Source organism: Prionailurus viverrinus, chromosome C1, assembly GCF_022837055.1.
Source record: "Prionailurus viverrinus isolate Anna chromosome C1, UM_Priviv_1.0, whole genome shotgun sequence".
Taxonomy (NCBI): Eukaryota; Metazoa; Chordata; class Mammalia; order Carnivora; family Felidae; genus Prionailurus; species Prionailurus viverrinus.
The window spans coordinates 112,921,129-112,993,217 of record NC_062568.1 but is presented as its reverse complement, the minus strand read 5'-3'; positions in this window follow the sequence as shown (position 1 = coordinate 112,993,217).

Genomic DNA, 72,089 nt, shown 5'->3' with positions numbered 1-72,089 from the left:
AAGGCATGAATTGAATGTGTCTTTCTCCCATAGGTATGTGGATACTAATTCTATATTTGAAGTTTTGTGGTCACAAACCTACAAATCTATGCAGGTGGGCTTGTCATTTTGCAGCCTCCAGAGAGAGTTAGCTTTTCCTCTCTACTGACGCTAGGGCAAGCTAGTTTCCTTGCTGTCACCCTTTCTGGAGTGGGATTTATATATGTATGTATTTAGGCCTTCTATTTCACCAAAGGTGTACTGCTCTGTAGTTTCAGTTTTAAAAAAAAGTTTTTTTTAATGTTTATTTATTTATTTATTTATTTTTTATTTTTTCAATATATGAAATTTATTGTCAAATCGGTTTCCATACAACACCCAATGCTCATCCCAAAAGGTGCCCTCCTCAATACCCATCACCCACCCTCCCCTCCTTCCCACCCCCCATCAACCCTCTGTTCTCAGTTTTTGAGAGAGACAGAGCATGAGCAGGGGAGGGGCAGAGAGAGAGGGAGACACAGAATGTGAAGCAGGCTCTAGGCTCTGAGCTTTCAGCACAGAACCCAATGCAGGGCTTAAACTCACAAACTGTGAGATCATGACCTGAGCTGAAATTAAACGCTTAGCCGACAGCCACCAAGGCATCCCTGTAGTTTCAGTTTTATGTGGGGGTAACTACTGATAGCCCATCCACTCCTGGCAGAATTGATAGTACAAAAGTTCATGGTCACTTTGGTGTTTTCATACTTTTCTGGTTTCCTGCTTTTACTTTGTTTTTGGTCTTGGAGATTTCTTACATTCTGTTCAGCTCAATAGTATATTTTAATATTTTTTCAAATATAATTTTATTCAGAATGTTTTTATTTTTATTCTGAATGCTTATTCAGAAGTTTTTGGTAGGGAGCAAGTTGCTCATTGTATTTAAGGCATCACACTGTCAGAAACATAAGTATTATAATCTATTTTTAACCGATGTCCATCCTAGACAAAGCAGCTTTCAAATTAAAACAACAAAATGATGGTGCAATAGGAAACATCTTTCTTTTTAAATTGATTATCTCCACATTTAAGAATTCCTGTCTGGCTGGTTGGTGGACATCCAATAATTCTGCTTCAACATATGCAGCCTCATGTGTATTTCTATCTTTTAGGAAGAATCATTTTTTTGTGTGAGTGAGCTTTATGAATGTATTTCCCTTAAACTGATACTTGCTCTTGCTTATATATACTGAAAATGAATGAAATTTTCAGTATATATTCTGACATTGTCCAATGACAGGAACTCTTGGATGTAAGGGAGAGAACCTATGTAAGGTGGTAAAAATCTCTAAAAAAAAATAAAATAACCATAGGAATATTCTTAGGAAGAGTCAAAGGTAGGCTCTTTCATTCTAATTCCCCCAAAGACTTTGAAAACTAGTATAAGCCAAAAATGCAACAGAAGCATCTTCCAAGAGTGAGCCTGAATAAATCTTCTAAGCATCAGTAAGTGTCATTGCAATCAAAGACATTATCTACCACATGAGAGGGATACTGAGCACATATGCAGTGCACAGGAAACCCTCCAGTCAAAGGTCACACGTTAATAGGCAACAAACTATACAAAATCACTTACTGGGGAAGAGCATAGATCTCAAATGCAGATTTGAATGAAACCACACCCTGGATTTACTCCTTCTTCCTGGTGTATGGGGCCCTGTGTTGCCCTTGGGAAATGAACAATGCACTAAGAAATATTAAGACGGAGCTTAGTGGATAGAAACAGATGGAGCAGGCTGCTGGCAGTATAATGACTCTGAATTGCATTTCTTGAGCATTTTGAAGTGGGAGAGAACAGAAGACGAAAGTATGAAGAACAAGAGGAGGAAGGTACGGGGGCTGAGGTTTGCAGAACAGAAAGACTAGTTGTGGCAACCAGATGGAGAGACGTCTGGGGAACTTGTTTGAATATTCTCTGGTTCAATAAGGAAACCTGATTTTGGCTTGATTCAGAGCCCCTTTATGATTGCACCCCCCCCCCCACCACCCGCCACACACACCACACTTATATCCAGTGACAATATGGAATGATGGAAGATTTTTGTGTTCAACTTCCTGCTAAACTTCCTTAAACAAAAATATCTGATTTGTCTTCATAAATTGTATTTCCAACTCTGAAATGCTGATAGAAAGAGATCTGTTCTAAAATTAATCTACCTGAAAACCACAACTATAATAAGAGTAGTTTTATACTTAATAAATTCCATTTGGCAACACAGGAAAAGAGAAGGGGCAGATATCTCCCAAACCTCCCAAGTGAAAATTCAGCATCTTTCCAGTATTACATGAAGTAGAATATGGTTTTTACTTTACTTGCTTCTTTCATTCTCTTGGAACCTTACTATGGCTGTTTGTCTGAAAAGATGAACTGTACTTAACATAACCTAGTCCTTGCTGATTGGAATTCAAGAATTCAAGCTGAGGTAAGCATATGTGCTGAAACTTTGCTTTGCAGAAATTCAGAACACTGAAGTTCAGCTAAAATGTCCAATCCAGAATGTTGTGGCTCTGAAATCAAGAGTTAGTCACCCCTTCCCCAGGCATTGAGTATTGTCACCGTAATTCTAATTAAAATAATAATTCTGATCATGGTTGATAGTTACAATGAGAAGATGTTTTTGTAAGTTTGCAAAGAGATGCTGGCACAAAAAGGAGACAGAATTACTGATTCTTGCTTTGGCAATTATTCTCACAAATACTCTGAAAAATATCAGGTATTCCAGGGGCACCTGGGTGGCTCAGTTGGTTAAGCATGAGACTCTTGATTACAGCTCAGGTCAGGATCTCAGAATTTGTGAGATCGAGCCTTGTGTTGGGAGCCTGCTTGGGGCTCCCTCTTACTCTCTCAAAATAAATAAATACATATTAAAATTCTTTTTAATATCATGCATCCCAGGACACCAGCGGCAGGGTTTAAAAAGCCTCCGTAAAATCAACATTATCTCAGTGTTTGGCACATATAAGCATCAATAAATGGTAGCCATTATGTACTCTTTTTTTTTTAATTTTTAATTTTAGAGAGAGAGTGGGGGAGAGGGGTAGACAGAGAGGGAGAGAGAGAATCTTTTTTTTTCAATATATGAAGTTTATTGTCAAATTGGTTTCCATACAACACCCAGTGCTCATCCCAAAAGGTGCCCTCCTCAATACCCGTCACCCACCCTCCCCTCCCTCCCACCCCCCATCAACCCTCAGTTTGTTCTCAGTTTTTAAGAGTCTCTTATGCTTTGGCTCTCTTCCACTCTAACCTTTTTTTTTTTTTTTTCCTTCCCCTCCCCCATGGGTTCCTGTTAAGTTTCTCAGGATCCACATAAGAGTGAAAACATATGGTATCTGTCTTTCTCTGTATGGCTTATTTCACTTAGCATCATACTCTCCAGTTCCATCCACGTTGCTACAAAGGGCCATATTTCGTTCTTTCTCATTGCCACATAGTACTCCATTGTGTATATAAACCACAATTTTTTTATCCATTCATCAGTTGATGGACATTTAAGCTCTTTCCATAATTTGGCTATTGTTGAGAGTGCTGCTATAAACATTGGGGTACAAGTGCCCCTATGCATCAGTACTCCTGTATCCCTTGGGTAAATTCCTAGCAGTGCTATTGCTGGGTCATAGGGTAGGTCTATTTTTAATTTTTTGAGGAACCTCCACACTGTTTTCCAGAGTGGCTGCACCAATTTGCATTCCCACCAACAGTGCAAGAGGGTTCTCGTTTGAGAGAGAGAATCTTAAGCAGACCCCGTGCTGAGTGTGGAGCCCAATACAGGGTTTGATCCCATGATCCTGGGATCATGACCTGAGCCCAAATCCAGAGTTGGACACTCAATGAACTGTGCCACCCTGGCACCCCAAATTTTATTTTGATTATTACTGACCTTATAAGTAGATTTTACTAGCAATTATAACCTGTTTGTGCTGACAGTCTCTGAAAAACAAACACCAACTCACATATATAAAATACCCATGTCTGTTTTTTCTATTATTTTATTCTGGCCACTAATGCCATATTGGATAGAAACCTCCCACGTTCTATCTCTTTCTTTGACCTCTCACTCTCACTGGAGTCTTTATCTTATTTTTCTGCTGCTGATGCTGTCTCAATGTTAGGAAACAGAATTCTCTGCCTTCTTCAGCCCAGGAAAAGGGAAGGGATGAATATTTTCCAAATCTCCCCAAGTTGAAAATCAGAACGAATTTCCCTTAGAAACAAAGTCTAAGTGGAGGTAACCAAAATGAGTAAGTGACATTCAGGCCTATAAAATGTTCCCCAAGCCATGACAATAAAGAAGCTAATCAATGAGAGGACCAGGTGAAGCTGTGCTCTGTTTCAGAGAAAGGAACCCCCAAACCCGGGTAATTTCGGAGAAAAGCTGGAAAGGACTCGGAAGAAGAAAGAGAACATATAGGTAAGAGAGTCAGTACAGGCAAAACCAACCACAACAGAAGTGTGTGTGCCTGTGTGTCTTTATGGTGCGTTGGTCAGCTGGGGTGAGTAGGTGGGGGTACAAAATGATGGGACCAGGATGACTGGAATCAAGAGTGTGTTACAATAAAGACCGACAGGATAGAAGGTTGCAGCCAGTGTGAAGCCAGATTATAGAGTTTTCCCTTAGAAAATTTCAGAGATGCGCATGGAGATGTGTTTGACTCCTGGGTCTTGAGTCATACTAGATTTTCCCATAGATCAGCCTAATCTCCATCCATAGGCTCAGCTTTAACCCAGGTCAAGGGACAGACTGTCATGCTTCTGGAACTAGACTCATTTTGTATTCTGAGTTTAACCATCAAGCTTTTGCCTGGTCCCTGGGTATGAGGCCTGCCCCTGTGCCCTGATCCTAGTGTTTGAGTATCTATACTGTTTCCCCATTCCTGGGGTCTTACCTTGTCCAGATTCTAGAAAAACAGTGCCTTCCTCTTGTGCTAAAATCCTTCCTCCCTGTTTAACTTCTCCTGCCTCTTACCCTTTTATTGCCTTTCTGTCTGTATATTTTGGCTTCTTTTCATGAAAGCTAGTTCCTGTCACCTCACACCAGAACTCTTTCAGATTTGAACACGTTTCTTTTAGAAAATAGCCCCTGTAACCTGCCCTATGGACTATCCTAACAATGGGTGGGTCTGTAACATTTCTGTTGTCTCTTCATCTTCTCTGTTTGCTGGTTAAGAGATTATAGCTATGTGGAGATAAATTTTCTTTTTGTCTTCCCCGACTCAGGAAACTTTCATAACTCCCTATCATTTGCAATATGGAATCCACGTTCCCAAGACTGGGGGTGACTTCCTTTTGGAGAGAAGATAGCATGCTTTATTCATATTTATTTAGGCTGAGGGCTTGGCACATAGATGGCACTCAGTCTTTGTTAAAAGGATGGATTTTGATTGATTTCTAAGTCTTCTTCTATAATCTGGTCTCAGTCTAACTTCCCTCCTCTTCTTCTTTTTAACACATCCATTAGATTCCATTTAAACTTGTCTTTGGATAGCTCTTCCCATCCTCCACCTCCTCCCTCTACAACATCTTTACGGATGCTAATAAATACAAATACCGTTATTTCCATGCCTTTGCTCATTACGATCAGCCACTAAATTATCCTTTCTCCTCTGTAAGTTTTTCTCAGATAAAGCCTTGCCTCCTTTAGGAAAGCTTCATTCATTATTCTTGCCAACACTAGAAACTCCATTTTTTCCTAATTATTTTGTGTGCATTAGTAGGGTACATTCTAGGGAAAGGATTCCTCAGACATATTTTATTTCTCTTTTTGTTTCCACCATGCCCACATCAGTGTTGGGTACACAGTAGAACTCTGTGCTTGCAGTCTTGTTATTGATTGCTGGAGGCCTGGGTCCCAAGTATAGAAAAGGCAGTTTCCTCCCCACTGGACTCTCACGCGCTCTCTCTACAGGCTCTGGTCTTTCATGTCTGCCTTGCTGGGCAGGTCTTGCACTTAGTAGGTGCCAGAGAATTCGGAGTCAAGAAGCCCCTGTCCAAATTCTGGCTACAGCCATGTGTATTAGGGTTCTCCAGAGAAACAACACCAAAGGATACAATCTACTCAGTCTACTGAGTTAGACTCGGTTTAACCTCTTTTGGAAACACTCTTACAGACACTTCCAGAAATAATATTTAACCAAGTATCTGGGCACCCCAAGACCCGATCAAGTTGACATGAAATTAACCATCACACTGTACCATCTTGGGTAAGCTGCCTAAGTTCGTTAGCCTCAGTTAACTCACAAACAATAATTAAGTAATAATAATAATTGCCCCACAGGACTGAGGGGAAGACAAGATGTGATAGTGTGTACGAACAGAGTTTTATAAACCATAAAGTGCTTGGTAAATATCAGGTAGTGTTAGGGGCTCAACAGAACTTGCTTGAATGACTGTGCCGGAGAATCTCTCATCATTCCACGTGTGGTGTCCAGATGAGGAGGTTCTGAAATTTATGACAACACGGTCTGACAGAAAACTCACAAGACATCTCCTCTGTATTTGCTGTGCTCTTTTTAAAGGTCTTTCTTTGTTATTTTCTAAATGTTCTTCATATTAATGAGCTCAGAAAAGGTTTTCCAGCTATCCTCACCATCTTAACTAGACACTAAAAACATGCTTTACTGTTTATTTTTTTTTCTCACTTGGGTCCTTTTACATGGTCTCTCCATCCTAAGTGGGGTTCACCACCTTTGAAGGAGAGGCTTTGCTTATCCCCTCTCCTGAATCCTCCCTGGAGATGCCATGTAGGTTACTGGGGCAGGCTAGTTGTTAGGGATCCCTCTCACACGTCTCCTCCAGGAACTTTTTGCATTTCCTCTTCCCTGCTGTCGTTCCTATGATAGGAATACCAAATGGGAAGGGCCCCCATGTTGGTGAGACCAACTGCTGAACTGCAAATGATAACTCATTCTGATGTGGCGCTGACAGAGGAGAAAGGCTGAGGGAGGCATGCACCCAAGTGGCGGTGGTGGCGCTGGTCCAAGGAGAAGTATCTGGACAATCTTTGACAACAGCACATGCCTGGCTTAGGATATTTTTTTCTCCATTTGTTTTGACCAGCTCTAAGAATAGGGAAGAACTTGGCAGAAAAGCGCCAGAGGGTAGGCTGTGCTCCTCAGCATTTCTGCCGATCAACTACTGAGATATATTCCCTTTACATGGAGCTACGCTGGAGGGTGTGGATGATGGATGTGTGTAAATGTCTTACCTCTTGGAACAGTGATTTCAATTCTAGGTTGTAAACAAGAAGTTAGTTATGGAATTGTTCAGCGCAGTGCATTTATTTATAGTAGATTGGAAAATAATGTGAATTTCTATCAATAGGAAATTGATTAATTTCATCAATTTCGTTGATTGCCTCATTATGATGAAATATTATGTACTTATCATAATGATGTTTCAAAAAAGTATTAAATTACATGAAAACTCTTCAAGCTATTTTAACTATAAAAAAGCAAGTTACTGACACGGTTGGTTTTGTACAGTCTAATCTCAAGTTTTTATGTGTCTGTGAAGCCGTGTACCTTAGGGACTTAAAGCATGATGTCAGGAGTTAGGCAGCCTTGGTTCAAATGCCAGCTCTACCACTTAATATGTGTGTGGCCCCTGGAAAGTCTCCTTGTCTCTCCATGCCTCAGTTTCCTCATATGTTAAACGGACATAGTAATTGTGTCAATCTCATGAGACTCTTCTGAGGGTTAAAATTAATCCACATAGAGTGTACGCAACAATGTCAACTCACAGCATTTATGCAGCAGACATTAGCTATTTTTACATAATTATATATAGGTATATATAATTATATATAGATATGCATAGATAAAAAATATATATATAGATATATCTATGCATAGATAAAAAGGAAGGATACGTACCAAAACCAGAGTGATTATCTCTGCATGGTATGATTGTGGGTTATTTTTATTTTCTTCATTTTGCATATTTATACTTATGAAACTTATATAATAATTACATGTAATTATTATGTAATTATATAATGCTGTTATCATATGAAAACATTTAGTGAAAGTGATTTAAAAGGGAAGTTTATCATTAAAATACAGAACACTGGTTTTGCTTTTTTGCCAGGAGGATTCTATAGACGGTGTAAAAATACATCCCACAAATAAATTAATCTGAAGTGCAAAAAGTTCTATTAGGTCATTCTTCTGGATTCAAGATCCTGTTCAATGTTACATATTTATTTGGAGAAGGCACTGTAAGCTATTGTCCTTGGTAATACCAGACTCTGATTTTTTTTTTTTTTTTTTTTTGTTAGATGAACCCTATGACTTCTAAAGATCCAAACAGACAAACAGAGAGAGAGAAGTTCAACGGAGAACTCTAGAACATCCTAGAGGGAGCTACTTAGTGATAGGAGCAGAGGCAGATGGACTGCCTTGAGAGCCAGAGCAGAGAATTAAGCTTTTGTGCGTGTGTAAAAACAAGAAGGGACAATGAGCATGTAATCACATCTCTGACAGGGTGAGTAGCATCTTGGGTTGTGTATAGGATGGTAGAAGTCTTGTCTGTTTTAGAATCTGACGCATCTGGGTTCAGTCCTTAACATCTCCCTCTTGTTACCCTGACCCCTCTCCTTCCCGCCCCTCTCCTTTCCATTTCTTCATCCCTTCGTTCCTTCCACAAACTTTCTTGAACTCTACTTTGTTTTAGGTGTTATGTACGCTTTCCGGATAAAAGTTATACAGGATGTGTTCTGTGTCTTCAAGGAGGGTGGGGTCCGGTGGAGGCAGGAGCTAACCCGATAGACAATGACACTACGGCGTGGTCAGTGCTTTGGTCTAGAAGGTCAGAAGAGGGTGCAAGAGCAAAAGGACTGTCAATCACAATGGGTTTTGTGACGAGGTGGTTGGGAGTGGGCGTGTGGGAGCAGAGTGCTTGCCAGAAAAGGGGCCACCAGCTAAGCGGCAGGCAGTTGAACATAGGTAAAAATGGAGGAAAGGCTGCAGACAGGACTGAGACAGCAGTTGGCAAAGCCCAAAAGAGCTCCACATGATTGGAAAGATCAGTGTCAGCAGGGGGAGCAGAAGGAAAGGCGGACAGAAACCAGATCGTGACGGGCCTGGTGTGTTAAGATAAGGATTTGCTATTATTCGGAAAGCATACGGAAAGCTCCAAGGAGATTTTTATTCTTGAAAGTTAAGGAAAGTAACTGCTAGATTTAGGGCATCAAGATCATTTCTGCATTTGGCTCTGTGAGCTTGGGCACCATAACCTTTATGAGCTACGTCCGTAAAATCTGTAAGCAGACTAATCTAGAACCTTCCTTGCTGAGCTACTGTAAAAAGAAGACCGTGGCTATAGGGCACCTAGTACAGTATCTGGGTTTATAGTTATGATATGGGGGATATCTCCAAAAACAAAGAACCGTGGTTTGGCAATCAGGGAGATGCTGAACTGGAAATAAGGTCTGTCTTTAAATCTGGATTCTGCCGCGTCCTGGCTCTATGACCTTGAGCATGTCCCTTGACTTCTCTGAGCAAACAAACGGTATCAACTTCACAAGGTTAAGTCAGGGTAGTGCCTGCGACAGAAAAAGTCTCTTTTTTCTTTTCCTTTTAGGGCTGCAGGGCGTTTGGACGTCAACCATCTGCTTTATGAGGAAGACCATCCTGGGGTGGGATACCATGCTCTGAAGAATAATCTCTGGAATCCTGATTAGCAAAGCAGCATATCAGGAGCACCATCTGGAGGTGCGTGAACACCTGGGGAAAGGAGGCGAGGTGCGGGCCTGCCTGCGAGGGAGCCAGAGCAAATGTGTGCACAGAGCACTTCTGGAGCACGACCTCGCCGAAACGCCTGCTGAGCCGTTACTTAAAGGCCTACACAGGTGTAGACCAAATTCCAGGCCTAAATCAAGGAAAAGTATTTCCATATGTTCCCATGCAGAGACCAGAGGAGCAAAAGCCGCTGTAGCCGGGGAGGAGGGTAGAGGCGGAAGTGAGGAACCAGCAGAGGAAGGGAGAAAAACAGAAGAGCTGCCAATGTAAAGAATTCATTAGAGGAGAGTCATGTTGTGACCTCCAAGACGAAGATGAGTGAAAATTCTTGTATGATTTAATATGCTGTGGAAATAGTCCAAACCACACACTCTCTGTGCAGGCTGAGGTCTTTTACCTTCATTTCAGGAAAGTCCTACTACCCATTAGTCTGCGTATTACTTACTTGGTCTGAGCTTCTTTGTAACATGCTGGCAGGATCAGATGCGGAGGCTGCCCGCGGGCTGCAATTGGAGGGGCCTGGACAGCGGAAGTGTGGCAGATATGGAAGTGTGGCTACCAGTCTCCTTGAGGAGCATCCCAGCTGAGTGCCACGTGAGCCATCAGGGAGCCTTACTTCCCGGGACCAAATTGTTACCCCATGTTATCGTCTCCAGTGCTCTCATGCCATCAGATCAGTCCGGTAGTTTTTAAGCTTAAAAAAAACAACATCACATTAGAAACATCTTCTTCTTAAGATGTCCTTATGAAGCAATGACACCCCTTTGGAAAACAAGCCCAAAAATCTCTAAAATCAAATAAAAAAAATATATGCCTGCCCTGCTTGGAAATTAGAATGTGGTCCTGAGGTCTTACCCACTAGCTTCTCTCCCCATATGCAAATCCATCCCTGAGGGCTTCACAGAGCAAGAGTGAAAACTATAGCTCTAGTCCAACTCCTTCAATTTGTAGATGAGGAAACTAGGGATTAAGAGATTGTCCAAGGGTCAGTAATTAGGGATCGAGTTGGGACTGAAATCACATTCTTCTGGTCCTGATCTCAGTGCATTATCCTAGCCCTGGACTCACAGCTATTTGCTTTCAGAAGACATGAGACATGTCGTGTCTCATGGGCTGGGAGATACAAGAAGCAGTGGGAGAATTTGAGGAACCTGATGCCCTCTCTTCTGTAGGAGCCCTAGTGGAAGCCTCCAGACCAGGTCCTTCCTGGGGGCAAAATACACATCTTTTGAATTGGGATGAAATGCTGTGGTTTCAGGCAAGCGTCTCAGGGAGCCCACAGTCTACCTACCCTCCACCTCCAGTGTGAGACATTCCCTGTGTCAACGAGAGTAGGACTCTGAGGAGCCGCCTTCCCCCAGGAATGTTCTATGCTTCTGGAAATGGTCTCTGAGCTTCTAGGCTCAGGCAGAAAAACCCCAAATTGCTAGTTTACTGTTTATACAAGCAAATTCATAATAACTTGCTGCATCTCTCAAGTGTAAAAGAGGACCAGAGCAAAGCCTGCTTGGGATGCTTGTTGAACTCTTAGGTTTCCCTCCCAAAGAACAACTCGTTTGGCACATTAATATTTATAACAGTAAAATAAGGTAAGATAAAATAAAATAAAATAAAATAAAATAAAACATCATAACTTGAAGATTTTTCCTGAGCCTCTGGTTGTCCCAAAGCATTCAGTGAGGTCCTTCGTTTCTTCTTAACCTTACCGGGTCCCCTGTATGTGGAGTGTCCTGAACCATCAAGAAACAAAGTTGCCTGCTGAAATCATCACCGCTGTGACGAGACAGTGGTACTCCCCACACATTGCATCTGCTCCGTCGCACTTGCCAAATCCCTTGCATTTAGGGGGGGCCACGAGGCTAGTTCTGACTAATGAAATGTGAGCTGAGATGGTGAAAAGCCTATGTGCAAATCTCCAGGCTCTCACTGCCACCAGCACTTTCCAGATGGTGAAGCCCCCATCAGCCTAAGACCTGAGTGATTTTGATAAGCAAAGTACCATCCCACAATGGACCCGTGCTGGACATATATCATGATTGAAGCAGAAACCTTTGCTGTTTTAAGCCACTGAGATTTCATGGCTAATCTGTTATGTAGCATAACCTCGCTAATCGTGACAAATACCGAGGAATTTGGGTTCAAGGCAAGGAAGCCCGAGGACCTGCTCTGGCGGGAGCTACCCTGGTCCGTCCCGGGCTTTCAAGCAGCGGTGTGCTGGGGCGGGCTCATGCCAGCCTTGAGCAGCCGATGGATCGCGCACACCTTGTCCCCACCTTGCATTCAGTGACATTGCCCTGGTAACTTGTGATTGGCTCTGGCGGGAGTGGTCACTCCACAGAAACCGGCAAAGGCTACAGGTCATGTCATTTCCCACCCACCCTGGCAAACTGGCTGCTATACATTTACCAGCATTCCACTGGTTTCAAGTCTCTGCAGAGAGAGTCAAGGTGGGGAGTAGGAAATGGGAAAGGAGGGCCTTTGGGAAATAAGAATCCCTTTCAGCCCTTAACTCTTTCTTACATTTTCTGTAAGAGAAAATTTGGTAGAGAGACACTCTGCGACTTGCGGTTTTCTCTACATGCTAGGATAAAGTGCTAGAATCCTGTCTTTGACAGCATATCCTAAACCTCAGGATTCTGAGCTCATTTTATCTCAGCTGTTACCTTTGCACAGGATAGGAATGCCAGTGTCTCCTTCCACCGTGAGTCGGCAACCCCCAGCAGGGCCTCTGTGCCTTTCGGATTTTCAAGGGAGCAGCAGAAACCGGCCGCTTTCATTCTGACTTAGCTACTTGCATGCATTTCTTTCCCCTTTCTCACCACAATCCTTCGTGAATACAAACCAAACAGATTCAAGGTTGATTCGCTGGAAGTCTGATGTTAAATTTAAAAGCCTTGGGGGTGGGGCGCCTGGGTGGCTCAGTCGGTTAATCGGTTAATCCGCCAACTTTGGCTCAGGTCACGATCTCGCGGTATGTGAGTTAGAGCCCCGCATCGGGCTCTGTGCTGACAGCTCAGAGCCTGGAGCCTGCTTCCGATTCTGTGTCTCCCTCTTTCTCTGCCCCTCCCCCATTCATGCTCTGTCTCTATCTGTCTCAAAAATAAATAAAAACGTTAAAAAAAATTAAAAAAAATAATAAAAGCCTTGGGGCACCTGGGTCGTGCAGTTAAGCGTCCAATTCTTGATCTCGGTTCAGGTCATGATCTCACAGTTTGTGAGTTCAAGCCCCACATCGGGCTCTGCAAACACTCATGGCATGGAGCCTGCTTGGGATTCTGTCTCCTCCTTTCTGCCCCTCCCCTGCTTGTGCTCTCTCTCTCTCAAAATAAATAATAAAAATAAACTTAAAAAAATGTCTAATGAATTACCATTTTATTAAATGATATTCAGTATAATTGTCTGAGGGCTCCAAATATGAAGGATTTAATTCCTTCATATACCACCTATACCTTCACATACAGACATAAACACCATCTATGAGCAATGCCCTGCCTGGACTGCACACTCATGACAATCCCCACCTCTAATAGTTCACAAGGCTCTGAGAACTTCACGGAGGAGAAGTTTCTAAGAGACTAGAGACCTCCTCTGTCCTGTCCGCTCCACAAGTTGAAGGAAAGGTCTTGCTTAGCCACCCAGCATCACAAATTGGTAAACACTCTTCTTTCGAGTTGCATTTTTCCTTATTCTTTCTGGCATTTTCCCAGTTTCAACTGTGAAATGTGGGTGGTATTTGGAGCAGGGAGGTACTTACATACTGACTGAAGAAAAATATCTCAGAAAAACTTGCTTTATTTTATTTTATAAGGAGCTATAAAATCATTTTGGTCGACAAATTACATTATTTGGCTTGAATATTAAATATCATCGGTGAATAGCTTATGTTTCATTGCAGTGGCAACTGATATCCGCTAAAAATAAGATACTAGGATGCTTTTCCAGCTTACGTCATTTTGAGAAACAGTCTTGTCCTGACCTTCTCGACCTCAGTTTCTTCATTTGTAAAATGCGGGGTTTGGCCTGATGATTTATGGGGTCCCTCCCAAGTCCAACTTTCTTAAATTCTACAGGTATGTCATCATGTATTCATTTATGCAATACACATTAACTGCCTACTGCATGTCAAGCACTATGACAAAGATAGTAAATATAAGGTCCCTGCCCTCAAAGAACTTACTGGAAAGATAAACAAGTACAAAGGCAATTATAATAGAGCGGAATAAATGCTACCGTGAGGGGAGGGACAGTGGGTACAAATGGGGGATGTGGGACAGGCACCTAACCTATTTTGAGGAAGAGAGACGCCAGGGATCAGGAGGAAAGAGATATGAGGTGTATGTGGGGCTGAAGCTAGGGGAGAGCAAGAGAGGCGGAGCTATAACAGGGGTAGACTCGGTTGGGAACATGCACTCACCCTAGTCCTGGATGCCGAGTGTATAATTGGACAGTATGCATGAAGTTAGCCATAGGAAGACAATAGAAACAGGTGTAGGCAAAGAGAACGTCAGGTGCCAAAGGCTTAGGGGCAAGAGAGAACTTTAGGAACCCCAAGTGCCTTTGGGTGTCTACATTTAGGAGCAGAGTTAAGGCCATAGGTATGAAAGATGAAAGGTGAACAGGGCCAGCTCATGAAATGTCTTGTAAAATAAATTAGGGTATTTGAACTTTCTCCTTAGGCTAAAGGGTATGCATCAGGGTTTTTTTTTTTTTTTTAAGTTTATTTATTTTGATAAAGAGAGAGAGAGAGAGAATGTGCACATGCACATGCAGGGGAGGGGCAGAGAGAGAGAGGGAGAGAGAGAATTCCAAGCAGGCTCCCTGGGGGCTCCAGCCCAGGAACAATGAGATCATGACCTGAGTGGAAACCAAGAATCAGATGCTTACCTGACTGAGCCATCCAGGTGCCCTAGGGATTTTTCTTTCTTTAAAAGGCCGTGGTAGGACTAGACCTGTTTTTTAGAATATTCCCTCTGGCAGCCATGTGGAGACAGGGGTAGGGAATTAGATAGAGAAAGCGGAGGGGGGCAGACAGACCAGTTGGGGGTGGTGGAAGTGGAGGTGGAGAAAAGTAAAGCAAACAGCCTCTGGAAACGTTAAGAGTTAGAACCGCCTGGAGCTGGTGATTACTTGCATAAGCTGGGTGTTAAGAAAGAGAGACAGAAGGATGCTCAGGGTTTCTGGTTTGAGAAAGTGAGTGGACAATGGTGCTGGTCACTGAAATACGAAACACTCCGGATTGAACAGGATTGAGAGGGGAGGTGAGGAGCTCAGGCTTTGACTGTGGAGTGTGCGCTCTGAGGGAAGAGGTCTCTTAGGCGGCTGCTGTATGGTTGGTGCTCTGCAGAGAGATACGGGTGTGGCTGTGGTTGGCTTGGCCAGGCATCTGCCTGTAAATGCCGAGGACAGCAATGAGAAGGGATGCAACTGACCAGGGAGGGAAGGTACAGGGGGACCAAAAGGCATAGGGGACATTGAGAGCCACCGCCACCAGTGAAACCATTACAAGAAAAAAGCCCATCTCTGGAGCCACCACTGGGATGTGACGGAGGCAGGGGTAGTAAGCAGTTGTGTAGCTGTGCCTTTGCTGCAGTGGTCCCCCAAGGCACTAAAAGAACTTGTGTCAGCCTGTGGCTACAGAGTCTGCTGCAGCTGGTGACTTTGGACTCAGACTGCAAAGAAGGAGCACAGGGGCCCTCTCGCCTTGTGGTTTTGGAGAGCATATCACTGCTCATTCCTGACGAGAGGGGAAAACCGGGCAGATTTAAATTTCTCTTTCCCTCTAAGTTGCAAAAGTAAAAAATCCGTGACTCTTTTGGATGCCCCCGTCTAAATGTTCCCACTCGAGAGAAAACGGCTTTCCCCAGGAAGTAAGTAATAAATCTCTCTCACTAGTGGAAGTTGCTACATCCTGAAACAACAATCATCAGCTGAAGAGCAGAAAAAAAATAAAACAAAGAAAAAAAATGAAACATTCCTTCCCTCCACGAAACTCTCTTTCTCTTAACGTGTGTCCCTACCGGACTATACAGAGCACCATTATGCAGACAACTCGGACTTCTTCAGGCCTTGCCCAGAAATATAACTGGCTGTGACCAAATGACCATGGCAAACTGCCCAGGGTGTGAAAATGTTTAGTTAGGGTCATTGCTGGAGGGCTCTGCAGTGTAAGGCAGGTTAAATGAGCAACCCAGGCCAGGCTCACACAGATGTGGCCAAGGTTTATTGTGAAGAGGAAGACAGAGGCGGGGTGGTGGGTAGTGAATGAGATATTTGGACATGTGCCTTTTAAATCTTTTACATCTTCATTTTGCAAGCTGTGTGTGTGTGTGTGTGTGTGTGTGTGTGTGTGAAATGGCCGAGTGTATTACTTCTTACCCTTTATTCAGACTTTTTTTTCTCTGCATCTGGTCTTTCTTCTTTCATATCCATCTTCCAAACTGTCAGTAGAATGAAATGCACCCCAGAACCTGCTTCAGACTTTTCAAGGGCTTCCCTGCTCCTACAGCTGTGGGTCTACACACCCTGAATGCAGAGCAAGGAGCTGCCTGACCTCCAGGACACCTGGCTGGAGCCATTCTCCCAGAAAGAGGAGGCTTCTGGAAATCTCACTTTTCATTTAAAAATTCGAGTAAATTTGTCTTGATCTGTTCCATAATATAACCATTGTTTTCATAAAAAAATTATCATTTTAAACTACTTATTGTTGAGGAAAAATTAATGCTCCAGGATGATACACTGCTTTGTCCCAAGGGTGTGTGCTGTAAGCCTGAGAAACTGGGCCCTGGGGAACCAGTCCCTGCTCCTATCCAAGTCTCCATCAGCTGGCCTCCCTCCACCTGAAATTCTACAAATGAACCGAAAGCAACTTCCTTCCTGGAGGGGTTGTAAGGTACTTATTTTGTGATTGCGGCTATTAACAAATGTCTGATTTGTAGATAAAATCATTCTATGTGATGCGATAGCACAGAAGTTAGGAGAGAGCTGGGTGGTTCTAGGCTTGATTCCTTGCTCTGTGAGACCAACAATATAATCACAGGGTTTCCTCATCTGTGAGATGGCAATTGCTTCATGGAGTTGTGAGGATTCAACGAAATGTTTGTAAAGCAGACAGCATGTGTCTGTCACATAGTAAGTGTTCAGTACATATAAACTGTTGGAGTTACTTGCTATGGAAATAATTTTAGAGGTGATTCAGATACAGTTATAGGTACTAAATGATCACAGATGGATACGATTGAGTTGGCCACACCAGACAATTTGCAAAAAAGAAACAATTAAAAAAAGACCACTTTGCACTATGCCAGTGGACACTTCAATAATGAATCAAGAAAGGATTTTAGAGCTCATTATAAGTATGCATTCAAGAAAATTCTAGAATCATATCGCTTTTAGTTGACTGGGGTAGTTATGTTTAATTCTGGTGACCACACTATTTTGACATTCTGTACAGTATAGTTTATTGTACTAATATGTCTTTCCCCAGAGCAGAAGTATCTCAAAAACGTAAGCAAAGAATATAAATAAATACGAACATCTGGAGAGGGGCTGAAGCAGATGTGCAGACTGAGGTACATCAAAGAAATGCACATTATTATCTTGATGACTGGCTAGTGCTGCATAATATAACATAAACAACTTATAGAAGTGGAAATTAATAGTACAGAGGTGCCCCTGCATATAAAAAGATACCCTGAAAGCAAGAAAAATATTATTTAAACGATACATGGTTACAACGTATATAGTTAATGCTCATACTATAAAAGGAATCAATAGATGATGGACTTAAGGCACAGAAATACCAATATTTGGCTCTGTCTGCTGGAGAATGGTTTCCTTAAACGTGGAGATAAGAGCTTCTTTCTGAGATTTTCTCACACGGCACTGCACACAGTGGACAGACTATTGTTCCTGAGCTGATAAGTTACATGTGGTGATAAGCTGACACTAATGTGTATGTACACACATCTACGTGCTCATGGGACCACGGAGTTAGAATGATCATGTGACATGACATTTTTAATGCAGGGAGCAGTGAAATGGCCTTATTCCCAGAATGATTCTGTCTGATGTCATGTAAGTTATAGTTACAGACCTTCAAGTTTGAGGTCAGGAATTGGGCAGAAAAATAACTTTAGATTTATTGGTAATAAATCCAAATATATTAGTTTCCTTTGACACAGTGCAAGACAAAAAGGGGTACTGTGCCTGCTGCTGCAAGTTTTTTCTCCAATATCTTATTGATGACTTTCATAGATTCTTTCTGAAATCCTTACAGGCAAGTTATGCAACAAGCACGCAGGTGTGATGTCTTTCTTCTGATGATTTTAAAGGTCCAATCTGAACTCTGGGTAGGTTGAAAATTACCTTCAAATGCACTGAGTCTTCACAGTAGTGGGAAAACTAAAAAACAGCCCTTCGTTGCGAATCCTGCGAGCTGAGGTTCATGAAGTTGGCAAAAACAGTCCAACACGCCTTCTTCAAATGTCACAATCTGACTGGGAATGCTAAGCACAGTCCTGGGAAGTATTAAATAATATAGGAGTGATCCAAGTAAATCTGGGTTCCTAGTGGCTCTGTGAAGTATCCCTAAATGTTACAAATATGACTCCGTACAGCCCTGAAATATAATAAAAAGTTTTTACTACGGGCACTTGGGTGGCTCAGTCAGTTAAGCTGACTCTTGATTTCAGCTCAGGTCTCGATCTCACGGTTCATGGGTTCAAGCCCCATGTCGGGCTCTGCACCCTCAGCGCTCTTTCTGTCTTTCCCCTGGCTCATTCTCTCTCTCTCTCTCTCTCTCTCTCTGTCTCAAAATAAATAAATAAACAAGTAAACATTAAACAAAAATAAAAGCTGTTACTAAACTTCTCTTGAACAAGTAGCAAAGGAGAAATTTTTTTTAATTCAGAAAAATTCCTAAAATTTCCCTTATGTCTCTCAACAAAACTCTAGACCAACTGGCTCTCCTATTTAATTCATCACTGGTCTCTTTTACTCTCTTGTCCCCACTTTCTGGATCTTTTTTTTTTTAGGTTTATTTATTTATTTTTAATTTTTGTAATGTTTACTTATTTTTGAGAGAGAGAAAGACAGAGCATGAGTGGGAGAGGGGCAGAGAGAGAGAGAGAGAGGTAGACACAGAATCTGAAACAGGCTCCAGGCTCTGAGCTGTCAGCACAGACCCGGGCACGGGGCTCAAACCCACAAGCCGTGAGATCATGACTTGAGCCGAAGTCAGACGCTTAACTCACTAAGCCACCAGGTGCCCCAAGGTTTATTTATTTTTTGAGAGACAGAGGGAGAGAAAGAGTACATGCTTGTGGGGAGGGGCGGAGAGAGAGAGAGAGAGAGGGAGGGAGAGAAAACCGAGCAGGCTTCAGGCTGTCAGTGCAGAGCCCCATGAGGGGCTTGATCCCACAAACCATGAGATTATGACCTGAGCCAAAACTGAGAGTCGGATGCTTAACCAACCAAGTCACCCAGGTGCCCCTATGCTTTTTCTAACATAGCATGACTTATAGCATTCTCTGTGCTTCTTAAATTCTGCATTTTGGCTTGTGATGGTGCTTAGGACCATAAGGGCTCAACAGTCAAGCAATGCAGCATAAGATCCTCCCTGGAAGGTGAGAGAAGGAAAAATTAGGGTGTTGTGTGTGTGTGTGTGTGTGTGTGTGTGCGCTCACCAGCAACATTACAATGCCATTTACTAAAGCAACAGAGGAATTGCCACATAGTCCTATATAAAACTGCTAAATGGGTCACCTAAGGCAGGCAGTCAGGGAAGGAACTCTTTACTTTTGGCCAAGGTGAGCAAGAAAGAATTGATGGGGGAGGTGAACAGGAAGTGAGGAGAATTTGGACTGGGGAGGAGAAAAGACTCAAAGGACTTGGTAGGTAGGTAATCAAATATTTTGAGAATGTATCCTAAGTGATAAGAATGTAAGCTCCTGGAAGGCAAAGGAATTTGAAAAATTCTTAGTGCTCACGGTAGAAAATAAATATTTGTGGAATGAATGTCACCTGCCTTTGTGGAATATGGAATAGATTATGTGTGTGTGGAATGCATAATTTGAATATCATCTTAAGAATTAAGAGATACCCTCTAGAGCAGTATTTTCCAAACTTCTTGGACTACCGTCATAGTAAGAAATGCATTTTTAATTTGTACCTATAACCTGTGTTTGCATATGGAGGCATGCATGCCCGTACATGTAATATACACCCATATATGTACACAAGGTGAAAGTTCATAAAACAGGTTTACCTTGCACACCTGTGCTGCACTGCTAATTTCTACTCTATTGTAGCTGGTGAGAAATAGTGGCCATCCCAGACCCACTGAATACACTTCCCAGTCTCCAATGAATGGAGACGGACAGTTTAAGAAATGAACTGCTGTAGCGTATAGACCAAAATGGAAACAGAATAAAACAAAACAAAAACGCACACAGAAGCCAAACGGTTACTGTGAGTGTGTGAATTTGCTGGTAGGGCGGGTAGCTGGCCTGCGGATAAACTGATATGGGGCGCAACCTTTCAAGGGCATTTAAAAAGTTTCAAAAAGAGGAACAACAACAATGACTACAGCAAAGCAAATGCAAAGTAAAACAAAATGTATCCTGTAAGCCAAATAAAGGTGGCCTAGGCCTGACCCGACACAGGGTCCTTGGTTTGTTACTTCTGCTCTGGAGGGAAGAAGGCAAAATCAACCAATTGTAAACAAATCCAAATGTCTTAAATAGGAGGGCTTCGGGGCGCCTGGGTGGCTCAGTGGATTGAGCGTCCGACTTCAGCTCAGGTCACGATCTCGCGGTCCGTGAGTTCCAGCCCCGCGTCAGGCTCTGGGCTGATGGCTCAGAGCCTGGAGCCTGCTTTGGATTCTGTGTCTCCCTCTGTCTCTGCCCCTCCCCCGTTCATGCTCTGTCTCTCTCTGTCTCAAAAATAAATAAATGTTAAAAAAAATTTTTTTTTTAAAAATAGGAGGGCTTCATTGCACTCAGAGTCATTGAGTTTCTTCACCTACCTTCAATTTCTTCTCTCTTCGAGCACCTTAACGGTAATTGAAGGAACTGGACCTTTTCATAAAATCAACACAATTACGTTCAATTTAAAATGAGATGCAGGGCGCCTGGGTGGCTCAGGTCATGATCTCGCAGTCTGTAAGTTCCAGCCTGAGACGGGCTCTGTGCTGACAGCTCGGAGCCTGGAGCCTGCTTCGGATTCTGTGTCTCCCTCTCTCTCTGCCCCTCCCCTGCTCATGCTCGGTCTCTCTCTCTCTCAAAAATAAACATTAAAAATTTTTAAAAAATAAAATGAGATGCACCGATCAGTTTATCCAATTAAAAGCTACTCACTGACAACAACCTTCCCATTCAGGGGTATGTGTGTGTAACTGTCACTGTCATTATTGTCCTTATTTTGTACACAACCCATGTTTGAAAATATTTGAAATTTCAATATTTGACTTTTTACTTAGGATATAAAAATATCTTTCCTTTCTTTCAGTGTTCAGTTAGGTCTATACATGATCTTAAACTCTGCTTTCTTGTCCCACATCTACATCCAGAGACTGGTTTTTATTTTACACAGAAATAAATTTTAGCTTAAAATAATTTCCACACCTACTTTGTTTAAAGAAGAGCTACGAAACATTAAATTTAATTTATGAAGCCCTCTATTTGTGTTCCAGTCCCCTGCACATACACACTGTGGTAATGCTGTGTCTCTATATGCCAATGACATTAGAGTTTCTGGCAAAATTCAATATGTAATCAATTATCACCTGTCATGAATGACTTTTAAGATCCAGCCAGATATTTTAAAAATACCGCTTAGCTCCACTGAGCAGGGAAATCCCCCTCTGAAAGTGGGGATGGCCTTCGTCCTTAAATCTCTTATTCAAAGCAGTCTGGACAAGTTTCAGCTTTAGTCAATATGAAATAGAGTCCAGCAACGTACATCTCCAAAGACAGAGAATTTTAGCTATTTCAAAACTTCAAGAGTATTCTCGTTGCTTAGAAAAGAAATGATAACAAATCTTTAGTCTTTCCTTTTTTGCCTCTGTAGGGAGCAAGAATCTTACATGCACTGGTTACAGTCCAGCACCTCTTTTTTCCTTCACTTTTATGCTTGTTTTGATTTCAAACCACCAATTGAGAAGGACTGGACTCTGCCTCCTAGAATTCCAAAAAGTATTGTACTTTCTTTTTCTTAATTGATTCTCTCAGAGAAAATAAAAATCTCTCATTATCCTCCCAGCCAGAGAATATCATTAATATCCCAACATAATAGCTTTTCTAGGCTTAGACACGTAATTTTATTTTCTCAACTATTATTGGATGGCTTTATGATCTGCTTTTCTCCTAGTTAGTAACATTGTGATCACCTCTTTGTATCACATTTAATTCACTTCTGACTATATCAGGAGAAGGAAGCTGTAATGCAAATCCCCCCAAACTGCAGTTTCAAAGGTAGCGAGATAACTCAGGGTGTTCCATACTCATCAACATTTACTCTCTCGGCCTCGAACGCTCATTGCTACATATTCGGCAAGTGCCCAGCCCGGTGAGGATCACGCACGGTTGGGGCCCAGTGTGTAGAGCCTGGGGAAACCAGTGCTAATGGATTGAAATTAGAGACACAAAAAGCACAGCCTGTTACTTGGCGACACTGGCATTTGCCTGCTTCAAGAGAGGTCAGAGGATTACTGCTTTTAAGCACAATCATTGCCACGGCACCAGAAAGTGGAGAAGCTACTTCGAATCATTTATTTCCAGGATTTAGGTATTTGGGGATTAAAGGATTAGCTACTATGATCAGGAAACAGATAACTAATGGATAATGTTAAGCTCATCGTCTTATCTGCAGTAGACGTCCAGGAAGTGCCATCAAGCCATGATCTGCCTGAACAATCTGGACATTGATAAGATAAACTTGAAGCCATTTCTTCCTAGCCTTAAGCTGCAGTTAAGTTCCCCGGTGAGGAATTTACAGTGGGTCCTACCTCCTGGCATTGCTGGGCAGAATCCCTGAAAATGATTGCATCTGTGTGAGTTCATTCCACCAATGTTGAGGCCTCACTGTCCTCTTTGTGACGGGCCTGGGCTAGATGGTCGGATGAATTGTTCCAGATTCGGTATCTGTACTGCCTCTCCTAGATTCTCTGGCCTGCCTTTAAGGAAACAGGCTTTCTTAGACCTCCAGGGGGCAGCCCCATACCAGCTGTTATGAAGGACAGGGTCAGATTATTGGGAGGAAGAGAGTAGGACTTCTGTCCCTTGCTCAGGCAGACAGCCGCACCCAACAAAGAGTTGCTGACAGACACCTGCACAGCACCTCAACGTGGGGTGGGGCAGAGATGAGCCATCTTTATTGGTGGCTAAATAGTCAAGGCTCATAGTTGTGGGCCTCGGTTCTGACACTTTTAGAGATTTTCAGTGAGTTCCAGAGAAGTGTGGGAGCTTGTGTCCACAAAGTGACCACATGTGAGGGATCCTGCCATAGCAGGCTTTGAGGGCATAAAAAGCATACATATTCATTGTATATTCATGCCTAATAGCCACAGTTTTTCAATAGCAGATTCTAGAATCTATAGGAGACAGTGGTTTGTGAGAAATTAACCCTTGGTTTGGTCCATTTTTGGCTCTATAGATTTGCACTCCTTTCTTTAAGACGATAAGATCAGAAATGATTCTCTATAGATCACATTTTAAAGTGAATTAATTGGCAGAAATATTTGTGAAGCATTCCCTGTGGGAGTTTCGAAAACACTGAATCTCTTTTGCTTTTGATGAGTTTATATTTTAGCAGGATATCTAAGAACACAAAATAAGCACCCAAATCACTGAATCACTCCCCTTTTGGGGGGAGAAGTATTGAATGCCTGGGAGGCTTGCAAGATGTAGCTACACTGAGAGTCCTGTCCTAGATCATAATGGTGGAGGAAAAATCAAAGCTTTCCCCAGCTCCCAGTTATAGGAGAAAAATGTCAAGTGGTGGGTAGTAATCACTATAAAACCACCTCTATATGGAAGCAACCCTGTGCTGTGCTGATAGCTTAAGGTGAGGCCAAGGTTGAATTATCATTTATGAGCATTTCCCTGGGAAGCGCTTTTTAGCAGTGTGCTTTCATTTATGAGTTCCCAGGGCTGCGTGAGCAGTAGTTGTCTGTATATACGTTTCACACGGAAACACACACGCACACACGCACACACACACACACACACACACACACACATGCACAACAAATTGCTAAGGTGGTCCCACTCAAGGAATTCAACTGCAGGGAAGCACCTGCTTGATGCTACCTTAAGAAAACAAAACAAAACAACTAAGACGTTCATTATTGCACGTCTAGCAAGAAGTCTAGAGGCAGGTCAGTTCTTAGCAGAGGCTTCTCTTGGAAGATGCCTCAGAAGAGCAGCTTAAATTCTCATATTAATAAATTCCAAATTACTTAACACATATATATACCTCCTGACTGCCCTCTCCTAGATGGAAGCAGATCTGACTTGTCTTGGAGGTCTCCCCAGCTGGGGGACTTAGCAGTGGGTTCCCAGGCTGAGCAAAGGGAGGTTTAACCTCTCAACTATTCTGTCCATTTCTTCCTTTTTTATAACAATTTTATTATTTTATTTATTTTTTTGAAGGCTTCATTTTTTTAAATTTTTAAAAAAATTTACATCCAAATTAGTTAGTATATAGTGCAACAATGATTTCAGGAGTAGATTCCTTAATGTCCTTTACCTATTTAGTCCATCCCCCCTCCCACAACCCCTCCAGCAACCCTGTTTATTCTCCATATTTAAGAGTCTCTTATGTTTTGTCCCTCTCCCTGTTTTTATATTATTTTTGCTTCCCTTCCCTTGTGTTCGTCTGTTTTGTCTCTTAAAGTCCTCATAGGAGTGAAGTCATATGATTTTTGTCTTTCTCTGACTAATTTCACTTAGCATAATACCCTCCAGTTCCATCCACACAGTTGCAAATGGCAAGATTTCATTCTTTTTGATTGCTGAGTAATACTCCATTGTATATCTATACCACACCTTCTTTATCCTTTCATCCATCGATGGACACTCGGGCTCTTTCCATACTTTGGCTATTGTTGATAGTGCTGCTATAAACATGGGGGGTGCATGTGTCCCTTCGAAACAGCACACCAGTATCCCGTGGATAAACGCCTAGTAGTGCAATTGCTGGATCGTAGGGTAGTTCTATTTTTAGTTTTTTGAGGAACCTCCATACTGTTTTCTAGAGTGACTGCACCAGCTTGCATTCTCATATTCTGTCCATTTCTAAGCTGAAAGCACATGCATCTATGATGTTGTGTCATAACATCATTTTAAAATTTTTGTTTTTTTAACATTTATTTATTTTTGAGACAGAGAGAGACAGAGCATGAATGGGGGAGGGGCAGAGAGAGAGGGAGACAGAATCAGAAGCAGGCTCCAGGCTCTGAGCCATCAGCCCAGAGCCCGACGCGGGGTTCGAACTCACGGACCGCGAGATCGTGACCCGGGCTGAAGTCGGACGCTTAACTGACTGAGCCACCCAGGTGCCCCATAACATCATTTTAATAACAATACTTAACATGTAGCATTATATGAATTACCACCATGTACTCACAACTACCCTGTTGTGATGATACCATTAACTCTATTTTCCGGAATAGTAAACTAGAGCTCAGAGTATTTAAATTGCTTGCCCTGTGCCTGACAGGTGGACAGGGACAAAACCTGACCTTGAGCTCAGGTGCTCTGCACAGTAAATCTCATGTGTTTTTCTCCGGCATTGTCCTAGATGTCCATAGGCCTGTCTTGGGTATAATTTCCTGGTAGGCTATCATAATGTGTACTTAAAATTCAGACAAAGAAGGGCCATATAATATGATTGATCAAACAAGCACATTAAAAAACATCCTCACCACTACATTGTCACAGCCACACACACACTCTTGGGAGCTGTTTTCTATGCTCAGTAGGATTGTAGCTTCCTGTTTGTGTACTGAACACAGTGATTCCGTGAGGACTAAGACTGAACATTCCCTGCCTCATCCCACTTTCTCTGCCATAGGTTCTCTGGCCCCTAATGGCAGGACTTTGTATCTCCAGCACCTGACTCTGCTGCCCACACCCCTTCTTAGGAGAGCAGCCAAGTGGCAATCGCCACATCACCCTTAGCCTGCCTGCACAGCCTGTCCCTGTGAAAGGCTCCTGTCTTCCACCTCAAACACTGCCACCCTGACCTGGGGATTAGAGACTGTCAAGATTTATCCCTTCTACCCCCCGTCCCTGTATCTCAGGCAGACAGAAAGCCCAAGACTCCCAGCTCATTCCTTGCCACCAAACTCTCCTCCCCTAAACTGAGCCATAGGCTCAGCCCCCTTCAATCCCAGGCACACACACCATAGCCTCTGGAACTCACTGTCCATCTCCAGCAAAAATCCTCTGATCCTCAACCCCTTCTCTCTCTTATCTCAATTCAAGCCTAGCTCTTCTCTAAGGATACTTTTCCATAGCCCTCTCAGGCCATGTGCATTTCCTTTCCTATGCCCAGGGTGCCTGAGTTGGCCTCCTTACTCTTCCTTCATTACTCTTCACTGGCTCTTCTGGACCATTCTCCTTTCCCTCTTCCCCCTGCCTCCCTCACCCGGCTCACTGGAAGTTTGGGCTCGCAGGCTCTGCTGTCTGCTACCGTTTCCTGTGGCTCCTCCAGATCTCACTTCAAGTATTCCTCTTCGTGATTGGCCCTTCCCATCTACTTAACTCATTCCAACTAACCTCCTATCTCCAACAGTCCCCAACTCCACAGGAAGCTTTTGGTTCTACTCCGTTTGCACTGTCACTCATATTTTCTTATCTCCTCTTTTCCTACTCCCTTGGATTCTGTGGTTTAACATTACAATCCGACCTTATACACATACTCAACCTTCTGGTTCCCCTCTCCCTCCATCATACTCATCTAGCAAAACCACAACTCTAATTAAACCAGAATCTGTCTACTCCGTATCATTCCCCAAAGGCTAAACATAGCCGGGGGAAAAAACACTCAACATTATAGGCTGATGTCTCATTTGAGGCACGAGCGCACATAGCAGGTGGGCCCCAGTGCTGCCCAGCGAGTCTACAGTCCATTTCCCCTCACCAGTCACTCCACCGCTCTCCCCTGTGACTGTGCTACCTCTTCTCTATTCTCCTGAAGCCTCCAGCATCTCCTCCCACTCCCCTCTCGGCCATTATCTGCTTTCTTATTCCATGAGGAAAACACTAATACTAAGACATTTCATACATCTGTTTCTATATTTTCCTTCTTCCACTCTCTTATTATGGATGTGCTAAAACCATGCACTAGAGTCAATCCCCTCTCCTACCCCAGGGCATCTCTTGTGGGATGAACTGTGCCCCTCCAAAGTTCATATGTTGAAGTCTTAACCTCCAGGATCTCAGAATGTGACTATATTTAGAAATAAGGTCTTTAAAGATGCAATTAAGATTAAATAATGTACCAAGGATGAGCTTTAATCCAGTGTAACTGCTGTCCTTATAAGAGGAGAAGATTACGACACAGAGAGGCACACAGAAAGGTCACAGGAAGACAGCAGAAGACAGTCATCTACAAGCCAAGAAGAGAGGCCTTCAGCAGGAACTGACCCTGCTGATACCTTATCTGGGACTTCTTGCCTCCAAAACACACAATACATTTCTGTTGTTTTAGCCACACAGTCTGTGGCATTTTGTTATGGCAGCCCTGGAAAACTAATGCAACTTCTGTCTTCAAATTCTTCATATTTTTCTTGTATTAGCACATTTTTCCTTTCAACTGAACTATCAATATCAGCATAAGAACAAGCTATATACTTACTGTCTTCCGTTGTTAAAACAAAACAAAACAAAACAAAACAAAACAAAACAAAACAAAATTCTGCCTTGGCCTCACATTGCCTTCCAGCTCTTTTCCCTTTACAGGAAAACCCCTCTTCTAGGAATTGTCTCTATTCACGGTCTCCATTCATTCTCCTCTCGGACTCCTCTGAACCAACCCTAGGTGGGCTTTCAGCGCTACCACTCCATCAAGACAGCCTTTTCTAAATTCAGCAGTGACCTAGGCAAAGTGGACTTTCCTCAGTGCTCATCTTACTCAGAATATCTGATACGGTTTCTTTCGAAAGACTTCTCTTGGCTTCTGGGCCTCCTCTTTTTGGTTTGGTTACTCTGGTCCCTGTCTAGTCACTCCATTCCTGTTTCTTGCTTGTTTCTCCTCATTTCTGCTACCTCTTTTAATGGTGGAGTCCCACGGGCTCAGTCCTTAGACTTCTTCTCTGACTACACTCTCTTGGAGGTAATCTCAGTCTAGTGTCTTGGCCTCACAAGCTATCTCTATGCTGATGACTCCCAAGTTTGTGGCTTTAATTCCAAGTGTCCCCTGAACCACAGACTTCTCTACCTGCAGGCCAATAAAGATTCTGAGATTGACTTGCTCAAAACTGAGCTCTTGGTTTTCTGAACTGCCCTCCAACTTTGCACCTCTTATATTATTCCTCATTTCATAAATATTGTTCCAGTTTCTCAGGATAAAGCTTTGGAATAGAGTTTATCCCTTCTATTTCAATCACACCTCATGTCCAATTCAAATCAATGCCCTGAAGATTCTTCCTTCAATATAACTAGAATCCAATCACATCTCAGCACCTCCCTGGCATCCCTTCTGGTCCAAGCCACCATCCTCTGTCCTTTGGACTAGTGCAGTAGCCTTCCAGCAGCTTACTTCTTCCATCCTTGCCCTGAATGATCAATTCTGCAGCCAAAGTGATGCTTTTAAAACTTGTCAGTCTATGTCTCCCCTGTGTCCATAAATCCTTAACTAGCATCCTCTCTTACTCTGAGAAAATCCCAAATTTTTACCACAACCCAAAGGGGTGATGTGATATGGCCCCTTGACACCTCTCTGGCCTCCCAGTCTCCCATGCTCCCCTTGCCTACTGGGTCCCCTTTGCCCAGGCTTCTCTCTGTTCCTACAACATGCCACATGCCTTCCTGCCACAGGGCCTTTACAGGTGCCATTTTCTCTCTCTCTCTAAAGCTCTTTAAGGATTATCTTCATCATTCTTTCTCTCATGTCTTTCAGGGCTTTGTTTCTCAGCTGTCTCTTTACAAGAGTGCTTCCCAGTACTCTGTGTCTACAATTGCTTCTCTCTCCTCTCTACTCTCTCCCTCGCCCCCTCCCAAATCTGTTCCGACTTCACAGAGCATCATCCTCTTTTTATATTTATATTTGTTGAATGAATGATGAGAAAAATACAGATATGTGCATAAAGAATTTTAGTATGTTTCAGATGATCTTATTTAAAAAAAAAACATAAAATTTTCCTGTAATTTCATGTCCCTTAATTAGTGATTGTTGAGAATTTTGTTGCTTAGAAAAATAGCCTTTGATGTAATCCCCAACTTTAGTAAAAAACATTATTTTGAAATACCAAGGGGACACACACCCCTTCTTTTTGAGGAAAACTCCTACATACTTAACACTATCTTCAATGACTTGGAATGTAAATCTAAAGGCTTATGTTCTTATAGAAATCAGGCCAAGCTTAATGACATTCAGGAACAACTGAAAATATTTAGACTTTTATTTAGTCTATAGTGAAAACGAAATGTGTCAGGTAATGTCGATCAGACCTTATCCTGCTTCTCAAAGTTTTCTAGGCTACTTTCGAGGTCCTTGTGGATTTATTGTACTATGAATCTGTGATCATAGGGAATGTTTTGTAGATGGATGCTTGCTTTTATTAGATTCTCAAAAAAAAAAAAAGTGGAAAAAGAAGTAGAAATCGGTAATAATAATGAGAGGAAGTGACACAGGTGAACGTAAGGAAAGCCAAAACAAAATTCATGGTGTATGCATCATTTCTGCAGGTGTGGTGAAAACTCTCTGCCAAGTGGACTCACAAAAACATTTTATATTCGGGAGCTCATAACAAAATAAAGACGTTACTAAGTAAAGGAGCAAAATACTTGTTGAGGAAATTCGACATACTTTCCCAAGAGGTATCTCTCAAAACCTACTGTTAATGGAAACAAAATTCATACAGATTTGTCAACTTTATCTTTAGAGAAGAAATGTGCATTCTTTATGTATTTCATAAATATTGGTGATGATGAAGCCCAGGGAGTTAACCACCATCAGTCAGCCTTACTCTCTTTTCACTGCAAAACCAAACTGAACTCTTTTCTAGTGACCATTTTTTCCCAAAGTTGTACGCACATGTCCAAACACATCAAATTGTATTCATTAAATACGTACAGTTTTTCTATATCAATTATACTTCAATAAGCTGTACTTAAAATGAAGGGGCGCCTGGGTGGCTCAGTCGGTTAAGCGGCCAACTTTGGCTCAGGTCATGATCTCGCAGTCCGTGAGTTCGAGCCCCGCGTCGGGTTCTGTGCTGACAGCTCAGAGCCTGGAGCCTGTTTCAGATTGTGTGTGTGTCTCTCTCTCTCTGACCCTCCCCCGTTCATGCTCTGTCTCTCTCTGTCTCAAAAATAAACGTTAAAATAAGTAAATAAGTAAATAAATAAATAAATAAATAAAATAAAAAATAAAATGAAAAAACCTGAGGTTTGCATGTCCCCCCCTTTTTTTTTAAACGTTAATATTAACCAATCTACTGAACTCCGTTTAAAACCCAATACAGTAGAAAAAAGCTCTGGTTCATAAAGAAAATTTTTGATGACTGACTGTTCTTTGTTGTTAAAGGACTTCTGCTACTTTAAAAATTTGGATTTGGAGCCATCTTTTCCTTGTGAATAACAAGCTTTGAGAATTATTTGTAGGGGCGCCTGGGTGGCTCAGTTGGTTAAGCATCCAACTTCAGCTCAGGTCATGATCTCATGGTTCCTGGGTTGGGGCCCCTGCATCAGGCTCTGTGCTGTCAGCCTGATTCAGATTCTGTGTCTCCCTCTCTCTCTGCGCGCCCACCCCCCCAACTTGTGCTCTGTCTCTCAAAAATGAATAAACATTAAAAAAAAATTAAAAATTTTAATGCATAAATAATGTTTTCTCCATCACTTCACCAACAACACAAAAATATTTTCTATCTCTTCCTCCAAATGCTCTACTGGATCAAAGAAAATAATTGGTTTTCCTCGGTTTCTCTGAGCACTGCGGAGACTACAATAGTTCCTCTTTCTTGGACATAATAACAGTAGAAACTTGAAAAAAAAGAATATATTCCTTAAAAATGTACTCTCCTACAAGTCCTCTGCATAATAAATAATCATCATAAATAGCTATAAAATGTAAGAATAATAATAATACATGGCTTACATCTATAGATTACTCTGTAATTTACAAAGCCCGTCATTAACTTTTTGGTCAATTTATCCTGATAATAATTATTGTTTAGATACACTTGATAGATGACAATATTTACATTTAGAGAGCTGAAGCTACTTGGCAGAGACACACAACTAAGCAGGACAAAGTTAAGGTCCACACTGGTCCTGTTTCTCTGCTGTTTGTGCCTCTTTAATTTTCCCACCTAGAATAAAGTAATTTAAGAAGATAGAAGACGAAGCACGTGCCACCATCACTGTTTTCAGGGCAGGCCGGAAGCGGAAGGAAAAGAAAGACTATATTCCTGAGACCGGCAGCCCAGATGGGAACTCCAAATCCCCGGGATGGTAGCAGCATGCATGAGAGCACAGAAGACATTTAAAGACAGGCATTTGCTCCCCGAAATGCTTGATTTTTAGACTTGACCTCAAAAGCAAAGGAAAACCATTCCTCAGAGCCTGTCTTTCACCAGGTTTCTGGTCTCCGTGATCAACAACCTCAGGGCTCCTTCCACTTCTAGTCTGAGGTATTGCATGAATAGTCATTTAGAACTGCCACCTCCCTCTGACAAACTCATGGATGAAGTGTAAAACCGAGACTCCGGCCTTTTGTGCTTATTAAAGGCCCCGTGGTACCTTTTAGAGGAATTGGGTGATTAACATTCACAGTCTTGGCCTATTTCCAACCAGGGGAAAGGAACTGAACGTCAGCACTGCCCGCTTGCCCCTGTAGTTGCCACGGGGTGGATGGTGGTGCAGAAACACAGCGCAGGGACGGAGGCCCTGGTGGACTGGTCAGGGAAGAGTTGTGAAAATCCCGTCCTCACTAGGTTTTGATTTAGGACATCTGAGGACCACCTGGATGCAGGAAAGCAAATTTACTCCTATCTTCAAAGGAGTGGAGAAGCAAGGCTTTAGGAGTAATTTCCTTCAATCAATTTCAACTTCACTTCCCTGGGCTGTTTTGTGGAAGCAACACCTCTCCCCTCACTGTGAAAGAACTGGCCCTCGGCAACGAGCAGATGCGTTTTCCAGAGCACCTGGCAGACACCCACTGACATTGGTGGCTTTGCTCTAGGTTCTGAATGGTGGTTTTAAGGCTCAAAAGTCACACCAATATAGTCACTTGGGGGTAGGTGGCACAAAATAAACAGACTCAGAATTCTAAGCTTATACTAATTGAGGGACTTGAGAGTTAAGTGTAAATGGACCTTTCAAATGATCCAAGGTACACAAACGAAGGGAAAACACTATGGAGAACATAGAGAGGACCTACAATATTCCTAGAATAAAGCAACCCCTTGGCTATAGTAAATAAAATGTTAACAAAAAAGCACACACCACCCTAAGGTTTTGACTTTGGAAAGTAAGTAGCCACTGGAAAGCATTTTGATTTGATGGACAGTAACACGAAGGACTGATGGTGATTAGTCATGGGATTAACTCCCTGGGCTTTTTCATCACTAATATCGATAAAATACATACAGAATGCACGTTTCTTCTCAAAAGATAACAGAAGGGGACAAACCTACATTGCGTAAAGTCTTAAAACACGTTTGGGTACAAGACTACAGAAAGAAGGCAGAGACAAATGTTTGGAAACTTAAGGGAAATAAGGGGGGGAGGTGGAGAACAGGTTTGAGGATTAAGCCATTGCCACCCATGTTTCTTTGGCCTATTTATTTTAGGATGAGGCCTAGCTATTCTTGATTCTCTGAGGGGATTCTATTTCCTTTTATTTTCCAATCACAGGCGCTGCTTAACACCACTTAAGCCAGTAACTCTCTAGATCTTACCCCATGGGCCCAACTTCTGGCAAAGTCCAATCGTGCCTCTCTTCTGCTAGTCCACAGGTCATTTTTAGCTATTTCAAAGGCCAGAAGAGGTTGTAAATGTGTGACGAGTCATTAATTATTCAGGGATTGGTTGTCATTATAGAAGCAAAAAAACAAAAACAAAACAAAACAGGCCCCCAAAAGTAGATTTGGTAATGGAACATGCATGGGAAAATTTGAGCGGACATAGTTATAGGCTGGACAATATTAAGATGTTTTTCACACTACTCCTTTCCTCATGTTCCTACATTCTGGCAAAAGGGCCCCGGGAAATGTTGGTTGGAAAAGTGAAGGGGCATCTCTCTCGTGTGCCAGAGAATGACCATTTCCGTTTAAAGCTCTACTTTTGGTGGCTTAATTAATTTATCAAACAGATATTTACTAAGCAAATAGCAGGCCCTACATTAAACGCTAGGGATATAATGAAAAGCAAAGACAAGACACAGGACACTAAAGAAAGAACCTCTCGCGATAGGCATGGGCCACTAGGCAGATCAGAAACAATCTCAAAGAAGGTCAGCAGAGAGCTGAAAGTAAGAAAACAGGATTTTACCCTGCACTTTCCTGCAACAACAGCTGTGGCCTCTTGCAAAGCAATTAAGCCTGTGGGTAGGATTCCAGTCCCATCTCATCTCAGCAGCCCCGAGGTCTTGGAAAGTTCTTGAAGGGAGACTTAATCGATTGCATTCCTTTGTTTTTGCCTTGGCATCTCAGATGGTGGCATTCCCAAGGCTGATTAGCTTGAAGTTCTTTCCCTGTGAAGCCAAAGCCACCATGTAATTTCCATTAGACCTAAAAATGATCCTGATTTAAGGCATAGATGGAGTCCATAAGCCACCATCTAATCATACTTAAGAATTAGCTGGCCCGAGCTATATGTTCTTCATTTCTTTAGTAGTAAAACCATGCGTAAAAATATGTCACTCTTTGTGGACAATCAAATAAACACGATGACAGCCTAGTTTAGAACTGAGTAGGCCACTAAATGTCGGAACTCTGATGCTGAATGGTGTGACTTCGGGTAAGCCACTTAAGTTTCCTCCTTTTGTTTTTGCTTTTCTGTTCTTCCAGTATCTTTGATGGGCCCGTCTTTAACACTGGATTTAGAATGGAGGAGACAGTAGGTGGGTGGGGAGGGGAAGTGTCGACAAAGATAAAGAAAACCTGCCCCCTACTCTGGAGAAAAGCAGACTACTGAGGAAGTAGACTTCTAAAGCCAATGATTAGAAAACCACCAGACAGGACCGTCACGAAGGGGTGTGCAGGGTGCTGTGGGAGCACACAGGAAGAAGACTCATTGCTTCCAGGAGACTACATGGGGAACTTGACAAGGCATCCTAGAGGTAGTTTCGCAATGAGCTGAATTCTGGGAAATGAAGAATTCCCTGGGTAGGGAAGGAGAAAAGACATGCCCAGTGGTTCCGTCCTTAAAAGGTATAATTCTACTTACCTCTCAGAAATATATTAAGAACAGATACATGAAACACAGTAGACTTGGGAGTTTAACTCCTCCATGAGTGCCAAAGCACTCAAGCCCCACCAGAAAAATGATGCCACATTAGTCTTAGAACTTCTGATGGCTTTTCTACCCCGTGCCAGGGAATGCTTGTTAATCTTTTTTCCCTTGGCAAATGGGAGGAGAAGACCCGCTCACAGCTGGCTTCTTTATCCCATCCTGGCTCATGCTGATGCTGGGACTGCACAGCTTGTGGCAATGAGGGCTCTCAGAGCTGCTGTGGGAGAGACCTGTGTAGTGCCCGAAGGGTGAGCAGCCCCCTCCCCGCCTCCCTGGAGTGAGGCTGGGGTCTGCCTTGTCCCACCATTTCAGCGGGAGGCCTTTCTTACACAGCTGTCTAGGAGACATGAGCTCAGTTGCTCAGTTACTCTAAACAGTGTTACAAGTAAGAGTCTCCTTATAGTCACCAGGAGCTTATAGCCACCAAGACATTCGTTGGCTCTGTATGGGCAGAGCTGCCCTGAGGTTCGAGGGCATACAGGTATAGTGGGAAAAGAACAGGCAGACATTTCTAAGGCAGCCCGAAGCCTCAGACTTACAGAGATTTTGTATCTAATCAGTCAATGGTGAAAAGGACAAATAATGCCAGCCAGGCCCTGCGTTGGTGCTCAGACTTATTCTGAACACCGTACTTCCCATGAAAAGTCTTGCAAACGAGAACTAGGAATGCTGGCCATATTGGATCTCATGCCATGTGAAATCCCTGGGCCTCTGTTTCCTTACGATACGGTAAGGAGGGCAGAATTTAGATCCTATGGTTCTTCACAGCTAGACCTAGTAGCCTGTGATCCTCTGACTTCAACTGTACTTAAGATTCTCACTCTTAAACCAGGATACTACACGTATTATATGGGAGTGGGGATTTCAAAGAATGATTTAGGGGCACCTGGGTGACTCAATCAGTTAAGCACCCGACTCCAGATTTGAGAGACACGGAAATTAAGGCCCGTCATGATCTCATGGTTTGTGAGCTCGAGCCCTGCACCAGGCTCTGCACTGGCAGCACAGAGCCTGCTTGGGAGTCTCTCTCTCTCTGTCCCCCACCCCACTCATGTGTGTGCTCTCTCTCAAAAATAAATAAATAAACTTTAAAAAAAGAGAATGATTTAATAGTACCTGTTTCTAAGAAAGCATTATATAATAAGACAGGTGTCATATTTACTAGGCTGCATTTGTGAGTACTCTAGTCATCTTTATGGATAGTAGTATATTAACAACTTTATCGCATAAAAGTAGGAAAAAGAGTCATGGGTAGATTAAGTACAACGTGCATTATTCAAAATGGTGTAATTCTCCTTCCTGCCCATCACGAACACCATAGTAGTTTCAAGAATAAGCATCACAGAATATATAGGAGGCAGCTGGTTGGAAGATACAGTTGGTTATGAGGCAGGATGGCCACGTGTTAGCCTTTTTCTCCCCCTTTTTGTTTTGTTACCCACAGTACGTTGCCATTATTGATAGGGCCTTCATTTCTGTGTCTCTCAAACTAGGGGGTAGCAATGCTGGTCTCATATTGATGTCTCAGGGACAATTTAAGAATAATGACAGGTGTGCATTTGAGACTTTCCTGTGATAAGAGGTGCAAAAAGGCGGTCCGTGTTCTCTGCCGAAGTGCTGGGGGGGCGGTCTATATGTTTGGCTGGAGTTAACACATTTCCCTACATGAAACCTGTGTGAATGCATTCAGGGCTTAGTGCTTGTATAAGATCGTCAGTCTTCCACTGTTTTTTCAACCCAAATGGTGAACAGCCTCCCTCTTTCTTGTCTGTCACCCCAACTCATGCTGCCTGAGGATACTAGAGCATAGGAACCGGGCTCAGCTCAGCTTAGTTATTCACCAGGACAGGCATTTCTCCTCCTCCCCATCTCCTTCAATTCACCTATTCACCTAACAGGTATTTATGATGCACATCCTGTGTGGTCGGCACTGTTCTGAGCATATAGTCCCTGTTGCTTTGGGACGCACACTAGCAATGGGAAGACGGGAAACTGGTAAATAGATGTTATCATTTCAGATACTGGTTTATGTGCAAAGGAGAAAATCAACGGGATGGTGCAAGACAAAGTGATGGGGGAGGTGAACTACCCTAGCTTCAGACTCTGGAGGCCTGGGGTGGGGTCCAGGAATCTCTGCTGTCAACCAGAAGGTTCAGTGGATCCCACTGCAGCTGGCCCCTGGGCAGTCCATCTAGCACTACTGCTCTATGGAATGTTCTAAGTGTGTGACCCTAAGGGTCATGGTCTCCTTTACAAGTGTTGGGACTAGAGTGGGGTGTGTTTCAGGGTGAAGGTTAATTGCTCTGTGCAGATTCCCACCTGAAGCTCCTTCTTCCTGGCACCCTTTCTCACTCTCCGCAGCTGCCTTCTGTGCAGGGATGGGCCTTGCCACCTGTTGGCTATAGCTTCACATTCAGAGGATTAATATGTTCTTCTCTGAAATGACAGAGAGGGGAAGAGGGGGAAACAAAATTGTTAACATGGTTCTCCTTATCTCTCCTCTCCCGGATCCTTTTCTGACCCCTCCCTCTCCCGGATCCCCCCCGCCCCCACCCTCTCAAATCCACTGTGAGCAGCTGCGGGCCCCCTGGCCCATGAGCCTCCCAGCCAGCTGCCTGACGTCACACATCAACCTTCCATCTTTACTGCAAATCTCTACCGATCACATTTCACATTTCCAGGACTCTGGCCATGAAGCCCCTTTCTCTGGTATAATTAGTAATTAGAGGAAAAATGTTGGCCAACAGACACTCAATCCCCATCTGTCAAGTGAGGAAATTCCCATTCAAGCGGAGGCCTGACCGCTCTATCCAGGTGATAGACCACTTGTGGTCTGCTCTTCTGAACTAAGTGGTCCTAATGGAATGTGAGAGCTTTGTTTCCAAGTGTCTATTTGGCTGTACTCATGTCTCTCTGTATCTGTATAATCTAATTCATAATGGAAAAATCACCTCTTCTCTCATCTTCTCTCCCACACTGCTGCTAATATTAATTCAATGGGAACATCATTAGAAGAAGTTCCTCTTGGGGTGTCTGGGTGGTCAGTCGGTTGAGTGTCTGACTTCAGCTCAGGTCATGATATCGCAGCTTGTGGGTTTGAGCCCCATGTTGGGCTCTGTGCTAACAGCTCGGAGCCTTGGGCCTGCTTCGGATTCTGTGCTTCCCTCTCCCCCTGCCCCAACCCACTCACATTCTGTCTCTGTCTCTCTCAAAAATAAATAAACATTAAAAAAAAAAAATTTAGAAGAAGTTCCTCTTACTAAAGCGTACTTCCTGGGCTATCACTGGTACCTCCTCATGATTACCTCCTGGGAAGGCTGGCTACAGCTGCCAGCTGGTCAATGAAAGGTCACAACTGTGAAGATAGGAGGTAGGAAATGGCTTATGCGACACTTGCAGACTTAGCCTGAGTGGGGACATTTTTAGTTGAGGGCAGTCTTTGCTTATTGTTTCTGTCACTTATAAAAGGATCCCATGAATGATTCCTCAAACCCATGCTTTGTAGCGATTTAGTTATTATTTAGCTAAACGTGGGCCAATGGCACAATATGGATACCCCAAACAAACACAAAAATGAAACTCCCCAAATCCAATGTGTGTCTAGAAAGGCCACAGTTTGCTGTTTTTAGAGTCGGTTGAGCCATGTCAGGCTGGCTGGATATTTCCAAGACCTAAATTTAATGAGGACATTGAGTCATGGAGGTGGTTCAGAGGCCAACCATCAAGAAGGTAAAAGAATTTTAGGACTTGTCATTTGAAGAGGAGTTGAAGAATTCGAACATTCAGAGCAGAGAGGGCTCAGAAAGAATGTTCACTTTTTTGAGATAAAGGGTTCACATGCTGTAAGAGGCTAGACTCATTTTGTAGCACCCAGAGGTCCACATGGGGTGACAATTATAGGGAGTGGGGTTTTAGCTTGATATGCAGGACACTGGGGTCACAAGGTCTTGGACCGAATTCTGCTTCTGCCACTTCTTAGCAGTCTGATGATGGGCAAATTTCTTAACCTCTCTATACCTCGCTTTTGTCATCTGTAAAGTGGGGATAATAATTGTACTTTGTGGGGCTGTGAGAATTACATGAGTTAATACGTAGAAAGTGTTGCACCAGTGTCTGCCACACAGCGAGCACTGGCTATTCTTATTACTGCAAGAAGATGAGGCAGGGCCACCTGCGAGGAAGCTCAATGTATCTCGAAGTATTTTCCACAAAAGATGCCTTCCTAAAGATGCCATGTGAGGAAAGAGTTCTGAAACTAAATTGGTTCATCCCCAGCCTTGAGATGCGTTGATACACGGACCAGTAAAAGAATACAAGTTACTTTTATGTCTTAAACCCAACATTTCCCATTTCTTTCCCCGTGGAATCCTCCTTCAGTGGTGAAATATATCTCTAAATAGAGGGTTATACAAAACCTACCTGTGCAAGGGCTGAGTGACAAAACTGGCCAATCAGTTGTGCTGGCAGGAGGGTGGTTCCATTTTGGGTGTTTTGGAAGACTTGACTTCTGGAAAGGACTTCTGCTGATACAGGGGAAAGCGTGTGAGGGGAGCAAGTGATGTTGCTCTTAGACACCAATCACATGGATTCCTTCCCCAAATCTCCCTGCCTTGAAACAAATGTATAGGAAGTGAGTGATGGAGAGAACAAGGAATATTTCGTTCATTGAACATTCATGCAAAAGATAGTTGTTTATGTCAGGCCTTGTGGCTCAGAAGCAGTGCTATGAAAGCATGAGCTGAGCACAGAGGCTTGCAGGGCATTGTGTGATCACCGTCCTAGAGGAAGCTTAGAAAGCAAAGGCCTAAGAGAATAGGCAGGAGGGACAACTGGTAATTCTGATGGAAGGAAAGAGGTTTCTGAAGGAGAAGGTGGCTCCCTCCCAGATCTGCCCTGTGGGATGAAGAAGAAATCCATGTATTTACAGGTGGAACCACAGGTGAGGAGGAGATACTCACTAGAGAAAGGAAGACCAGGGAGAGGGACCCGAGGGAAAGATGCCGGAACAAAGACTGAATGAATTTTTTGCTCAAAGACAAGAAGACATCAAAAGTGATGCCACATTCAGAGATTATCCGGCTAAGAGCTTAATAACCAAGAGGCCCTGAGGTTTCATATTTACTGCTATTGCTTGAGACAACACTTTAACCAACTATAGCCTTTTTTGAACTATTTGAGTCTTGGCTTCATTTGCAAAATGGAGGAGGAATGGAGTAGGTTTCTAAAACCACCTCCTTCTCTAACAGTCTCTAATCCCATGACAGATTAAAGTGGGATTCTCAATGCTCTATGTTCCTACCACAGCCCGATACCAGCCAGCCCACTCTGTGAAATTGTAAAATCTTCCCCTCAAGTCAATGATCTTTAACTACCTAATTATTAGTTTTGTACTTTCCTGGCCTCTTCATTTTTCTTTCCCGGCCCTTAGTTTCCAAAGGAGAGATTTGAACTCGGAATTCCAAGTGTGGCCTCCCCTAGGGGTGCAGAGATAATCCAATTCACTGGCATGATGATTATGTCTCCAGCTAATTCTGTTGCCACATAGCAGCGCAAGCTCATATGTTTTTGGTTACTTGCTTCCAAATGCATTACTTTGCATTTTTCCAAGTTGAATCCTGTCTCATTCTTTCCCACCCATACTTCTATAATCTCTTAATATCATTCATGTGTTCAATGCTTGCCCACACTGGGGTCTGCTTCTTCTAACCTGGTACCATTGGCATAGCTCCATTAATCTTTTTTAAAGCACACTGGGCCTAATACTTTTCCTCCTGTCTCTTCGCCTATTACCTCACAGCCCAATGCCTGCTCTTAAGGATGGCACTCGGATCCTAGTGCTTAGTAAGAAACATCACTTTGTGGATGCATTTAAACGTTCCAAGTGCTGCTGCTTTGTCTAATAACTGCTTCGTTCTTACGGATTTTAACATCCTGCAGTTGGGTACTGTCATTAAAGTAATATTATCCAATACTCCCATGAAGGAACAGGCCCAGAGAATTTAAGTGTACAATTGTCAGGGTGCGGTATGGAAGAAACCAACATTTAGGGTTCCCGTCTTCCAGACCAGGAATGGAGAGGGTATATAGGAGCCTCACTAACCTGGAAGTGATGTAGGAAGGACCAGGAGAGGGGGGAAATGAAGAACGGATAATGTTATGAATTTCCTTGCTCTGAGAAGAGCTGCACAACTATGGCACCAATTTAATTATCAAGCCTTAAGAGTCTCATTGCCCCCAATGCATTCACCATATACATCCTAAACCCTTTCCCCTTCATGAGCCTGTAAGAGGTCTGCAAGGAGGTGGGACTCATCTATCCTCAATAGCTAAAGAGCCATGTTCTAATGAGGAATACTGTTCAAAATCCCTTTCTTCCCTTCCCTGCTTGGTCTATGGTATTTATTATTAGCTAGATTCCTGAGATTCTTCTCCAATTTTCATTAGCCTTCAAAAAGATACATGGTTTCTTCCCTACACTTTTTCATGCTCCACACTGTAGCTTATTGTCTTCTGCCAATCTTGGTGCATTCAGGATTTCCAAATATATCTGCTAAAATGCTTCTTACATTGTACCATTTTCATGGCTTCCTAGTTTACCAATCATTTGCCCGAATTGTGCAAGAGGTCTTAAAAACTTTGTTCATTATTTTCTGTTGCCTGGTCATTATTCGCAGACTTACTTAGAAGAAATTTTTTCCCAGTGTCTTCTCGCATCCTGACAATCATAAACAAAAAAAAAAATATTTATTCTTTTTAGACTGTTATGCTTGCATTAAGTCATTCTGGTTTTTTTTTCTGCCAAGTTTTTTCCCCCAAGTCTTGACTGAGGCTGGGCCTCCATGACACCAAAACATCCAAATGAAAAAGAAAAATTCAGTTGAACCACTCAGATGTTTCTCCACCAAATCCAGATGTTTGGCAAGTATGGATGATACTTCTGGATAATGAATGATTCCTCCTACAATCAACATTTTCATCTCACTGCCTTGATTGATAAAGACACAGCTCAACTGTGTGCACTCTGTAAAGAATGGTAGTTTCTGGGAGATTCAGTCCCAGTGTGAAAAGAACCTCTGACTCACTAGTCTGACCAAGGTTGGTGCAGCAGCTTGTCCTGGGTGGATGTGATGGGTTGTTACCATGCAGAACTGTGGGTTAGGAAGTGGGTATCATTCCCAGCATAAGTAGATCCAGATGCAAAAAAGTTCAAGGGAATAAGAATCGGGAACTTGAATCTTCCTTGGCTGCAGAATTGTGGTAAATATTTCAAAATATCCACACTATCCAATTCATTCAGTTTGCATAATTTCCCTAACTTGTCCCTTAATATAATTAAATGAAAAACACATAGTTTGCATTGAGACACTAATTGCCATTATGAAAGACTTGAAGTACTGAACACATGATGCCTTTTATATTCTTTCAATATTTCAGTGAAAAGAGTTTTATCATCTTAATTTATCAAATGACTAGGGTGAGGTAGACCGTTTTACATAAAAGGTAGAAAACATTTTAAGAGTAGACCTGAGTTGAGATTTTTAGATCTGAGGGAGTTGAAAGGTCTTTTAAGGAAAATCCTCATCCGGATGCCCATTTGGCACATTTGTTGAGTGGATATCCAAGCAGTTCTGGACACAGGGAATGGCCTTATTATTTTTAAAATTTACCTAAGAATCTACCTCTCTTTCCATTTGCTGAACCCTGACTTCCCCGTTGGCCCCACAGAACAAGTCAGGCTGTCTTTTGGTATGTGAAATAACTTGTCACATCCGTCACCCCTCACCACCCACTTGTCCTGAAATTTCAGCCAAGACTTCCCTAGTCACTTCTGTCCTTCCCATCCTAAGATCTGAGGTTCTTCCCCGAATGTGTTCCAGTTTGTTTGTTCCTCTTAAAGCAGTAGATTCTGGGAAGGCCATGCTTCCCTGAGGCTCCCCTCCCTTGAGCCTCTGACTTTGCCTTGAGTCTGGCTGCATACCACCGAGGTGGACCAGAGCAAGATGGCTTCTACCCTGGTCTCCGCTTCACCTCTGAGTTCATCCTCCCCTCAGAGGCCTGATTTTCTGACAATGAATAGAAACTTGAGTAATGCTTCCTTCCAACACAGCAAACTGCTTCTCACAGCAGCAGCAACTACCACCCACCTTCTTCCTGGCAGGGCTCCAAGATAAGGTGAGGGCTCTGAAACTTTTACACAGCGCTAAATAGGTCGGGGACTCTGACAGGTACCCTGGACCACCTAATGACGGAAAGTTTGACCTAGCAGGCAGTTAATCAACAGCAGTGATTCTAGTGCTTAGGGCAGAGGTGAGGAGCAAAAAAAAGCATGCTCCCTCTTTGTGCCAGAGCATTGCCCTCTTTTCTCACCTGAGCTCTGCTGAGGCTCCCACACATCTGTAGTCTCTTTATGGCTTCTGGCAGCCATTCTTGAGGCCCCGGAGGTGACTCCCCTGGTAAGAACAACTGAATTTTCCTCCCACCTTTTGCCTTTCTCCAGATACAACATTAACATTCATTGCCTGGTCCAGAATTTAAACTTCTTTGAATTGTGGTTTGTACCACTAGCACCTTGGGTTTATAAAAGAAGGGTAAAATTTCTGCCTTGCATTGTGACTATAAAAACCCTTAACCTAATTTTCCAGCTGAGCCAATTTCAAATTAAATAACTTCATGTCAGGAACATCTGGACAAGACTCTAACAGATTCTGTGATAAATCAGCAGCTGCTGTGGGCGAAAGGTCACTCTAATTCCAGATTCTCTGCCTAGAAAACGCCGAGGCAATAAATAAAATTACCACACAGATTCTGTAAAAGCCGCAAGGGGTTCACACGGGAGAGAGAGTGGAGGCGAGTGGGATGGCCTTGGGTGGCAAAGTTGGCAAGCCCCGTGCAGTTGCTGTTAGCTTGAATGAGTTGCTGGTGGTGCAAACCAGAGGTGACTGGGCAGTCTCTGTGCCCCCTCAGTGCACAACCCGGCACGTCACTGCGTCCCCAAAACAGATCTGGCAAGTGATAAAAGACTCGACAGGGGAAGTGGCGGGGAAGAGGGTAAACATCACAGACTACCTGACAAAGCTTCATAAAATCCTGTTGCAACATCTCTGCCAATCCCCAAGAGTCCCTCTGTGGGCCTTTGCCACTTCTTCTTTCTTGTCTCCCCGGTTCTCCTGCTCAAGGCCGGTCTTTCTGTCTTCCTTTCCTCCTGGGCCCCACACTCAGCTGAGGCTCCAGCCCTGCCCCCAGCCGAGCCAGGCTTCCTCTCCAACCTTTTCTTATACGGAGCCCTGTCCTCGTCACACCTTCCCGGCTTCTGATCAGCACCTCCACATGCATGGCTGTGCTCAGCAGGCTGAGGATTCTTCTTAGGGTCCCCTGGTCTTAGATGGCTGGGGAGGGGGGTGCAGGGAGGGGAGGGTTGTCACTAGCAAGACATTTTCCTAGTCAGACATAGTTTTTCCCTGACACGAAGGTAGATTATTTAGGACTGTGCCTGGTACATAGTATATGCACAAAAAAATATTTGCTTCTAACATACTACTATGAAATAATGTCATTTTAGAGGGGGGGAAAAGGTCTATTATTCATCCATCTGTTCTCCTCGAACTTGAAATTTCCATCAATAGACACTGTTGATTTTCAATTTTAAGGACTTCAGTCCTTTGTGATTCCCAAACTTTGGTGTTCAAAATAACCTGGTGAGGGCTTCACAATGGCTCCATCAAGATTCTGATTCTATAGATTTGGTCAGGGGTCCAGGAATATGTATTTTGACAAGCTCTACAGATGATTCAAATATAGGTGGTCTGTGGCCCTCCTTCGAGAATACTCTTAGGACTTCCAATTTCTTCCTACTACCAATACACTCCTTCTTCTCATCCCTGTTGCTAGACTGATTTTCTTGAAACCTTGATCATTTCCATGCCCTAATGCTGTGTTCTTCCTTCTTGCTGTACCCTGCCATGGCCATCTTCTCTCTGAGTCTTACCTGAATCATCCCCAAATCACTCAGTCACCCTCCCTGCTCCTTCCTCTATCTCCCTACGACGAATATTCAAAACAGTAGCCTCAGATGCCACAGAGGCATCCCTTAGCGATAAAATCCAGTATTTCTCCTCTGCTCAAAATTCTCCAATGGCTTCCTATCTCATTCAGAGTGAAAGTCTTTATAATTACTCCCCAGGCCCCTGGGATCTGCCCCCAACCATCTCTCTAACATCAATTCTTACCATTCTCCCTCCTTCACTCTGTCTCAGCCACAAAGGCCATGCCAAAGCTGCCATGATTTCTGTTCCCTCTTTCTCCACGAACAGGGGAAGTGGGCTTTGCCAACAAGAATGAGATTTCTGGGTGTGGAGCACCAGGCGAGTGTCTGAGAAAGCCATGCGAAGGAAGGCTGTGTCAAGTCAAAGCCTGGCCCCAGACACAGCTGTAGGACCTTGATGGCTCTGGCTGCGTTTCTTCACTGCCCCTGCTGGCCTGTGAGCTTTCTAGCACTGATACCCTCACCCCATTCTTTTGTCCACCATTACCCTCCTCTTCTCAGCTTATGCACAACACAAGGGCTCAGTAAATGTTTGTTGAGGAAGCAAGGATTCTGTTGCTATATAAAGAGATTTCCTTGTTTTGCCTACCTTTGATAGATATGAATTCTATCTACACATGAACCAGTTATTTGTGTCCTGTCCTTTGGACCCCAGCTTTTGTTTTCATGCCTTAGGGACCATGAGGCTTCAGAAGTCAGAGTAAGGGAGCGTGACTAGATTAGCAAAGCCCATTCCAATACAGATGGAAAAAAAATTCCTTTTGAGAACTGGGTAGCAGCATCCCACTTTTCATAGAATCACTGAAACTTACCCTCAAATGCTATCCAGGTTTATTTTTTTTTACTGATACATAATTTCCTGACAAATGGCTGACCGGCCTCTGCCCAGATATCTCCCCTTCTAAAGCAGCCCTTTGGCACCTTGAATTATTTTTTAAAACACCCCTTATATTCAACCAAGGCTTACTTCCTGCCACTCAAGGTTCTAGTCCTGCTGTCTAGAATTACACATTTCTTATATTATGCAACATAGCCTTTACATAGGTGCTGGCACATATTAAATATTCAAATAATGATATTTTTCCCCACACAGTCGTCTCCACACTCATAGTCACTAAAGGGAATTATCAGTTTCTCTGTGGGAAGGTAATTCATAAAATAATTTTCTTTTAACAAGAGCCTTTCCTGATTGTATTCTGGATTCTACCATTTGGAGACTATTCTTTGGAGACAAAAAGTAACAATCACTTGCCACTTTATTTCCACTACACCAACACAATACCCCTTTTACTCTGTGTGACAAGAATATACCTCTGTCTGGAGAAAAGGCCAGAGTACTTTGTTGAGGCAGTAGTTTTGGGTTCCCAGGAAAACTTTAAGGAACTCAGCACTAACCAGAGTGATGGCTACATTGACTGTAGGAATTTAAGAATCAGCTATTGTTGGGTGCCTGGGTGGCTCAGTCAGTTAAGTGCCAATTCAGCTCAGATCATGCTCTCATGGTTCATGAGTTCGAGCCCCATAGCGGGCTCTGTGCTGACAGCTCAGAGCTCAGAGCCTGGAACCTGCTTCGGATCCTGTGTCTCCCTTTTTTGCTGCCCCTCCCCTGATCTCTCTCTCTCTCTCTCTCTCTCTCTCTCTCTCTGTCTCTCTCTTTCAAAAATAAACATTAAAAAAAGAAAACAATCAGTTACTGTTAAGACCTACCCCCTCACCTGTTCAAGTTGTGCATTTGGGTTTCACTGACTTTCTGGTTCCAATGATAATAACCAAGCTTTTGACCAAGCTTCTCTCTTCTTTTGGTATCAGATGGACAATGACCACAGCCTTGCTAGGTTTCAGTATGTTCTGCTGTTGTCTGGCTCCTTGAAACATTTACTCCTGGATGACACTGAGTAGCAGCTCTAGAAATATTTGTTGGATTGAAATTGTGAGGAGCAGGAGAAAGCCACTGGTCTCTCTAGTGGTTCTTTCTCACGGGCATATTCTGCCTATCGTCAGATTTCCATCAGGCCCAGACTCTGCTGCTGTGTTTCAATGTTCTTAAAGACATTACTGTCTATATCACTGCATCATGGAGGGCGCTTCTTTATAGAATGCACAGAATAACATTTCTTAGGGCATACGAAGAGAGATGTTCCTCTTGGTCAGTTGGTTTGTTCTTGTCTTACAGACACTATGATTCCTGTAATTGATTATTTTCCCCTCTTTTTTTTCCTGGTTTCTAGGAAGCTCTGAGTCTGATTTGCAGTATACCTACAGTACATAGACAGGGTTTAATGGCCTTCATGTTCTAGATCAATCATTTTCTATATTAATCCTTAATCATCTTAATTGTCTTACATCTATTCTTCTCTTACATTAGTTTTTTCACTTTAAAAACATCTTTGGGGGCGCCTGGGTGGCGCAGTCGGTTAAGCGTCCGACTTCAGCCAGGTCACGATCTCACGGCCCGGGAGTTCGAGCCCCGCGTCGGGCTCTGGGCTGATGGCTCAGAGCCTGGAGCCTGTTTCCGATTCTGTGTCTCCCTCTCTCTCTCCGCCCCTCCCCCGTTCATGCTCTGTCTCTCTCTGTCCCAAAAATAAATAAACATTGAAAAAAAATTTTTTTTAAAAAATAAAAAATAAAAACATCTTTGTGCTATGTGTCTTTTCGTAATCTTCCTAAAGTTCTTTTGGAAAAGGGAAGAGTTTCGGTAAATAATAATCCTTTGCTGTAACATGTGTTCCCACTATGCTCATCACAACACCAGCCACTATCCGCAGAGAATCCAAAACATCCAAGGGCCTAGAGATACAGGACTTCCCTTATTGAGGGAACAAAGCACTTCTGCAGACTGTAGCTAACAAGTGGTACTAATGCCCAGAAGCCCACCCTGAAAGAAGCCTGAGAAATGTGAGTGGACTTCCCAGGGACACAACTACTTAAGACAAACTCAGTTGTCAGTAAGACAAGTCTCACCCCTGCATGAGTGTTTTCATTCTGTGGATGCAGCTAGAAGCTCAGCTGGTCCCAACTGGTACAGCTGTCTGCAGCTGGGGACTTTAGTACCACATAAGCCAGCAGCTGGGGAGACAGAGGCACTGTAGTTTGTCTCTGCGCAGAAATGCCATCAGCCTTACACACCTCTTTGGCAGAGGGAGGTTTCCACACACTGTGGGTTCATTCATTCATTCATTCATTGGCTTCCCGAACCATGAGTCAGGCATTGTGATAGAAGTCTCAGTAAGTAAGTACTGCAGGCAGAGAGAACTGTAAAAGCAAAGATAATTGGAAGCGGCTAAGTGCAGGATATGTTTGGAGAACAATAATTAGAGGTCGGTCCCTGGGGAAAGTTGAGTGAAGGGAAGAGGTGGTGGGGGATAAAGCTAAAGTGGCATTAATAGTGAGGTTGTGGTTTATGGGAACTGACCCCATAATGATGGTTGGATACCAGAGATGGAGATTCTAGCAAGGGAACTGCCATAATATTCTCAGCAAGAGATCACACTAGGAAAAAATGCTAGATATTTCAGAAGCAGTGTGGACACAGTCACTGTCAAAAAGACATTTTCAGTCTCTGCTTTATGCTACCTCTTCCCCATCTCTTTTTTTGGGGGGGGGGTTATAATTTTTTTATTAAATATTTTATTACTTTTTTAATATAATTTATTGTCATAATGGCTAACATGCAGTGTGTATCTTCCCTATCTCTTCTACACCGAAGTACTCTCTCACACAAATGCATAAGAAATTCCCATTGCTTGTAATCACCGACGAAGCTAGTTGCTTCTAGCCTACCAAACTTTCTTCCTTGGAAGGGATGGATATACCCAAAGTAAACTGCAGAGTCTAGGCAATTTGCAGGGTATATGCTGGAAAAGATAACCTAAAGAGTTCAGGCCCATTTTTATTACTTTTTGATTTAAGTGGTTAATTATTTCAATTACTTTCTTCTTTACAGGAAGAGGTTGATGCTTGAAAGCAGGCCCTCCAGCATCCATGACAAAAATGTAACAGCAGCTCTGAGATGAATGAGCCTTTGAGCTCCTGTAGCAGGTCTGTTACCATTGAACTTGTGAAGGGGCTGTTTCCTTTTCTTTCCAAGAGTTTATAGCCAAGTTGATTCTGGATTTCTCTCTTGATGGCATCACCGTTCTTCAGGACCAGGAAGCCTTGAGGATAACTGGAGTTCAGATCCTCAGAAAAGCAATTTAAATCCGAGTGGTGTCCCAAAGCAACTCTGATTTCCTCATGACTACGGGTGATTCAGATTCCCAAGCTTCAGCCAGCCCTACCCACAACGTCATTTCGTGCCATGCCTCCACCTTGTCCCCCTCATTCAGAATAACTTGCAGTTCCCCAAGCATCTGCTGTTTCTCTCATCTGTGCATTCATGTACATCATTTTCCCTGCGTGGAAGGCATTTTTCTGCCCTTCCCAACTTGCTGAGTTCTCCTTGCCCTTCCAGTTGAGCTCATTTGTCCCTTTCTTGAGTCGCCATCTTCAATCTTCCATCTCATTTTTGCCTGTCCCCTGTGATACCAAATCCCCAGGCTTACCTCTAGGGTAGCACTTCATTCAATTCTTAAGCTGACACCAGGTTCTAGGCTGGGTCCTGCATACACCAGAAGTAATGAGACAGACAAACACTCTGCCACTGTGTGTGTGTGTGTGTGTGTGTGTGTGTGTGGAGAGAGAGAGAGAGAGAGAGAGAGAGAGAGAACAAGCTACTAACAAATGGTGGTGAGACCCAACATAGGGCAGAACAATGAGCTGTACTCTGTTGGCTTTCTTTCCTGATTCTCCTGCTGTGCTGTGAGTTCCTTTAAGGCAAGGAATTAGCTCAGTAGTCTTTTATTTATCTAGCGCTTAATCAACGTTGAAAGAACAAATGGCAGTTGACTACTAGTGAAGGAGACTCCAGTTGTGTCAGGACTCAACCACTCTAGACATCAGGTCTTGAAATTACAGTGAGGTGAGTAGTTGTCTGACTCAGCATCACTTGGGATTGGAAGTGACTTTAAAGGGAATCTGACTATACACCTGGTTTGCACGGAACGGTCCCAGTTGACACCTGTCGTTCTGGTATCCTGTCTGGGTTAGCATTTATTATAGATTTTTTTCAATGACATTTTGTTATTTATTATTAAAGTAAGCTAGGGTGAGTTTGGTAGACCTTTACTTCTTATTCCAGGATTTTTCCAAGGCTCATTTAGTAGTATGTAAGAAACATAGTTAATAAAAAGAGTTATCACTCGAATACATATTAAAATGTAAAAGACACTAGTGAGGACTACTGTGAAATGTTGGGGTTTTGGGAGTGAATGAATGTTCAAGAAAGAATTCTTGAGGCATCTTTGGTGGAAAAGGTGGTTTAATTAAAGCACAGGGACAGGACATGTGGGCACAAAGAGCAGCACTGGTGTTGTGAGGGGTGAATGATTACATCCTTTTAAGTTGGGAGGGGGTCAGGGATAGCGTAAGACTCTAAGGAATTTAGAAGCAAGGTTTCCAGGACCTTGAGGAGTAAGCTGTTGTGAGGAAAAGATCATTTACTACTGTCTAGTAAACCCTTAGTCATGAGACCCATCAGATGTGTATCAGGGGGCCATGCTTAGAGGATGATTGCTAACATATAGCTTGAAGGGTGGGTAGAGATAAAGGAAGTTGCCAAAGGAATTTTTAAATGTTTAAGGACACTTTCAGGATCCTGGAGGTCAGACTAATGTTAAGCATAAGTGGCCTTTTGCCCTTAGCAAAGTATTAACATCAAGGCAGTTGAGTTCCTAGAGGAAGGTCACTCTGCCTGTCTCAAGGATTTGTCAATGGGCTGTAAGTTATAAGAAAGTTTAATTTTTTTTCTTTTGCCTTTTTCTCCACATCCATGACCTATCGTGTCTTTTCCTGAGCCTCCTTGTACAATGTAAGCAGCACTTTCCTTCCCTAGGACAGCATGCAAGGTGTTTATTGATAAACCCCATTGCACTCTGCCATGACTTAGGAGATGTTCAAGACCACTAGAAAATGACAGTAAGTCATCTTGAGTCATGTCCATAGAAACATGGGAAATTACTGAGTAGGTGAAACTGAAATATATGCAAGAAATATAGGCCTGGCAGGCTTGTCATAGAATAGAGAGAGCAGTCTGAGTTCTTTTGCCATAGTGGTTTTGTTATTTATTGTATGGCATAAATCTACAAGTATTATATTGTTTGGCGATACTTTTTTTTTATTTTGTAGGAAGCCCATCAGTAGCAGTTCAGCTCAAAAATGGAAGTGCAAGTTTAATGAAGTATTGAAACTGAATTTGTTTCTCAAGAACGTTGATGGTAAAATAGAAACAGTTTGCAGACAGTTCCTCTGCACCAGAGGGGACGGCAACCCACAAAAACAAGAAAATACAAATCTGCTAAAGAGGCACCGGCATCTACCTCGAAAATCTGTTGTTTTGAGACTGTACCCAAAGGTGACAATTTAATATTGTTTTACAAGTGCAAGTATATAGCATTCTGGGAGAGAGCTGAGAGAGATCAATCTAGACATTCTAATCTCACATGCAACTAAGCCAGACCCAAGAAAGTGCAGTCAGCCAACAGGACAGTGAGAGTAAAGCAGTCACTCCCACCCCAGTTGTATGTGTAGGATTTCTACTCTTTCCTTAGTGTTTCTTGCACAGTATATGTGACTACCAGACGTTTAGATCAAGCAAGGCTGCCATTATACTGGGATTTATAATAAGAAATATATATTTGATTTGTGTCCCCTCTCTTGGGGAGCTCCTAAAACCCTTGGTATTTTGTGTGATGAAAGCGGGAAAGGTGCCTTTTGTTATGTTAATGAAGTAACTTTAAGAAAGCAACTTAGGATGGGGGCTGGTTGTCCCTGGAGCCAACTCTGTGGTTAGAGGGTTGGAACTTTGAGTCCCACCCTCTGACCTCTTGGGGAGTGGAGAGGAGCTAGAGTTCAATCACCAAGAGCCAACAGATTTAATCAACCATGCTTAAGTAATGAAGCCTCCATAAAAACTCCAAAGGACAGGGTTTGGAAGGGCTTCAGGACTGGTGAACACATGGAGGTGCTGGGAAAGTGATGCCCAGAACGGGCACGGAAGCCTGTGCCCCTTTGCATCTCTTCATCTGGCTGTTCCTGAGTTATATCCTTTTGTAAGGAACCAGTGATCTTGTGACTAAAATGTATCTCTGAGTTCTGTGAGTCACTCTAGTAAATTAAGTAAACATAAGGAGGGCTCCTTAGGGCCTCCACTTTATAAGTGGTAGGTCAGAAGCACAAGTGGTAAGGCTGGGGGTGCAGTCTTGTAGAACTTGGCCCTTAACCTGTGGAATCTGATACTACGTCCATGCAGACAGCATCAGAATTATGTTGAATTGCAGGATACCCAGCTGTGTCCTAAGTGTGGGAAAAACCCTCACACGTTGAAATCAGTACCAGAACTGTAAGTGCCAATATCAAAAAATATCTTAACTGTTAGCGAAGGATTTAAAAGATAAAAAATAATTATTTAGTAATAAAAAATAAATATGTAATGATAAATAATTATTTCGCTATGTTTCCTCACCTGTAACACAGGTATAATAATAGGCATCTATCTCATAGCATTTTTATGAGGCTTTAATGAGTTAAGCATTTAGAAGGGACCCTGGAGGCTGGTAAGCAGTAAGGTTTTATTTGCTCTTTTGGTTGCTTTATAATTATTGTTATTTAGCGTATGTTTACTGAAATATCTGTGCTAAGTTCTACAGACACTTGGATGATGACTAAGATACCATGAAGAGACTGTCTTTTTCTCACTGGATATTCTTTCCTGCTTCATCAAAGATTAACTGACCATATAGTTATGCATTCATTTCTGGGTTTTCTATTCCATTCCATTGATCTATGTGTCTGTTTTTGTGCCAGCACCATACTGTCTTGATAGACTACAGCTCTGTAATACAACCTGAAGTCCAGAATTTGTGATGCCTCCAGTTTTGCTTTTCTTTTTCAAGGTTGCTTTGGATATTTGGAGTCTTTGTGGTACCACAACAAGTTTAGGATTGCTCTTGCTCTGTGAAAAATGCTGTTGGTATTTTAATATGGGTTGCATTGAATATGTAGATTGCTTTGGGTAGTATAGACTTTTTTTTAAGTTTATTTATTTATTTTGAGAGAGAGAGAGTGTGTGTATGTGAGTGGGGGAGGGGCAGAGAGAAAGAGAGGAAGAGAGAGAATCCCAAGAAGGCTCTGCACTGTCAGCACAGAGCCCAACACAGGGCTTAATACCATGACTGCGAGATCATGACCTGAGCTGACATCAACAGTTGGATGCTATACTACCCAGGTCTCTTGGGTAGTATAGACATTTTAGCAATATTTGTTCTTCCAATCTATAAGCATAAAATGTCTTTCCATTCCTGTATGTCTTCTTCAATTTCTTTCATCCGTATTTTATAGTTTTCAGAGTACAGATCTTTCACCTCTTTGGTAACGTTTATTCCGAGGTATCTTATTGTTTGTGGAGCAATTGTAAATGGGATAAATTCCTTGATTTCTCTTTCTGATGCTTCAATTATTAGTGTATATAAATGAAACAGATTTCTGTATGTTGATCTTGTATCCTATAACTTTACTGAATTTACTTATCAGTTCTAGTCGTTTTTTTTGTAGAGTCTTTTGGGTTTTCTGTAGAGTATCATTCCATTTGCAGGAAAGAATATCCAGTGGGAAAAAGACAGTCTCTTCAACAAAGGATGTTGGGAAACTGGACAGCAACATGCAAAAGAATGTAACTCGGCCACTTTCTTACAGTATACACAAAAATAAAATTCAAAACGGATTGAAGATCTAAATGTGAGACCTGAAACCCTAACAATCCTAGAAGAGAATATAGGAAGTAACTTCTTTGACATCCATAGTAGCAACATCTTGTTAGATATGTCTCCGGAGGCAATGGAAACAAAAGCAAAAATAAACTATTGGGACTACATCAAAATAGAAAGCTTCTGCACAGTGAAGGAAACAATCAACAAAACTAAAAGGCAACCTATGGAATGGGACAAGATATTTGCAAATGAAAGATCCAATAAAGGGTTAGAATCCAAAATATATAAAGAAACAATACAACTCAACACCTAAAAAACAAACAATCCAATTAAAAATGGGCAGAAGACATGAACAGACATTTCTACAAAGAAGATATATAGATGGCCAACAGACACATGAAAAAATATTCATCATCATTCACCATCAGGGAAATGCAAATCAAAACTACAATGAGATTATCACCTCACACCTATCAGAATGGCTAAAAATCAACAACACAAGAAACATCAGGTGTTGGCAAGGATATGGAGAAAGGAGAACTCTCTTGCACTGCTGGTGGGAATGCAAACTGGTGCAGCCAATCCAGAAAACAGTATGGAGGCTTCTCCAGAAGTTAAAAATAGAACTACCCTATGATCCAGCAATTGCACAACTAGGAATTTACCTAAAGAATACAAAAATACTAATTCAAAGGGATACATGCACCCCAATGTTTACAGCAGCAGTGTCTATAATAGCCAAATTATGGAAACAGCCCAAGTGTCCATCTACTGATGAATGGATAAGGAAGATGTAATATATGTATTTATTTATTTTTTTTTTAATTTTTTTTTCAACGTTTATTTATTTTTGGGACAGAGAGAGACAGAGCATGAACGGGGGAGAGGCAGAGAGAGACGGAGACACAGAATCGGAAACAGGCTCCAGGCTCTGAGCCATCAGCCCAGAGCCTGATGCGGGGCTCAAACTCACGGACCGCGAGATCGTGACCTGGCTGAAGTTGGACGCTTAACCGACTGCGCCACCCAGGCGCCCCTGTAATATATGTATTTATACACACACACACACACACACACACACACACACACACACTGGAATATAACTCAGCCATTAAAAAGAATGAACTGTTGCCATTTGCAACAACATGGATGGAGCTAGAGAGTATTATCCTAAGTGATAATACTTAAGTCAGTCAGAGAAAGGCAAATACCATATTATTTCACTCATATGTGGAATTTAAGAAACAAAAAAATGAGCAAAGAGGATAAAAGAGAGAGAGGCAAACCAAGAAACATACTCTTAACTATACAGAGTAAACTGATGATTATCAGAGGGAAGGAGGCTGGGGGGATGGGTGAAATATGTGATGGGGACCAAGGAGTGCACTTGTGATGAGCACTGGGTGGTGTATGGAAGTGTTGAATCACTATATTGTAAACCTAAAACTAACATTACACTGTATGTTAGCTAATTGGAATTTAAATAAAAACTTAAAAAAAATACCATGAATAAAAAAAAACCTGTAAAGAAATGACAACAATATCCTCTGGCTGTATGGGAGGACAAGCAACATTTTCACCTTTTACAGTTTGCATAAAAGCCTGGGCTGAGCAGTGTGGATGGAAAAGCTCTGGGCCCTGAGAATGCTGCAGAATTAGGTACTATTCCTGGCTCAGCCACCAACTAATATAAATATACTCAACCAATAAAAATGAGATAACTGTACCCACTTTGCAAGATGATTGGGGGAAGATCGTATTGGATCATAGTGGTAAAGCAGCCAACATAGTGCCCAGAAAGTGAGGACACAAAGACATTTAAAATTCTGAACCCATGAAGTCCACTCATCTCACACCTAGACAAAACCAGTTTGGTCATTTCTGACATGGTCAGGCTGTTTGGCAGGAATAGCTGAGCGAGCAGTAAGGCCAGAGCTATAGTTCTTGATGGGCTTATGGTAGAGGCCATTCCAGGCAGATTTCTCCAGTCACCACAGCACCACGGGTTAAGGAGGAAGGAAAATATTGACGTTTTATTGAATTACTCCTATAGGTCAGATCATGTATCACTGCTGTGATCTAAACAATGAGGCGGTGCAGGAGGAATGCACAGCTGAGGCTGATGAGATAAGCCGTCCCCAGCCCTGACTTCTCCAAGACCCAGTAAATTGCTTCCTTTATTTAATTACAAATTAATTGAAAACACTCTCATGCTGATAAAACAATACTAGTCCCCGATTTGTTGATAATAGCCTAATCCTCCTGTAATAGTCCCATAGACACCATCGCATGATTATGTCATCAATTTTACACTTGCAGGGTCTGGAAAAACATGGCTGCCTGAGGTTCAGGAAAAGGATAAACACAGAGAGGAGTGCTTTAAGAAGGCCAATTTATAGGTAAGTTTGGTGTCAGATGGTTCTGGGTCAAATCCCAGTTCTGCCAGTCACTAGCTAGGAGGCATTTTAGTGCCCTTAGGGTTCTTGAAGATTAATAAATACATAAAAATGTCTAACACTATGGTTGTCACATCGTGCAGGATTCATTAATGTTAGCTGTGTTTTTGTTTTTCTTTTTTTCTGTCTCTCTTCCTCTGTGTAGTTTGGAGAATTCATGTTTTGTTTATCAGTTCAGAGGGTCATCTTGGTCCCAGGAGGTCAGAAACTATGATACCCTCTCCAGAGCCCCTTACCAGTCTGGTCCTCTGTATCTACCAGAGCACTTTGCCACCCATGGTCACTCCTTCCAGCTTACTATATGCTTGCTTATGCTTGATCACCAGACTGCCACATCTTTCCAGATTAGGTGAGGGATCCCACTGTGTGAGGTGGTCACCAACACTACTGGCTAGCAGGGCTCGTGTATTGGGGTGACTAGTCATTCCTGGGTAAGGCAGCTAGAAAAATGTTGCTGCAGTTAAGGGCAGATACACATAATAGAAAGTGAAGCCATATCTCAAAGCACAGAACTCATTTTTAAAAAGCGAGTAAGAATGAGTTAATATTAAAGCTTAAAGGACTCTGGAAGCCAGGCCATTTATTAGGACAAGATATATGGTCCTTTTTAAAATAAAAGTCATCACTCCATTAAGATTATCAGAATAAGATTTTACCAGGAAAGTCTATTTACTCTGGAGCACTTTTACATAGAGCAGAAAGGGGGATACTGTATCTTTACTGTTTCAGGGGCTGAATCTTTGAAAATGGGAGAAGAACATCAAATACTGGTTTTACCTGTGTTAAGAGAGAGGATGGGCTGGTCTCAAGACCCATGGTCTTGAGCATTAGTTTCCATGCTCAAGAAGAAAAAATGGACAGAACATGGGCACGTCCATAAAGCAGAGAGGGACACTTCATGAGACTGGTCCAGGAAACACTAAGGATTCATAGTTTTACAGTTGTCAGACCACATTCTACTCTCTTCGAAACCCTGACGACCCCCATCTCTGGAAGAAGGCCAAAGAGAGCAAGGAAGGTCTTTTTCAAGACGGAATCACAATCCTTACTGAGCGTTCATGTCATTTTTGCAGGACTAATTTTTGAGATTGTCTACAAGAAACCAAGCTCAGTTTAATGGATATGGTGTGGGAAGATGGACAATATTTAAGTGAAACCTCGGTCAAAATTAAAAAATCATAAAGCGGAAATGAAAGGACTTCTGGAAAGCGTATCACATGAGGTCAAGAAGAATGGCTTGCTCTCTCCTCTGCAGCGTGAGGCTTATACCGCTGTGCTTTCACATGGCGTGTATGACTCTCCTCTAGGCATGATGAGAGTTTTGAGGGTTGGTTGTGAGTCTTATTCATACTGACTTGCCTTCACCCACTGAATGTCTGACACAGCAGAGAATCAGTAACTATTTGCTTTATGAAATAAACTAGGGATAGAGGGGGGAAAAACATAGGAAAAGAAAAAAAAAACAAAATTCTTTCAATAATAAAAATATGTTTGCTTCAAGTTTAATCAGAAAGTAAAAGCTGATTTTGCATGTATTATAACAAAAGACATAATGTTTTTGGATCTGAAAGCAGATAAGTCAGCATCACCTCATACAACTATTTCAGTTACACAAAGACACTGCTGGAGTCAGAGCCACAACAACTTGCACCATTGTGCAAACAACGGTTTCACCAAGGTGAAGATAAAGTAAACTTCTCAAACTCAAAGCATGTTTAGGCCAGGCCTATCACCCTGACCGAGGGACTAATTTGCTATATTGAATCAGATCATCTAACTGGCAAGACCAAGATTAAATACTGATGGCAGATTCCAGCAATCCAGATGTCTGCTGGGTCCCATCTTGCTAACACCAGAGAAAGCATAAGATACGTTTTTGATTTGCCTTGCTGATAATTTCAAAATTTTTAATGTATAGGAATCAATGATAGGACTTAGTCCAAAATTTCATTCGGACCAACCAAAAATAATGGGTTTATATCAAACAGCATGTGTTCAGCTGCAACTATCTTAATCTCTGTGTTTTGTTGAAGGAAGTATAGTAGCTCACATGAATGGATGAGAAAAAACCAGGCAGATTTCTGAGTCGGTTCACCCAATGGCTCAGAATTCTGGGCATTCTCTTCTGCTGAACTATCGGCCGAGTCAATTTCATCTTAAGTCAAGTTTCTTTCATGCCAATGGGATGGCTGCTGGTAGCAGTCGGGTCCACTTTCCTTTTTGCATCTAGTGGCAGAGACAAAGACCTCCAATCGCTTTCTTTTAAAATAGAGGGGCGCCTGGGTGGCGCAGTCGGTTAAGCGTCCGCCTTCAGCCAGGTCACGATCTCGCGGTCCGTGAGTTCAAGCCCCGCGTCAGGCTCTGGGCTGATGGCTCGGAGCCTGGAGCCTGTTTCCGATTCTGTGTCTCCCTCTCTCTCTCCGCCCCTCCCCCGTTCATGCTCTGTCTCTCTCTGTCCCAAAAATAAATAAAAAACTTTGAAAAAAAAATTAAAAAAAAAAATAGAAGAGAAAACCTTCACCAAACCTTCAATAAATTGCCCCTCACATCTTATAGAATTAGATAATATGTTAATTTCTGAATCCATCACTGGCAAGGGGAATGGGATTTCTCTAAGACTTATCAGGGCACATCCTTGAAGCTGAGGGTATGAACTGCTCTCTCTGAGTCTTATTAGCAGCATGGGTTCGTGGGTTCGAGCCCTGAGTTGGGCTCTGTGCTAAGAGCTGGGAGCCTGAAGCCTGCTTTGGATTCTGTGTTTCCCTCTCTCTCTGCCCCTCCCCGACTTGCTCTCTGTCTCTCTTGCAAAAAAAAAAAAAAAAAAAAAAAAGAGAGAGAGAGAGAGAGACAAAGAGAAGAGAGTGGGGATAATGAATGCTGAGATGATGAACAAGAGTCATAAAAGGCAGAGCTGTACCCAATACACATTGTGACAGAATGCCAAATGGTCAGGAGTGAAAATAAATACCTGGCTAAAATCAAGGTTTATGTCAAATGTTGCCATTATAAAACCGGCTCTTGGGATAAGGATAAATTAAAACAATTCAAAACTTTTCATTACTACTTATTTATAATATTGTTGGTTCACATCCACAAGAAGATGAAGGGAGGATTACACTTGCTAGAAAGATAGGTGCAGAAGGGTTGCCTCTCACTGTCCAAGTAGTGGCATGGAAGAAGGGGAAGTCTCCAAATCCTTGGAGTAGATGACAGAAAATTCAAAGCAACAAGATGAAGGGTGTTGTAACCACTTTATGCATGGATCAGGGCTGTCAATAAGCCATCAAACACCAGATTGTCAGAAACTTGCCACTGACTAAACAGCATTCTTCTAAGAATTCTTCTAAGAAACGCTGCTTTTATATACTCTTGATGGCACGGGATATGGCACTGCCTTGAAAAATGTATACAAAAAAAGTGATTTCGAGGATTTGGACTTGGAGTCATGGGTGACGATTTAGTTTGCTTATATTTTCCTTTTCATATACACAGGTGTGATTGTGATAAAACTATGTCTAAATTTCTCTAAAATTGATTCTAGTAAGCATAAATAAATATTCTAAATGGTAAGGAAAACTGTTGGTAGTTAAATTTAAAAGTCTTTTAAAATTAAAATTAAAAATTAAAAAATTTTAATTACAAAATTAAAATTAAATTTAAAAGTCTGACATTCTAAGAACAATCCATTCTTGGATAGGATATGTCAGCTGTTAGATTACCCCCAAATAATCACAAATAATATCGCTCACTTGTGACACTACATAGGTACCCACTATTAACTAAGGTCAATGGAAAAGCAAAGTTATTTTTGGCAAGCTCCTGTTAGAAAAATGCTCTATCTTTTTAATAGTAACTAAGATGAAAATTTACTTTCTTTCTTTATCTCCTGAGCCTGGAGATTTGGCCAATGATTATGACACACAGTCTTTTCTTTTTTTAACGTCAAAGTATAGTTGACATACAATGTTCTATTAGTTTCAAACATACAACATAGTTTATCAACAATTGTGTCCATTACAAGTGCTCACCACAATAAGCGTAGTTACCATCTGTCACCATACATTATCACAACAATATTGGCTACATTCCCAATGTTATACTTTTCATCCCAGTGACTTACTTATTTTATAATTGAAAGTTTGTGCCTCTTAATCCCCTTCATCTATTCTGCCCATCCATTCGCCCCTCCTCCCCTATGACAACCTCCTCCCCATGACAATAAACACAGCTTGTTCTCTGTATTAATGAGTCTGTTTCTGTTTTTGTTTATATTTTGTTTTTTTGATTCCACATGTATGTAATGTCACAAATAAGTGGTATTTGTCTTTCTCTGTATGACTTATTTCACTTGGTATGATACCCTCTAGGCCATCCATGTTGTCAAAAATGGCAAGATTTCGGGCGCCTAGGTGGCTTAGTCAGTTGAGCGTCCAACTTCGGCTCAGGTCATGATCTCATGGTTCATGAGTTTGAGCCCCGTGTCGGGCTTTGTGCGGACAGCTCAGAGCCTGGAGCCTGCTTCGGATTCTGTGTCTCCCTCTCTCTCTCTGCCCCTCCCCAGCTTGCACCCTGTCTCTCCCTCTCTCAAAAATAAACATTAAAAAAAAAAAGGGCAAGATTTTATTCTTCTTTATGGCTGAGTAATATTCCATTATATATATTAAGAAAACATTTTCTTTTTCCATATCTTGGCTATTGTAAATAATGTTGCAGTAAATGTAAAGAGACATATATCTATTTGAGTTAATGTTTTTGTTTTCTTTGGGTAAATACCCAACAATGGAATTACTGGATCATACGGTATTTCTATTTTTAATTTTTTGAGAACCCTCCGTAGTGTTTTCCATAGTGACTGCACCAATTTACATTATTACTGACAGTGTATGAGGTTCCCTTTCCTCCATAGTCTTGCCAACACTTATTATTTCTTATCTTGTTGATATTAGCTGTTCTGACTGAAGTGAGGTGATATCCCATTGTGACTTTGATTTGAATTTTCCTGATGATTAGTGATGTTGAGCATCTTTTTGTGTGCTTGTCGGCCATCTGCAGGTCTTTGGAAAAGGTCTGCTCAGATCCTCTGACCATTTTTAATAGGACTACCATTATTACTATTATTTGCCATTGAGTTGTATGAGTTCCTTATATCTTTTGGATATTAACCCCTTTTTAGATATATCACTTGCAAATATTTTCTTCCATTCACTAGGATTCCTTTTGTTTTATTGGTCATTTCCTTCAAGCTTTTTATTTTATTTTTTTTATTTTTTATTTTTTTAAATTTTTTTTTCAACGTTTATTTATTTTTGGGACAGAGAGAGACAGAGCATGAGAGAGACAGAGCATGAACGGGGGAGGGGCAGAGAGAGAGGGAGACACAGAATCGGAAACAGGCTCCAGGCTCTGAGCCATCAGCCCAGAGCCCGATGCGGGGCTCGAACTCCCGGACCGCGAGATCGTGACCTGGCTGAAGTCCGACGCTTAACCGACTGCGCCACCCAGGCGCCCCTCCTTCAAGCTTTTTAGATGGCCTTTTGAAGCAATCCCCAACTGAAGATTTGTGTACTGCTTGAAGATACTTTCTGAGTATTTTCAGAAGTAGACTTAATTTGTTCTTCTCATTTATTTTATCTAATACTTCTTCAATCACTGCTTTTCCCAATTGCTTGAGGTTTTTTCCGTTTGATCTATTATATTAATGTAGCACTGGGGCTATATAATTGGATTCAAGATAACTAAACTGCCTCTGTCTTTTCATCTATAGCTGCTTTCTTTGCATGCACACAAGTGTTAAAATAGCCATAGTTGAGTGATAAGGGGCTCTTTACCATACATGATTGTGAAATGCGGAACCTTCAAGGCATTTTAGTTGACTACTTTGCATCGGGCTCCAGCAAACTTTGTCTAAGCAACTGTTGTGTTTGTTAAATTCTGCTGTGTAAATACTATAATTTACAAGTTACAAAGCTCAGGCTTTTGTTGTTGTTGGAAGAAACTTAAAAAAAATTCTTTTTAATGTTTTATTCATTTTTGAGAGAGAGAGAGAGAGAGAGAGAGAGAGAGAGAGAATGAGCAGGGGAGGGGCAGAAAGAGAGAGAGACAGAGAGAGGGAGACACAGAATCTGAAGCAGGCACCAGGCTCTGAGGCAGCACAGAGCCTGACTCGGGGCTTGAACTCATGAACCGCGAGATCATGACCTGAGCTGAAGTCAGCTGAAGACCTGAGCTTAATCAACTGAGCCACCTAGGCGCTCCTGGAAGAAACCTTTTAACTTACACTAGCTGTGATTTTGTTTTATTGTAACATTTTTTTTTTATTATTATTACAAGTTACTTTTCTTTTTTTCTTTTTTTTTTTTTTTAATTTTTTTTTTCCAATGTTTATTTATTTTTGGGACAGAGAGAGACAGAACATGAACGGGCAAGGGGCAGAGAGAGAGGGAGACACAGAAACGGAAACAGGCTCCAGGCTCTGAGCCATCAGCCCAGAGCCTGACGCGGGGCTCGAACTCACGGATCGCGAGATCCACGGACCGCGAGATCGTGACCTGGCTGAAGTCGGACGCTTAACCGACTGCGCCACCCAGGCGCCCCTACAAGTTACTTTTCAAATCAACTGGCTGGTCACAGTGGATCACTGTCTTTCTGGGTCAGTCTGTGATTCTGTTATACTACGTTGCATTGCAATTTCTTTCTGAACACCTTGTAGAAGGGCATGAATAAAACATCTTATGCTTATGACTGCTAAATTGCTTCACTCGATTGTTCCATCGTCAATGATGATTGTGTGATATTTTCTCAATCTATAACTATTTCTTCAATTAGACTCACTACGTTGTTAGCTGTAGGAGACCCAGAAATTTCTTGGCTGAGGAATAAAGCAATAGTGTGGCTTAGTTCATCTTTAATCCACCATTCTGTCAAAAGTTAAACAAGACCTTTGTTTGCTTTTGCAAACTGTCTATCGTGGTGTGGACAGTTATTATTAAAAGTGCTACTACTTTATCATGTAACTAGATTTTTGTTTGACTAGTATGTCAGAGTTTCCTGAACATTAGCGACATATTAAATAACAAACATATATCATATTATCCCTAAAGATAATTTAAAATATTATAGTATGTGTTGCTTTACTTCACCATTTCTACATTAAATTGTAATCACTCCCAGGATTGAGAAAGTACTTCCACTGTGATGAGGAACAGTTTTTCTATCTTGAGCAAGTGCGGCTTCATATCTGGGAAAGATCTGAGACAAGAATATAGGACCAGGGCAGCCTGTTTGTCAAGAACAAACAACAGGACACCGTTTTATCATCGTGAGAGACTGGAAGTGACTGGATGCAAATACATGAGACCAAGTGGTAGTTACATTTTACGCAGAAATGAGACCAGGACAAAGGACCCTTATAGTACTTCCTGCAAGATGATACTACAACAGGCTCTGATGGGCTGCTTGTTTTTCTTTATGGCTCCCAAGGCAACATATCCTTAGATGGGACAGATTTCACATATCGAAGGTTCAATTTATTCTTCTCTGTGATTACTTTATAATCACAGTCAGTTTATTACCTGATTTAGGTGAACAGAATTCCAAACCCTCCAACCCAGACTGCTCCCAATATTTACTTCTTTAAAGTGCTCGAATTCTGCATTCTTTTCATCTTTTCAACCAGTTCTAGTCATAATTCCTAAGTCATTTTAATGTCTTTACATTTAGCTCTGGCCCAAACTCTAAAGTCATGTCACTGAATCTTGAGTTCTTGTACTTTGCCTGGCTCTCCAGCCACAACTTTAAAGACAGAAACCTTAAAAATCAAGAAAACTTAATTTCTAAGCAAGAGAATGTTGCAAAATATTATATATTCTCTTCTCCTTTTGCAAATTCATAGCGTGTCTTCTAGAAGTGATACACAGGTTCTTACTGCACATTATGTAAAAACTATACTCTTTTTTATTATTAAAAAAGTTTTATGTTTATCTTGGAGAGGAGGGGCAGAGAGAGAGAGAGAGAGAGAGAGAGACTCACACACACAGAATGAAATAAATAGATGAGGCTAAGGTAATTCCAAACTTTCCAGTCTGGAGGAATAGAAGAATGACGGGAGTGTTAAAAGAAATTAGAAGTCAAGAGAAGCAGGTCCAGATGATGACCTAACTCCCAAACGATTATGATTCTTTTCAGAAAGACTGAATCAGGGAAGTAGCCTGGCAAATGCAGTCATCGTGAGAGGTCAGGACTAGAGTCTGACTTGGGACACCATCAGCTCAAGAGTGTCATGGAGGTTAATTAGGATGAACTAGGCCTTGAGACTTGTGGGGAACTCATACATTTAGGGTGTGTAAAATTGATGGAAGGTGTTTCAGTTTGTGATCCATCTGAAAATGAGAAGGATGCATGAGAAAATGGGGTGGTAGCATGAAAAAATCACAGGCTGTGGAGCCAGGGTGGACAAGAGGGCTTGTGACCCCCAGCTGGCCTGTCACCAGTAGTTCGGGCTCTTTCCCTATTGTGGCTGTACTCATCCCCTGTGTCACCTTGGGGAGGTCTATTAATCTCTCAAGTTCCGTTTTTTCATTTTATTATAGAGATTATAATACCTAATCATAGAATTATTGTGAATATTAATTGAGATAACCAAGAAAAACCATGAACCCACTTGCCTTGTGAAATACAAAATCAGAAAGCAAACCTTTCCCTGATTTTTCTTCCTCCTGTCCCTTTACCTTGAACCAGCGAGGCAAGTTTTTGCTCTTCCCCTTTCATGAAAACTTTAATAAATCCTATGCTAGTGAACTGCTGCTATAATAAATTACCTCCAACCTGGTGGCTGAAAACACTATTATCTTATTGTTCCAGAGGTCAGAAGTCCTAAAATGAGTTAGCAGGGCTGTGTTCCTTCTGGAAGCTCTAGGGGGAAGATCTGTTTCCTCACTCTTTCTAGCTTCGAGAAGCCACCTGCATTCCTTGGCTCGTGGCCCCATCCTCTATCTTCAAAGCCAGCAAGCAGTGTAGCATCTTCCAAACTCTGTCTGTACCTCTACTTCTGTAATCACGTTGCCTTCTGGGTCTGTGACCCTCCTTCTTATAAGGACCCTTCCTATCACACTGGGTCAATCAGGAAACTCCAAGATAATATCATTTCAATATCCTTAATTTAATCACACCTACAGAGTCCCTTTTGCCATTTAAGGCAACATATCCACAGGTTCCAGGGATTAGGATGTCATTATCTTTTAGGGGTGGGGGATGGGGGGCGATTACTCTATCATATCCCACACAGGTACTACATCCTTCAAAGTAACAGACATGGCTCCATTTCAGGAATTAAAAAACTGTACAGCTCCATGTAACAAGCAAAGCTAAACTTGAGGTTTCTACTCCTCTGCATCTAGTGCCTCTTTGAGCAGTTAGTGTGCAGTCAGCCCTGGAAAGATGGTACAATTGGCTACTTTTCTCTTTCCTCAGTAGACTTTTCCTTTTCTAACCAGTGCTTCTGAGTTCCTCAGGGTCAGCGCAGAGGGGAGGAGGCAGAGGTAAGGGAATGGGAAATCTGAGATGTTCTAAAGGCGGCAGCCTGTGGACCTGACAGATATTTAAATGATTCTTTTTTTCCAGGGTTCTTCTGGGAATTCTTTGGTGACCCCACCCTCAGCCATCACTAGGGCCTCTCACCTAAAGCCCAGGTCCCAGGCATTAATTAACATTTGACTTTCTGCACAGTTTCTTAGCATCCACCAGAGGTCCACCTTCAGCTTCTCGGCTCTGACATCCTCTTGCCCCCACAGGAAGTTCTTTCCAACCATCTGGTCCACAGTAAATGCCCCAAGCTACGCCAGCCCTCTACTCTGTTCCACCCAGCCTCTGTCTGTTTACATTCCTCAGCTGTGGCTCAAACACCAAACCATTATGTCCCCCAAAGTTCATAGGACTTACAGTAAGATCTCATATTGGTCTCTTCCAATTCCCGCCCTGTGGATTTGGGTTCGGGAGGTGGTACTCTTGCTCCTCTCTCCCTTGGGGGCCAGGGCGGTAGACACACCAAAGAAAATCTCTTCCAATATATACCCATCGACCTTTTATATCCTTGACGTGGGTGAGGGAGTAAGTCCTGTGAGAGTTTCTTAACACTTCCTTTGCCAATCATACAAACTGCAATTGGCTGTCTCTTGGTATCTCAGCATCAAGTTCTATTTTAGCATCCTGTTCCATTTGTCAAACAGCTACCACGATGTTTGGCAGGAGGGAAGCACTCAATAAATGTTCATTTCCTTCTCTCTGTGAAACCTAGTACAAAACATAATTACAGATATGTAATTAAATTAGCCAAATGTTTTGAGATTTTCCAGATGGAAATGCCAAATAAGGTGTAAAGCACTATTCTTAGAGAAATTTTCATCCTTTCTCTTCATTCTGGGCAGCTGGCATTCCTCTTGCGTGGAGTGCTGACACATTCTGGTGTGCCTTTCTCTGGGACCAATTTTGATGACAGGCAAATGCAATTTGATGTTATTCAGAGCTATAGAACTCCCCTCTTGTCAGGCAATAGGCACATCAAACTGAGCATCTCTGTTCCTCTGTGCCTTTTAAAAGTTTAAAAGTACAGGGGTACCCAGGTGGCTCAGTCGGATAAGCGTCTGACTTCGGCTCAGGTCACGATCTCGCGTTCATGAGTTCAAGCCCTGCGTCAGGTTCCTTGCTGTCAGTGTGGAGTCCACTGTGAAACCTCTGTCTCCCTCTCTCTGCCCCTCTCACACACGTGTGCTCTCTCTCAAAGTAAATAAACATTAAAAAAAGAATTTTTAAAATTTTCGAAGTCCATCAGGTAAACTGAAGTTTTAGTATATATCATCATCAATGTCCCCTAACTGGAAAGATAACCTATCTCTACCACAGTTGTGGTGTGCCATGATTTAACTGAACCAAGGTGAGTAAATGACATCATGTTACAACCCCTGTGTGATGGCCAATCACAGAGCAATAAGTGGCTGGATGGTTGATCAAAGATTACTGGTAAGATGGCTAACATTTAAGGTCTGGTTATCAAATTGCATGGGTCGGCTAGGGCTTGGTTTGGTCTTTTTGAAAGGTCAATCCATTAGTTTTCCAGGCACTCAGGAACAACTGAACTTTATGGACTTCTGTTTCTATCAAAGATGTCAATAGTCACCCAGAAGCTCTTCATACCTCCACACTAAATAGGATGCATAAAAAAAAAAAGACTGAATAATGGACAACTAACTATACTTCCCCTACATTAGGATGATTTCTCTACACAGATTGATGGAGTTTCTTCTATGGAACTGCCACAGTTGTTTACCAAGATTTTAATAAAACTTCAGCCTCAGAGTCATAATTGACATGTGCATATAGTTCTGGAAAGTTATTAATGGGGAGCCTGCATTTTCTTCTCCACCTTATCTTGTCATTATTCTTATAAATTCAATATCCATGCTGAAGATCCTTTATTTCCTTTAGATCCTTGGATGTGAAATAACAGGATCAAGGAGTATATACATCTTTAATGCTTTTGAAATATATTGCCCAGTTATCCTCCAAGATGGTTGATATACTTCCTCTAGTAGGGAATAAGAGTGTCTGCTTCCTCAGGTTTTTATTAATACTGGTAAATTCTGCTGACTCTTGACTTTGGGAGCTCCCATGAATTGTTACACTTGTGCTCTGTTCCTTCTGTTGTGATAGGTCAGGAACTGACATTAACCATTTCTTTCCATACCCAAGACTTTTTTTTTTTTTTATTCATGTATTAGGTTTGGCATCAAATTCAGATTTTGCTTTTATTTTGGACCACCAGTCTAATCCTGATGATCTCATTCAGTCACTCCTATCTCAAACCTGCACACTAATGTGACTGATGTGTACCTCACGGCCAAGTCGGGTTAAAACTGAGACTGTGGGAAGATGATCAAATAGGATGAGCCCTGAGGAACAAAGCAGAGACCCACTTTCCAGTCCTGGTTTATATCTTGGATTAACTTCAGAGATGAATGAAAACTAAGAAAGGATCAAGAGCTCCTTAAATTTCCCTAAGACCAAAACTGGTCTCAGAGCTTAGAGAAGGATAGAACCTATAAGAAACAGGAAGAATGAGCAATGGGCCCCATCTGTAGAGATGAAAGGCAAGAATTAGGAAAGTCCAGATTCCCCAGGTTTTCTTCCTTGCCCTTCTTCTCTTCTTTCTCTAAAATCTCACCTTCACTCACTTTATCCACGCTCATCCTTTGAAATATCAGCACAGAAAAATGACACTTCAGTGTATGTCCCTAGCCCCGACCTTCTCCAAATTCCAGCCAGTTTAACAATCGCCCGATGGATATTCTCATCAGGATAGATAGATCACAGACAGACACACAGATATAGATAGTATGGATACAGATATCAGGATACATGCTCATCAGTGTGTATACATATATATCTCACACGTTTTAAAGCTTTCAATTTCGATGTGCATAAAAATAAAATTTTCTATTTGTTTTCTTTGCTCTCCTCCACAGTAGGAGATCAGCCAGCACACTTCTTGCCTACAAGAATCTTACATGTTGATGGTGACAAGAACACAAAGACCCCAGTGCGGTGTGGCGAATGCTCTGATGAGGTAGGGCCATACACATGGGAAGCAGTGCTTGTGACGAACTCTACATGAGCAAATTAGGAAAGCTTCATAGAGGGGTTGCCATGGAGTTAGGACCTGATTTCCAAGAGGTTTAGGAATTTGTTGTCTTCAAGAAGAATGAGCAATCAGACATTTCTAATATAAGGGGCTCATCCTTAGGGAACATTGGGAGGTTGGGAAGGTAAATCACTCTGAGTCCTTTCCAGGAATGGCACAGGGTTGAAACGAAAGCCACAACTGTGTGTGGGGGTGAGATATCTTAGTCCTTTCCTCTAGTGACAATGCCATCAACAAGGACAACAATCACACTAGTGCCGATGACTGACACCTCGTAGCATTTACCACGTGGCGGGAGCTGTTGTAAGTGCTTTTCGTAGGTAAGCTCTCATGAGTAAAATAGATGGTTATGGGGTGGGGCCCACACCATGAGGGTTCCTTCATTCAGGCAGGGTCTAGAACCTCCCACTGGTGCCAAAGGAGGAACCACCCATGCTTTGTTCTCTGCTTGCCCAGGTGTGAAACACAGGAGGAGAGGTTAGGGGTGAGACTTAAAAGCTGTCAGCAGTCAAACATCATAAAATGGAGCTACACTCTTTATTACGACTCACCCCTGATGTTTGACTCATGACTGAAAGGTGCCACTTTTCATTTAATTGAATTTGAACTTGTTTAAGTAAGTTATTATTGCACTCTATGAGGCCTGTGGCCTGAAGCCAACAAGCGAGGTGAAAGTTCTATTTAATGCCTTGTTCGAGAACCCAGCACTGTATATGCCAAGAAATTAAATGAACCCCTGGTCATGCCCAGTCATGTCTAGCACTCTGAAGGGGAGAAGGAGCCTCTCCATGAGACCTGGTGTTATGGTTGGCGATTGCCGCTCTCGTGGCATATAGCGTGTGGCTTTCTTAAGAACACCCAGCAATTTTCCTCAGCTCTATGCTCCTATCACACACACTTCGGGCAAGATCACCATAACGCCTCTTTACGGCAATCTTTAAAAAGATTCTCTGCACAGCATCTGACTTTGAGTAGGCCTGTGATAATTACATAGGGAAAAAATCCGGAGATTCAATGATTCTATCATTTTAAAAGCTAATGCTTAGTGGCAGACATTTCCTCAGGCTACAGAGAGCATTACTAATAATACCTGTGTGAATAAACCGGCAAATGCGACCTTCAGGCCTTTTTCTGCCTCTCTCCTTCTCCGTCCCACCCAGAGACTTCGACCAGGGCTTGAACCTCTCTGCTTTTGCAGTCTCATTTCCTTTCTCTGTTACTGTGGGTGCTGGAGAAAGTTTCAGACTGAAGTCGGTGAAGTGAAGCGAGGCAGGATTGTTTTTGTTTTACCTCACATATTCTTCTTAAATATCATGCAGTTAGAAACGTTTTCCAGAGAAGAACCATGTCTTCTATCATTATATCCCCTGCTCCTAACACTTCGCCTTACACTCAGAGGGCGCTCAATAATGTGAGAGGATTATAACCACTGAAACGCACTCTTGGGAGGTGAGCTGTCAATCAAATTGCCCCAGCAGATGAACCCAGGGCTCTTGCCCTTGAGCCGGTGGCCTTGGGCCAGGAAGGTTCTACTGTGCTGCTGTCAAGTTTTCCACTGTGTCCTCAGTTGGGCCCCACATAGCTGGTATTGCTGTCCTCACACTATTTTTAGTCATAGATCAGTTATCCCTGACACGCAGTGATGGGGATTAACCAAATGCACCTATATGCATCTCTGAAGGCTGAGCGTGTGTGTCCCCAGACCAAAGTAGTCTTGGGGAGTTCTGGGTAGGATTGGCAAGCTTATTATTATTATTATTGTTATTATTTTATTGTCTCCCTCTACTGCCCCTGACACAGAGAGAGATCCAGGCCAGAACCAGTCCTAATTTGTTTAAGGAATTTGCGAGCAGGCTGTTCTAAACCATACGTCAGGCCTTGTGTTTTGCCCCATTCAGTACCTTGCAGCCCGCTTGGCAGCTGGGTGAGGCTTCCCTTCTGCTGATGGGAAGGGGCCTGTTGAACTCCATCCTGATTTTATGAGAACACAGAGTAATAGGTCACGCTGTGGGGATGTCCCCACCAATCTCCCACGTGGCAAAGGTTCCACATGCCTGGGGCAGGGAATTTCATAATGCCCAATGCCAGCTGGGAAGGCTGTACACGACAGGGTGAACACCATCGTAATCACATCATGTTCTGAAACTTCAGCCCTGAATACTCTGATCTTTATCCTCTTCTGACCTAAGAGGAATGCAAGGAATGGTTTCTAAATGACCCCGTTGTTTTCAAACTCTAGTACAGTGTTTGACTTGGACTTCCCCAGTGGCAGCAAATCATACCAGCTGACGTGAGCTTGCTTCACTTATTTATTTAATTATTTTAATTGTTTGGATCTCTCCACTTCATCAAATGACCCTCGGTTCTTATAACAGGGAGGTAAACTTAGGGGCATTTGAGACTTTATCTGAGTTTTTGTCAAATCAGTTGTCTTCCTTGGAGAAATCCTTTCCTGCTTGGTGCTTACCCATCTGTGTTTATTTCACAGTATTCTTGTTCTCCGCAGAGACTCTGTGGTCAGCTTAGAAACACTGGTCTGGGGGACAGGAGCTTGACATTACGGTCTCAGATCCAGCAAGTTAACACCAGTGTTAATTTAGGGCCCTTATTCAGAAGGTGAGAGTCTCTTAGGAGATCTCAAAAACTGGCCTGCCATATTCCTGTCTAGGCAACTCCTTATTTGCTGTGGTTGTTTAGGGTCCCAGCAGGAAGATAACTGGAGCCAGTGCTTTTAGGTCTACTTAAGAATTTCTTTTTTATCATCCTTTCCACTTCTCCATTCTTGCCTCCCTTTTTAAGTTTCTTTATTTATTTTGAGACAGAGAGAGTTCTTTATTTGAACACCCACGGGGAGGGAGAGGGAGAGAGGAAGAGAGAGAATCCCAAGTAGGCTCCATGTTGTCAGCCCAGAGCCCCGAGCAGGATCATGTCCTGAGCCAAAATCAAGTCAGACACTTAACCAACTGAGCCACCCAGGTGCCCCTTGCCTCGTTTCTTAACTGTCCCCTCTGTCATGATTTCGAGGCTCTAGGGAATTAGTCCTCATCATAATGTAAGCACCAACTACAACTACAATTACAAAGGAAAGAAAGAAAAGAAGGAAAGAAAGAAAGAAAGAAAGAAAGAAAGAAAGAAAGAAAGAAAAGAGAAAGAGGGGATGGGAGGGTAAGGAAGGGTAGGGAAGGGAACATTTACTGAGTACCTAGCACATAAATAGAATTAATGGACTTTCCTGCCTCCCCTCCACAAAAATTCTCCAAATGTTAAGTTTTCCTACTTAGATTTATCTGTAGATAAGAACATTTTCCATACTCGGGATAAATTCTGGCTGAGAACAAAGTGGGTACTAGGACTTGCTTTAGCAGTTCTCTCTTTTAGCATTAAATAAGGAAAAGGGGTCTTTAACCTCTAGTGTAAAAGCTTCCACTCAGTGACTGCCCCCAAGTAAGCCAGGGCACGTCTTGATTCAATCTCAGCCTGGCCACATGCTGCCCTTATCTACCAGGTGTCCAGGGTCTGACATCCTGATGCCTCCTATTGGCCATGGCCATGGCCATGGAAATACTTGGTGTATTTCCTCGGTTTCCTGCTACTGGCTATCAAATCTCTCCAATAGCGCCTGTCGGCTCACCTACTGACCCCTCCCATGTCTCCCTGGCTTGC